The sequence below is a fragment of the Bos mutus genome, chromosome 24 (assembly GCF_027580195.1).
Source record: "Bos mutus isolate GX-2022 chromosome 24, NWIPB_WYAK_1.1, whole genome shotgun sequence".
NCBI classification, from domain to species: Eukaryota; Metazoa; Chordata; class Mammalia; order Artiodactyla; family Bovidae; genus Bos; species Bos mutus.
In genome coordinates this window covers 2,584,533-2,646,817 of record NC_091640.1, presented here as the reverse complement: position 1 = coordinate 2,646,817, position 62,285 = coordinate 2,584,533, and the positions used below count along the sequence as shown (strand labels likewise).

General features: G+C 45.7%; 1 long non-coding RNA gene across 1 annotated transcript; it reads left to right on the top strand.

Annotated features, from left to right (window-relative positions):
• Positions 1-33,470: 33,470 nt before the first annotated feature.
• Positions 33,471-52,499, top strand: LOC138985450 (uncharacterized). The gene is made up of 3 exons (XR_011462512.1): positions 33,471-33,585; positions 42,103-42,193; positions 52,038-52,499. It is a non-coding gene; the product is annotated as an uncharacterized lncRNA (long non-coding RNA).
• The last annotated feature ends 9,786 nt before the right edge of the window (positions 52,500-62,285 follow it).

Here is a 62,285-nt window from a genome sequence, read left to right as displayed (position 1 = left end):
TGCCGCCAGCCAGGCCTCCCCACGGTCCTGGGTTGGCAGAAACTTCTGGGGCATTTGAGTAACACGACACACACTTTCTTCTTTACTTCCTACAGCTTAAGCCCTTTGGTTTCTAGAAAGCCTTTATTTAAAATAAATACAGAAAAGATGTGTTACACTGTGAGTTACAATACAATACAATACAATCATCCATTAAGTACCAAACTCTGTTCAAACAAGGTTCATGGACAGACTGACAAATTTACAAAAGCGAGGAAATTCAGAGAGGAGGGGCCGCCATTCAGCGGGGTCTCCCCGTTGTGCAGCCAAAGTGGGCCAAGACAGCGGCTTGTGGCTTTCTCTTTTTTGCTCGACTTTATCATACTTCAGTAAAGTGGGGTGGGGGTAGAAATAAAGCAGTCCTTAAAAATGAAAGGGTTTTCTATATGTCATGCCTTTTTTTAAAAAAATAAGTTATCCCATATTTACTGGGCAGAAAACAATATTCTACTTTTCAACCCCTCCCCTACACTTTTTTGAGTTTATTTTTGCAACTGAGCTTATCTAGTTGTTTATGCTAGGGCTTTCTAGATTGAAGCACAGAAAAAACTTTTAGGCAAACTGATCGTAAACTTCCAGCCTAGGCCTTCTGTTCGTTAGGACACATCACTAAAACATGGTTTTAGCAATATTTCTCATGGTAAAAGACATTTCTTTAGAACAATACAAAAAAAGTCTAATGGAAAAAAAAACCTGTATCTGTAAAGTATTATATAGATAACTGTTAAATTTCATCTTATATTTTTATCTTATTTTTGAATGCAAAGATGTGCTTACAGTTACCTCCAAATGAACATTTGATGAAATTTTCTTTCAATCCCAACACCACCAAAGGATTCCGAAAATTCGCGCTGGAAGAAGCTATAATGGAATCAATGTCTCTCTGCGCCACGACACATCATTGTGCCGTCTAACATCACCCTTCCTTGCTGTGCAAAATTGCAGGTAAGCTGATGGTGTGAACACATGACTTACTCATTTCAGTACTGTTTTAGTCTTGACTAACCAACAGGGAATAAACACTGACCATCTACACAAAGGACTGTAAAAAGTTTGGTCATCTAATACTCGGAGAAAAAATATAGAAACCAAGTAAAAAACAAAACTTTGCTCAATAAACACTGCAGAAACACTTATTTCCAAACTGTGATGGGAATTTCATATGTATTAGTCTTGTCCATGTTCAAATGCAGTCATAAAAACCCCATGACTGCTCTCTTTTGTGTGTGGAGATACCTACCTTCGAACTCAAAAGTTAACAAGCAGAGAATGCCATAGACAAGAAGGTAGGAACCATGAATTATAGATGATTTTTTACAAGTGAAAAAAAATGAGTGTTTATTGTGGGATGTCTAATCTTCCAGCAACCGAGGCGTGTTGCTGTTTTGAGTCTGTGGTCCCCACGCCAGCTGTGATCAGAACAGAAGACCATCATATTCCTTCTAAAGTAGAAGTAGAGAGTTTGTCTATGGAATTACAATAATTACACATGCTACATTTTTTAAAGATTATTCCATTTAGTTTAATTCTGCTCACAGTGCAAAGTGAAATGACTCACAAGTATCAACTCCTTTCAAAGTTGAAAACTTATAGCAAAGTGGTTATGTTTCTTTGTGGTGCAGTCATTTAGGAGCAGAATTGTTTTGAATTCATATAATGTGTTTAAGAATCATGTGTCTGAGAGTAGAGCTCTTAAAATCCATTTGTCCCACGTACACAGGAAAGATTTTCCTCCAGTTGTGTTGCTCTGCCCTGTTAGGAAAGTTTCAGTTCAGGTCAGTTCAGTCGCTCAGTCGTGTCCGATTCTTTGCGACCCCATGAATCGCAGCATGCCAGGCCTCCCTGTCCATCACCAACTCCTGTTTAGGGCAGAATAATATCCTTGTTCTGGGCTCCCCAGGTGACTGAATCCTGCCACCAATGCAGGAGATGGGTTTGATTCCTGGGTCGGGAAGATCCCCTGGAAAAGGAAATGGCAACCCACTCCAGTATTCTTGCCTTAAAAAAAAAAACAAAACCCTTGGACAGAGGAGCCTGGTGGACTACAGTCCATGGGGTTGCAAAAAGTCAGACATGACATGAGTAACCGGGCACACATGTCCTTGTCTTATTCTCTATAGTTTCTAAACTGGACACAGAGAAATTTTAATAAAGAGTGCTGATTCTTTCTCTAGACAAGATTTTCTTGCAAAATATGGCAGTCAGTGATGAGCTGCAAATTTGGAATAATTCCTGGTAGGAGTCAACTCTCTCCACCAGTGTCAATGCCACGCATGATAATAACCTGAACACTCTTCAAAAAAGAAAAGAAAAAAAAAAAAAAAGAATGATATTCAACAAAATTTAAGAGACTAATGGAACACAAAAACAGCTGACTTTAAATACACCCACTACCAGTAAAACCACACACACGCTGTAAAGGCCCGGGTCATGGGGACTGCAGAAGGAAGGTGGACTTCCAGGCACTGGGCGGCCACCAAAGCACTTTCAACCACAGAAGGACACGATCAGATATGTTCCTGAAGATGACTGATCCCATGAGAAGGAAGATTCAGTGTCAGAGAAATCCAATAAGAGCTAAGTGCTCACCAAACTTGAAAATCAAAATCCCGAGGTTGGGCAGAAGATGGGGGTCCAGAAAGGACACCGGAAAGGAGAAAGGCCTGCGGAGAGCTGTCTAGGGGCGGAAGAGGCTGCCTGGGGAAGAAAGAAGGGCCGAAGGGGTCAGACCGCGCCGCGCCCTCCGATTCAAAGACCTGGGAGAGGCTGGCGGTGAGATCCTACGTGGAAGGGCGCTGGGGTCCAGGCCGAGGTCTCTCTATCTCTGTGGTCCTGATGAGTGTGTCTGACGGGACGCAGAGGTGTCAGAAGAAGTGACGACAGGGCTCCGGAGGCTGAGGACGTACAAGGCACCAGGCTTCTGGAACACCGCCGTGGGCTCCCGGTGCGCGGCCACTGGGGCGGACGCGGCCACTGGGGCGGACGCGGCCGGGGAACACGGTCAGCGCGGTGCTGGCGTGCGGGCACCAGCACAGGCTCCGCCAGCCACCCTGCGCCCAGCGCGCCCTGGGACCTCTTCTCCAAAGGCCTGTCCCGAGGCCCTGCACGTCGTGGCTGCTGGGCCACCTGCCCCAGCGTTTGTCCTCCTGTCCTTCAGGCCGGAGACCCATCCTGACGCTTACTCTAGACCTTGTGCCTCATTCTGTGGATGTCCCTGCTGCCTCCCTAATGAAAATCCCCCAAAAATGTAGCACTGGAGCTGTATGTTTTCCTCTCACCAAGCTTTGGCCAACCTCAGGGCCTGGATTCTTCTTCTGAACCACAGACTAAAGGAAATTAAAAAAAAAAAGTTTAAAAGAAGACAAGGGAGAGAAGCAAGGATGCCTATTTAAACCAGAAATAAAACATGTTACTACATTAAGTTGTAAAAAATATTTAAAAACCTATCTGGAAGAATAATCTCCCTAAATGTCAAGACCAGGGGAAACAGATTTTTAAAAACTTGCTGGGAGTCCCCTGGCAGTCCAGTGGTTAGAACGTGGTGCTTTCACTGCTGGGGCTCAGGTTCAGTCGCTGATTGAGGAACTAAGCTCTTGAAAGCCATGCAGCATGGCTAAAAAAGAAAGGAAAAAACATGTTGAGATTTTTGTTTGTGTTGGACAGAAAAAAGAAGCATTCATATATATGTTCAAACTTTAGGAGTAACAACTTGAAAAGGAATCAAAAGGAGGAAAATTTGCTCAAAACTAACAGAAATTTGGAGAAATCATGATAAACAGAAAATACACAGAGTAAAAAGGGTTTATATTAAGATTGAAAATAAATGAGAAGTGAGAGTCTAAGATCTAGTTATATGCTATTCATGAGAGACAACTACAAAACAAAACAAGAAGTATGAAAGAATGGACATCCAGCAAGTATTAATAAGAATGAATTAAATGTAATAATAGAAACAGCAGATGAAATAGAATTTATGATGAGAAGGAATAAAAGGGATAGTTCAAACTGGTAAAAGTTACAAGAAGATTAGAGTCATGGATATTTAGATACCTAACATTATAAAGATGGTGTGATCACTGACCTAGAGCCAGCCATCCTGGAATGTGAAGTCAAGTGGGCCTTAGAAAGCATCACTACGAAGAAAGCTAGTGGAGGTGGTGGAATTCCAGTTGAGCTCTTCCAAATCCTGAAAGATGATGCTGTGAAAGTGCTGCACTCAATATGCCAGCAAATTTGGAAAACTCTGCAGTGGCCACAGGACTGGAAAAGGTCAGTTTTCGTTCCAATCCCAAAGAAAGGCAATGCCAAAGATGCTCAAACTACCACCCAATTGTACTCATCTCACACGCTAGTAAAGTAATGCTCAAAATTCTCCAAGCCAGGCTTCAGCAGTATGTGAACCGTGAACTTCCTGCTGTTCAAGCTGGTTTTAGAAAAGGCAGAGGAACCAGAGATCAAATTGCCAACATCCGCTGGATCATGGAAAAAGCAAGAGAGTTCCAGAAGACCATCTATTTCTGCTTTATTGACTATGCCAAAGCCTTTGACTGTGTGGATCACAATAAACTGTGGAAAATTCTGAAAGAGATGGGAATACCAGACCACCTGATCTGCCTCTTGAGAAATTTGTATGCAGGTCAGGAAGCAACAGTTAGAACTGGACTTGGAACAACAGACTGGTTCCAAATAGGAAAAGGAGTTCGTCAAGGCTGTATATTGTCACCCTGCTTATTTAACTTATATGCAGAGTACATCATGAGAAACGCTGGACTGGAAGAAACACAAGCTGGAATCAAGATTGCTGGGAGAAATATCAATCACCTCAGATATGCAGATGACACCACCCTTATGGCAGAAAGTGAAGAGGAACTCAAAAGCCTCTTGATGAATGTGAAAGAGGAGAGTGAAAAAGTTGGCTTAAAGCTCAACATTCAGAAAATGAAGATCATGGCATCCGGTCCCACCACTTCATGGGAAATAGATGGGGAAACAGTGTCAGACTTTATTTTTCTGGACTCCAAAATCACTACAGATGGTGACTGCAGCCATGAAATTAAAAGACGCTTACTCCTTGGAAGGGAAGTTATGACCAACCTAGATAGCATATTGAAAAGCAGAGACGTTACTTTGCCAACAAAGGTCCGTCTAGTCAAGGCTGTGGTTTTTCCTGTTGTCATGTATGGATGTGAGAGTTGGACTGTGAAGAAGGCTGAATGCCAAAGAATTGATGCTTTTGAACTGTGGTGTTGGAGAAGACTCTTGAGACTCTCTTGGACTGCAAGGAGATCCAACCAGTCCATTCTGAAGGACATCAGCCCTGGGATTTCTTTGGAAGGAATGATGCTAAAACTGAAACTCCAGTACTTTGGCCACCTCATGCGAAGAGTTGATTCATTGGAAAAGACCCTGATGCTGGGAGGGATTGGGGGCAGGAGGAGAAGGGGATGACAGAGGATGAGATGGCTGGATGGCATCACTGATTCGATGGACGTGAGTCTGAGTGAACTCCGGGAGTTGGTGATGGACAGGGAGGCCTGGCATGCTGCGATTCATGGGGTCACAGAGAGTCGGACACGACTGAGTGACTGATCTGATCTGATCTGAACACTATAAAGCAAGCACTAAAAAATATCAAGAAAATAGACAAATCATCAGTTATATTAAAGGACTTAACACACATCTAACAGAAATCACAGGGTGAAGAAACAAACATAGTTGAAAATGACCCAATTCATAAGGTTGAGCTAATATGGAATGTTGTAGCTAATGAAGGGAGAAGACACCCTCTCTTCAAATAGTTAGGAAACAGTCATTTTAAAGAAAAAAAAAAAAACCAGGGAAAACTACAGATAAATTCCAAAGTGCAGAAATCATACAGGCATTTTTCTGAGCCATATGCAGACAACTTTAACAATACACAGATAGCCAACCACCTAATATAAAAAAGTAATTAAAAATTGAACAAAAATTTTGAATATCTTATATAATATAAATTTAAACATTTTTAAAAGAAAAACCAGTTGAAAACTACTAACTACTTAGAAAAAAAAGACATAACAGCTCTGCATATCAAAGTGTTAAACAGGAATACATTTATTATAAACTACATGAAATAAGATTTCAACTCAGGAAGCTGTCTAAAAAAATGAAATAAAATCAATCTTAAAAAAGTAGAAGAAAAAGAGTAAAAGTCAAACAACTTAATGAGGTAGACAAAAATAATAGTAATCAGTAATTGAGTTCAACAGAAAAACTAAAAAAATTAACAGATGAACACTGGCAGGTCTAATCAAGAAACAGAGAAAATACGCATAATCAACCATTCAGTTCAGTTCAGTTCAGTCGCTCAGTCATGTCCGACTCTTTGCGACCCCATGAACTGCAGCACGCCAGGCCTCCCTGTCCATCACCAACTCCCGGAGTTCACCCAAATTCATGTCCATCGAGTTGGTGATGCCATCCAGCCATCTCATCCTCTGTCATGCCCTTCTCTCCCTCCCAGCATCAGAGTCTTTTCCAATGAGTCAACTCTTCACATGAGGTGGCCAAAGTATTGGAGTTTCAGCTTTAACATCAGTCCTTCCAATGAACACCCAGGACTGATCTTTAGGATGGACTGGTTGGATCTCCTTGCAGTCTAAGAGACTCTCAAGAGTCTTCTCCAATATCACAGTTCAAAAGCATCAATTCTTTGATGCTCAGCTTTCTTCACAGTCCAACTTTCACATCCATACATGACCACTGGAAAAACTATAGCCTTGACTAGACAGATCTTTGCTGGCAAAGTATTAGGAATAAAAAATATGAAAATAATTTTAATTATAGAAGAATAAATGTGTTTATATCAATAAATTTAACAATTCAAAAGAAAAAATTTTTCCAAAAATTTTAAGGAACATAAGTTACCAAATTTGGCTTAAAGAATAAGTAGCAACCTTCAATAAATAAGTGATTACAAGAGAATTTGGAAATAAAATCAGATCTATTTTAAATGCATAAGAATAAATGGTTTTATGGAGTTGGCTCACTTAAAATTTTTAAATTACAGAAATAAGAGATGCTCATTTGAAATAAAATAGTCAAACATATGTAGGTATAGACAGTAAAAAGAGTAGCTCCCCACCCCCTCCTTTATCCAAATGCCAATGCCTAGGATTAACCCTATTAACCACAAACAGGCAAATATGTCTCTCACTATATATATGGTCTTCCCTGGTGGCTTAAATGGTAAAGAATCTGTCTGTAGTGCGAGAGACCCAGATTCGATCCCTTGGTCAGGAAGATGAATATGTATTTTACAAAAAAAGAGATGTTGCAGCACATATAGTTCCACACTTGCTGTTTAACTTCAACCGCATATCATGACATCATCCATGTCATGACATACACACAGAATCCATCTCTACGGATGCACCACGATGTTCTGTGGAATACTTAATGTTCGGCGCTCCCTGGCTTCAAAGACATAAACATCCACAGACGGTCATTCAACCACCTGGAGAAATCTCTCCCACCAGACGGTTCAGGGAAAAGTCTCCCTGTGAAACAAGAGAACAAGGTCCTTTTTTGGCTGCCCACAAGCACTGGGGGAATGATCAAGTCCAGGGTGCAGACTAATAGTGAAAACCAATTTGAAGTAAAAACTCTCCAGGTTAGCTTGACCATTTAAAAAATATACACATACCCACCCAAACCCTGCCTTTTTTTTCTGTATAAAAAATTGCTGATCATGTTTCGCCTTCAGCTCAGGACCAACCTACACCTCCTTCTGGGAGGTCTTAGGCAAGTTCTCTCCCCCAAGTGTCTACCATGATGCTTCAAGTTCAACCACTGACAAGTGTTCACTTAGTCCTTCTGCGTGTTCTTTTCCCCCCCAGATCATTCACTGAAGTGCAAATACCAAGAGAGTGTCCAGCCATGTCTTGATGAGCCATGATCCCTTTCTGAGGCCTTGGGCTGAGAACTAGAAAGAATGAGACCCTTTCTTGGAAGGACACATGTGGAAAAGGAAGATATCAAACACGGAAGTGAGGCTGGGTCCACCCTGTGGGATTCTACCAGATGCCTATGGAAGGTCATGAACAGCAGAGGCACAGGCTCCAGGAACGCTAAGAATAGGACCAATTTATCTGACTCTTTGTGACCCCACGGACTTAGCTCACCAGACTCCTCTGTCCATGGGATTTTCCAGGCAAGAACACGGGAATGGATTGCCATTTCCTTCCCCAAGAAGACTGATTAAAGTTTTTTTACATTTTTTTTACAATATCCCCAGATTTATTACAAGGGATATGAGTCATGTGTGAGCACTGCAGTTTTCTCTTCCTTTACCATTTTGTTGGAGGGAATTCTCTGGCCATCCAGTTGTCAGGGCTCTGTGCTCTCACTGCTGGGGCCTGAGTTCAATCCCAAGAAGGGGAACTAAGATCCCGGAAGCTGAGTGGCACAGCCAAAAAAAAAACAAACAGAAAAAAACATTTTATTGGAATCATCCAAAAACCATGCTTCCCTGCTTCATACTAAAAACGTTAGGATGTTTTCAACAAATGGTGGTGAGACAACTGGATTATGAACATTCTAAAGATTGAAGGTAGACTCCTTCGTTAAGTATACCCCAAAATTAACTCAAAATGGATCATAGACGTAAGTGTAACTGCTGAAACTATAAAACTCTCAGAAGAAAATACATATTAAAACATCATGAACTTGAGGATGGGCCGTCTTCTTAGATATAACACTACAGGCAAAAGCAAAAACAGACAAATTAGATCCAACCACAATGACAACAGACACTATCAAAAAAGTGAAAAGAACTCACAGAATGAGAGAAAATATTTGTAAATCATATTTCATACTGATAAGGGACCTGTGTATGGTATATGTAAGGAAAGCTGACAACTCAGTAATTCAAAGACCAATAACCCTATTTAAAAATGGGCAAGGAATATGACTAGATATTTATCCAAAGAAAGTGTGCAAATGGCCAAGAAACACAAGAAAAAATGCACAACCTCAGTAGACATTAGGGAAATGCCAATCGAAACCACAACAAGATACCATGTCTTACCCACCACAAGAGCTAAAATGAAAAGACAGATAATAACAAGTGTGAACAAGGATGCGTTGAATCCTCACTGCTGGTGGGAATGTAAAACGGTGCAGTCACTTTGGAAAACAGCCAGGCAGTCCCTCCAAAGGTTAAACACAGAGTTACTACGACCCAGTCATCCCAAGTGGATATTCTAAGAGTCATTACTCATAACAGCCAAAAAGGGGAAACAGTCAAAGGCGTTCCATCGATGAATACATAAACAGTATGTGGTATAAAAACACAATGAAACACTATCCAGTCATGAAAAGGGAATGAAGCTGACATTCACACCATAGCCTGGCTGTTTCTCTGAGCAGCATATGATGCTTGGGGGAGGCCAGGCACCAAAAGCCACACAGTGTACGATTCCACTCTCACAAAACGTCTAAGATAGGCAAATCCATAGAAAGTGGAAGAGGGATTTCCAGGGGTGGGGGCCTTGGGAGAAAAGGGGAGGGGATGCTGTCGGGTGTGGGGTGGTGAACAGGTTTGGGTTTCAGACAGATGTGACGGTTGCACTCCACTGTGTACATGACAAAATGTACCGAATGTACATTTAAATGCTGCATGCACACGCAATGCACAGCTTAGATAGGTGAGTTACGCGACATGTGAATTATATCTCAATAAGGTTGCTATTTAAAAAATGTCAGGGTCATTATCAATGGTCTTGGTCTGTTATGCACAAAAAGGGATTTAATGGCCTGAAAGACAATGTATCTTCCTAGGTATTATATTATATTACAAATAATTTTTTCTCAAGTGTGCCCTACTTGCTTGATCTTCTGGTCATTTAGAGAAGGATCCATGTCACAGTTTTGAAGAGAGACAGCCTGGCACCTGAAGGAGAGAGATGGAAGGAATGCCCTCTTGCCCTGAAGCTGTGTGACCTTTGGCAAGTCACTTAACTTCTCTGGGCCTTAACTCATCTGAAAAATGAGAAGCCAGAACTAAATAAATTCACCCACATTATAATTCTGTGATTCAGATTTAAAAGGGCATATGTAAATATAAACATAATTATGAAGGCAAAACATATTGTATTTGTTATTTTTTTTAATATGTGACAACATGTGAATCAGTGTTTGTCTTGTATAATGGGTTATATTAGCGTTTTACCCTGGTACGTTTCTCAGTTCTTCCAGAACACAAGAATATTTAATTTTATTAAATATTTAATCCATTATTATTTTATTAATAATTTAATTTTAATTTTTAATCCCTTGAAAAAATATTTTAAGTGTTGAATTGCATGTATTAAAATGTGATAACTTGATTGAAATACAAGTCTGTGGAATCTACAAATACAGATGCAAGACATTTGTGATTTTTCCAACCCCTGGGTCTTTTTAAAGTTGGAATTTTCTATAGAGAGTTAAGCTTTCTTTGTTTAAATGTGTTCTTCGTTTTCAGATTGATTGTAGTCCTTGGCGCATAGCTTTGATTCTCACAATGTCTGTGCATGTGCTAACTTAATTTACACAAAGAGAGAGAGGGGCTCTTAGTACATCTTTCCCAATAAAAGGGAATAAGTAGAAAAATACTTCATCCTGCACTTTCATATGCAAAACCTGATTATATGCAATAGGTCTGTGCTAATGACAAGACGAAAGCTGCGGTAAAATAATTTATGATATACATTCAGTCATATTCCAGTGAAGGAAGTAGTCAAATGGTGATGACTGCTTTTAGTTTAAATTTCCAAACCAGGAAACTATGATCTCCATGAGGCAGAGAGAACCCTTTAATGAAAAAGATTTTTTTTAATTGAAGTATTTTTAGTGTGTACGTTTGAAATGACATTACATCTTGTTGAGCTTGAAACAAAAGTCATATATTTTAACCTTAGATACAAAAGAGGAAAAAGACATGTCCAAATAACCAGTTTCCCTAATTAAAGACCAACTAATTTGGGGGGGGTGTGGAAAGCCATGTATTAAAGAAGTGAATGAAAATATAGTTGAAGATCTAAAAACTGTTAACTATGGCAAGAGTCTTGGTGGATTTGGGACGGGAGGACATCAAACATCACCCACATGTGCCTCCATATGTTTGTTCATTCGGATGGGAAAACTGATCTGGAGGTCACAGTGGGCCTCAGAAGCAATGCATCCACAAGTGGCTTTTCCTCTAGGAGGAAAATAGCCCCTTGCAGCTTGAAGAGGCCAGATAAACACTGGTTCCTGGCCTATCACTGTGTGCAGTTCCAGGCAATCACTGGTCTAAAGACGTCCTTGTGTGTGCTAATTATTTCTGCAACTCGGAACACATAGAGATGGGATTAGGGAAGGAAGAAATGCACACGTGATGTCAGGAGGGCTATAGTTTTGCCTGGCTTCTTCATTGTCTTTGTTATTTAAATATCCTGTTGTGTAAGTATAAAGACAGGAAGTGAGTTATACAAAACCTTACAACAACAGCAGTGTTGAGTTTCAGATAAGCAGATCGAGCCCAGGGTTTGGGGAGCTGATATATATTTAGTTTCTTGAAAAGTGCTAAAATGTACTCCATTTATCCCTGGGAACAACATTTTCAGTATTTCAAAAGAAGTTTTGACAGTCCTGCATAAATATTCTCTGGGTAATAATTGCCGCTTGGGCCTGTAGCAGCAGACTTTAATTATTTAGCTTCTGCTTTATTTGTGTTTCTTTGAAAACACTTAAATCTTGTCTTCAACAGTGAGAGAGAGAGGTGGAATAAATGGGCAACACGAAATACACTGTGCATTGTTTCTGCCCCGGCCCTGCTGGGTTTCCACGCTGATCAGGATCTCTGGGTGCACAAGGAGATCCCCTTACATCCACCCACCACTGGCGGCTTGCCGGCCAAAACGGCCGCCGTGTGGGAGCGTTTCCTCTGGTGCTCAGAACCCTCAACTCGAGAGAGGAGTGTTGAGAAAGTCTTCTTCCTCTTTTAGGGCCAGAATCAGAAGAGTCCCCATCTGAGTCTTCTTCTGTTTACTAGTTCATTTTTCCATTTAAATGGCCTTGGCAGCATCTTGAATTACATTCTGATTTTCAAAATCTATACGTTTTCTTCTGTGGAGGAGGAAGAAATAATTGTGGTTGGGAGAACAGAATTTAGCTTCCCCACTCTTGTCTTTGTAAGATAAACCGGATGAAATGTAGTAAGAGGGCATGGGAGGGGTGCACTGATTTTGTTAACACACAAAATGTAAACGGTGCTCTTAATGTATAAGATATAAAAGCAGTTCTTCTCATTGTCCCAAGTGAAACCCTGGACCCAGAAGAGGAAGTGGAGGGAATTGGAAAGGGAGGTTTTACGAGTTTCCCTCGGTTTCTGAGTTAGCGCTCTGCTCCCCACCCCCTCCTTCCACGGGGTCATGAGATGAGGTTCATTTTCTGCTGCTGAAATGCTGCAGCCTCCTCCCAGGATGCTTTATCTCTGCAGCCAACTCAAGTGATGAATAACTGTGTGTCCCCGACTTTAACACTATGAATGTAACTTAAGCTTGAACAAACAACCTGTTTTCTTTCAAGTTTATCTTAGAAAGATCACAAAATTCTGATGAGATTGAAAAGAACGTAAAATCCAGCATCTAGGGGTGGGAGAGAATTGGCTACGTTTTGCTGTCCTGGGTACAGGCTGACCGTTTGCAGTCAGCCAAGAATTAGTTTGTCAACAAGTTTATTTAAGACCTACTACCTTTTAAAAGTCATTTTAAGATTTGAGGAAGAGATCCAAATGTCCTATTTCAAAACAAAAGCAACAATCTAATTTCTTGCCACTGGCTCCCCTGCCCTTTCTTTCTTTTTTGTGTTACCGGGTAGGAAGACTGTTATTTTGAAAGCCCTGTGCACGTCTATGAACAAATCTTTGCAAGCAGCCATTTGTATGGAACGTAAACTTAATAAGCTTAAGGAGAGCATTGTCCCGTATTTGGCTTGAGAGCGGCCCACCCCCCTTCAAGTGGCATTAGCGAAGCCCAGCTTTAAAAGCTTAATGAGCGGGCACGTAACCCGCAGTAGGTAGCCTTGTTAGAAACTACAATTTGGTACAAAGACTGCTTTTTTATTTATTTGATTTGCTGATTTCTCAGAATTAGGTAAGCTGTTGCTAGTCGTATTGATTTTATGCTAGAATCACTTGAAAACGCTGTTTGGATAGCCGTGTCCTAGGCATCTTAGCTGAATCTCTGTTTCTGGGTTTTCTCAAACATTGGGGGAAAAGAAAAACAAAACAAATCAATGGTCCTTTGGCCACTTGAAATCTTATCTTTATTTCACTTACATAACATGAAGCTGCAGACAAACCCTGCTAACCCTGAACGATGTGAACCTGAATACAGATGTAGAGGTATTACATTTACAACTGGATTTTAATAAACACTCCCCTCTAGTTATGAATCCACTTTGATTACAATTTGTTCTAGGATTCCTATCCTTAGTCTTAATGAGATAACAAATGTATCCTGTAAGTATTATTTAATGGCCTTTAGGTTTGATACACAGACGATTCTTGTGTCTATTCACAGGCTTTGCAACATAACAGTCGACTTTATCCCTAAAACTGTCAGACTCCTCAGAAAATAATAACTCCTGACATTTGCAGAGTGAAAATAGAGGATTAAAGATCAGCTGTTAACTCCCAAATTGAGTATTCAGTGTAAGAGTATTCAGTGATTCTTTTACCCATCTTATTTAACTCAAATTCTCTGCTAAAGTCCAAAGGACAGGTTGAGTCTTTCCCTTTGGGCCGGGGTGGTGGGTGGGGTGCGGGTAACATTAGGAGGACGTTGCCAACCAGATTTTGGAGTAAAATCAGAGATTACAAGGGTGGCTACCTGGAAAAGTGGCGGACTTGTAGTTCCGCTGAAACGCCATTAAGACTTCAGAGAAGTTAATGATTAACTTTAAGAACTGCAAGGCCCGCATCTCAGCCTAAGAAGTACAAAAGCTGAGACTCACCACGCAGTCTGGACCCCTCTCTGCTGTCAGGCCCCAGCCTCTAAATGGGAGCGCTGGGGGCTCGGCTCCAAGGCGGCCACGTCCCAGGAAGCAAAGATCATCTTCTCTCTGTTCTGAGTAACACTGGGAAAGATGATTTTTCCTGCAAATTTCAGAGTGGTTGCCAGCTTTCATCAAATGCTCCCTAACATTCTTTGTCAGCAGATCTTTCACAATTCTATAATAGTTTTCACTCATGGCAACCTATTAAGAGGCTCCTTACACACACCAGATGACACGGTTAAAAACTGCCATATACTTTTGTAACTGGAAATAGCATTTTAAACTCTAAGGCTAAAAAGAGCTGTGTGCCTATTGTCTTGGCCACAAGAGGGGACATTTCTTTTGCTAGAGGTTCTTGCAATGCAATAAGTGGCACAGCTGATGTTTCTCCTGCACAGTAATGTCCCTTCCTTCCTTGAAAAAAAATAAAAAAGATTTGCTGTGTTCGAAACACCTCCTTCCTGCCCTTTTGACAGGTTTTAGACGTCTTTGACTAATTTTTCTGCTATAATGTACACAGTTAGTTCCAAAAGCTTAATTTTTCCTTGCTTACTGTCTCAGAGGGTATCACGGGTTTTATTGGCACCTCTGTCCTGGGAACAAGAGCTCTCGCGGGGACCTCCCCGGAACTGCACGCCGTGGGGCAGGGTGCACACACCTCTGGCCCTGCCAGGACGGCAGCACATGGAACACACACGGCATCCTGCACACGCCCCACACTCGCAGCCAGCACGGCGTTGTGGTCATTCTTTACACCACCATGTGCAGGCTCACAGGAAAAGTACACTTAAGCCACCAGGAACTGTGGTCATAACAAACTGCTTCTAATGGCTCCCAGGGCATTTCTTCTGTTATTTCAATAACAATGCCAATGATTTCTAAGAATCTGAACTCATATATTGCTTTCTTTTTATTATTGAAAATATTTTTTACATGTGCACACTGCTCTATTTCTCCGTTTATGGCTGTGCTGGGTCTTTGTTGCTGCATGCGGGCTTTCTCAGTTGCGGAGGTGGGGGGCTCCCTTCCAGTTGTGGTGTGCGGGCTTCTAACTGTGGTAGGGCTTCTCTCCTTTCAGAGCACGGGCTCCAGGCACACGGGCTTTGGTAGCTGCAGCTCGGGGGCTCAGTAGCTGTGACTGGCCGGTTCTAGGGCGCGCAGGCTTCCAGGGCTCAGCAGTTGTGGCCTCACTGGCCCTAGAGCGTGCAGCAAAGCCATATATTGTTAACAGCCTTTGAGAAATGTTAGCTATTTATAACGGAGAAGGCAATGGCACCCCACTCCAGTACTTTTGCCTGGAAAATCCCATGGACTGAAGAGCCTGGTAGGCTGCAGTCCATGGGGTTGCTAGAGTTGAACGCGACTGAGCGACTTCACTTTCACTTTTCACTTTCATGCATTGGAGAAGGAAATGGCAACCCACTCCAATGTTCTTGCCTGGAGAATCCCAGGGACGGGGGAGCCGGTGGGCTGCCGTCTATGGGGTCACACAGAGTTGGACACGACTGAAGAGACGCAGCAGCAGCTACTTATAAGCTGACCTCTCAGAGTCTCTTTTCCAGGCTCTAAGAGACACAGCTTTCATGGAAGCTGTCACCAGGTGACACCAGGTTATTAACCCGGAGACAAACATGTGAACATGTTTGAACACAGACACCTCTTCTTGTAGGAAACATTCAGCCAGAGTCCTCTGAGCACTGATTCGTGGGTTGGGGGAGTCCTGTGGGGAGTGGGAGAAGCAGAGGTTCGGGGGGCTCCAGGTGCAGAGGAGCGGCCTTTGGAGCACGTCAGGCCCACGGCCCATGGCGTGAATTGGAGACCTTTCCCTTCACAGAGCTGCTCCTGAGCCAGGAGGAAACTGGGTTCATCTTGGCTCAGATGAGAGCTCCCGGCCAATAGTCCGGAGGGTTTTTCCCATTTGTTTTGAAGGCAAGCAGATTCCTGGAATCTTATGCCTGGGAACACTGGTGTGATAGGCCGAATCCTGGAGGCCACATCGTTCATAAAATGCTTACTAGAAATCCTTCTGAACATACTGGAGATCCCCGAGAAATTGCAATGATTGACAGTGAAGCAATGATTTCATAAGGGCCACTGTGGTAGAAGCTGGCAAGGAAGCTGGCATGCCCACTTTCTGAATCTATATTCTAATTTCTGCAGTGCACATCTTACAAAAAAAAACCACCAACAGTAGAGATGGGGCCTTCCTTGTTGCTAGAAAACAGATGTTTAAACTGTGGAGATGAATATTTGGCAAATGTTAGTAATTTGGACCACCGTTTCTGCATCTCTCTTCTCCCCTACCCCAACTGATGACACCTGCTCTAATATTACGATATGTCATCAAGACCAGGCAAAGAACTTTCTAATGAGGCTTTCTTTTTTATAGGTAGATCTCCAGGCATGTCAGTTTTTTGCACCATCAAAATTCCTGAAATGATTCCAAGGAAGCATATATTTTCAAAGGGCTGACTTGAAAGAACCAATTTTGACCTGTGGGATGAGCATCTTACCAGGACAAACTTGGTCTTCACATTGAAGTGGACTTGCCTGAAAAAATGAACTATGTTAAATTTAGAAGAGGAATATTAAGTGGATTTTAGCATGTCTTTTTGGAGTCGGAAATGGCAACCCACTCCAGTATTCTTGCTTGGAGAATTTCATGGACAGAGGAGCCTGGCGGGCTCCATGGGGTCGAAGAGAGTCAGATACGACTGAAGCGACTTAGCACAGCACAGCTGATCACTGTTACCGGAAAATAAGCTCTAAGGGACGGGATGTTAAAGTCACTTTAGTTCTCCAAAATATAACTGGAAAATGGGTTTAAAAGCAATCTTTGGGCATGAGAAAAATTGCTGTCTTTAAAAAAATCCAATATCCAGAATTATATTGAATAAATACCAAAGGATACTCAGTGACTGTCAAGACTAATAGGCCAATGAATACCATTTTTAAAAAGCATTGGGTGGTCTGTCATGGGGCACTAGAACCTCAGCCTCCGGGTCCTGTTGACTTGAGGTTGCTGGAGACAGCTAAGGGTTTTCACCTTAAATCAGAAAGAAATGAAAAATTGACAAGCACACAGCAATATGCACACACATGATATAGAAGTGACGAGGCATGCAGAATTCAAGTCCATTTTGCAAGAAAAGTGCCCAGACATGTCACCAAAGTTGGGCGAGAAAGATGATTTCTCAACTAACATCACAGTTCCTATGTCAGGCTGTGACCAGTTTATATTTACCAAAGTAACAAAATAAATGATTAATTAACCTTTAGATGTTACTATGTATTTTTTGTATTTAGAAAATCTTTGCAGATGGCTAACCTAAAAAAAAAAAATCACAGATGCCTTTAAATGAAAATGCCTGTTTACCTCTTTATCAGAGATTTTTATCTTTCCATTTTTTTTCATATCCCTTGAAGACTGATCAGTGATGCTTCCACCAAAATACAATATATCATTAAAAAGGATTGCAAATACAAAGAACGAATACTAATAAGAAAAGCAAAATTCAGAAGCCTGTTCATCTGATTCTCAGGTGGCTTTATAGGCAATTTTCTTATTTTAGAAACCATGCTAAAAAACCATTTATTAATTAATTTGCAAACTCCTGAAACAAAATTCCCCGAGCGAGTGGCTGCCTTGCAGTGTTGCTGAGAACACAGTTGTTACTCATCCACACAGGACAAGATGGATCGTCTGTGCGAACAGGCTTCTCCCGGGGTCCCCGCTGCTGGGCTCTACCTCTTTATACACCAAGAAGATCCTGATGTGGGCTCTAGGACATCAATATCTTCACTAAAGGAGATTTACACCCTCCACGTTGTCACCACCCACTGCAGTGTCTCTGCAGGGTAAGTGTCCGCTGTGCCTTTAAAAGCACAGCTGCGTCCTCCCCTCTCCAGTGTTTGCACTTTTACCTGTAATCTGATTGCAGGGAGGAAAGGAAAACCCCGGCGCCCCTCCCTAGCACCCCTCCCCAGCACCCTGTCACCGAGACCGTATGTTTGGTTAGTAATTCTACCCAGCTAGGACTTTTCCTTCGCTTGCTGCTCGCTCCTCCACCGAGCTGCATCTCCATGGCAATGGAAAAACACGATGCTGGAGAGGACTGGGAGGGCCCACAGCCCTGAAACCCTGCCCTCAGCTCCCGCCTGGCGGGAGGGGCTGGGCTGATGTATATGTCGAGTTTAGGGGCGTTGGGATTCAGAGATCAAAGGAGGTCAAGAGGGGGCTGTTGGAATGGGAGATATTTATTGTGTTTAATATAATATAAATGTGTCCGAGGAGAGAAACTGAAACCTTGAAAGTCATGTGGATTGTGGGGAGTAAACATAAACAGCACGTCTGAAAATGGGCTCAAAAGAACTGGCTGCCTGAAAGGCTGCCATATTTTAAAAAATTTAAACGGAGGGTAAATTAAGACTGTAACCATCTCAATGAAAACTGAAGATACAACTCTGTCAAAAACATTGGCTAAGATTTCTAACTCTGCTTCAGACCTGCTTTGTAATACCTTCTGGCTGTAAATGCCAGGATGACCCAGAGCACTTGAGAAATTTCTGGTTACACTTCCTAGCAACCTGTGTTTTGTTCTTAAGGACATTTGCTTCATACTATTAACTATACAGTTAACTTTGTGCCAGTTAAACAACGTGAATTGGACAAATTGTGGGCTGGCGGTGTGGGTGCCCATTGGAAAAAGGGACTTTGTGCCTGGGGGTCTCCATTAATGAAACAAGAAATAAGCCTCTAGTAAAACTGATATGATGGGGAATGACTTCTATTCAGTTAACTCAATTATTAGTGCTAATTGGGGCCAGGTGAAGCATGGATAATTGAAATTCACAGATAATCCAAAAACCTCTATTTAACCAATAACTTCAAACTTCTTTCCCATCAAACCAATTACCAGAGGACCTAACAAATAGGAAAAATGGATTAAATTGAATTTCACCTCCCCAAAGATTCCCACGATGATGTCTTTTTATTGATGAATTCAGGATCAGAGCCACAGATTGACTATATTCCAGACTAAATTACAGACAGTCCTCGACAATTAAAAAGGAAAGGATTTTTATCCCCACAGTTTGTTTGCAAGTCAGCTATTTGAACCTCAGAATGCTGTTTCTCATGGAACAATGTTATTTATTCACTGTGGTTGGATTCCAAGGCAGTCCAGAGAGGCCAACTGGTAACCTAATGACACAGGAAATATATTTAGAATTCTAAGTCCCTTAATCAATCCCTTTTGAATCCTAAACCCTTAGCCTCCAACCCCTAAATCTCTCTGAGCCTTAAATCTAAGGGTTTTTTTAAATTGAAGTAAAATTCACATAACATAAAATGAAGCACTTTAAAGGGAACAGTTCAGTGGCCTTTACTGTGCTTGTGGGTTGTACAGCCATCTCCTCTGTCTGCTTTCTGAATATTTTCATTGCCCCCCCGGCAAAGAACCCCCTTTAAACCCATTATCAACCCGTCTGCACCCTCTCGGCCCCTCTGTCCCTGGAAACCACCGATCTACTTTCTGTCTCCGTGGATTTCCTGTTGCAGACATGTCATATAAATGCTGTCATACATGTGGTCTTTTGTGTCTGGCCTCTTTCGCTAACATAATATATGTAAGTCCATTCATGCTGTATCATGTATCAGTACTTCATTCCTGTTTATTACCAAACAACATGCCATGGTATGTATGGGCCACATGTTATGCGTCCATTTACCAGCTGATGGAGACTCGGGTTGTTTCCACCTTGTGTCTGTGTGACGAAGGCCAGCATCACCCTGAGAACACATCCTGGATTCTCTGGTCCCTGATGAATTAGGAGGTGGGGTGGAGAAGGATGGACAGAAGCTTGGGAAGTCGTGTGCTCAGGGACAGAGCTTGGGCGGCTCCTTCGTCGTGACCTGGGCTCCATCTGCCCGGGCCAAGAATCTGGGGCAGGCCCGGCCCCTCCCACCAGAGCGACGTAGGCAGAGGACGTTTCTCAAGACGCACGCGCCCGCCCGCCCGCAGTGAGGGGTAACTCGAGACAGGGACCGCCACGGCAGAGGAAGCGCTGGGGAGGCAGGCGGGGCGTTCAGAAGAATGGTACCTCTCTCAGGTTCAGGTAGTGGCCCAGAATGCGAGCAGAAGGGGACAGACCCAGCAAGAAGTCTGCCAGATGCTCCTGGTCCTTTCCCACTTTTCTGGAAACACGGGTGTCAGAAGAGGTTTCCATGGCAACCACCGCATGTCACACTGAAGTCCACCCTGCGGATAATTCTGTCACCACCGGAGTGTCCCCTGCTCACAAAACCCACGCGAGCTCCTCCCCATGAAGCTCCAATCCTTGGCATCAGGCCCCAATGCAGCTGCTTCCTTGTGAGGATAGGGGGGCCTGCCCGCCCCCAGGGGACATTCCAGAGCTCCAGATGCCAATCTTCTCTGCCTCCATGATGCCCTTAGGTATTTTCAATGACTAGCGCTGGTCAAAATTCCTTACCATAGAACCAGTGAGCTCCTTAACTGCTGGTTGTCTTCAAAACACAAAGCTCTGCAAAGACAAAAGTCAGGTGGTCTCAGAGCCCTCCACACCTGACTTGGGGAAGGGGGCTGCCCACCCCCTCACACTCCCTCCCCAGTGCCTCATCCCCCTTCCTGTGTCCACTGGCTCAGGATCAGCCTTTTCAGAGTCCACTCCTTCTCTCCCACCTGTGACCATGTGCTGTTTGTACAGCACACGGTAGCTTGCGGAATCTGTTCCTTCCCATCCCATCCCAGACCCACATGCTCTCTATGGTCAACCATTGTGGCTACAGCACTAAGATCTTCCGCTGGGATGAAGAATGATGCTCTAGTCTTAGGTAATTTGTGGGATACTATTTGACTGAATTCATATGTATACTAAAGACTCAGATTATCTCCCAGGACAGTACAGATATCTAAATGAGCATTTTCGACTTTGTGAAAGTATTAGTCACTCAGTCGTGTCCTACTCTTTGTGACTCCGTGGACTGTAGTCCGCCAGGCTCCTCTGTCCATGGGATTCTCCAGGCAAGAACACTGGAGTGGGTTGCCATGCCCTTCTACTGGGGATCTTCTCAACCAGGGATTGGACCCTGGTCTCCTGCACTGCGGGCAGATTCTTTACCATCTGAGCCACCTGGGAAGCCTTTGTAAAGCCACACAAAAGCAAATTAAAATTTCATACGAGGTACCCCAAAGGATGGTTTCTCGAGTGATATCTGTGGTGTCACCTCGGCCATGGATTTTGGTTTGATCTCTGGCTTTCCCGTGAAAGGTCCCTGCTGAGGTACAGTCAGTTCAGTTCAGTTGCTCAGTCGTGTCTGACTCTTTGCGACCCCATGGACTGCAGCACGCCAGGCCTCCCTGTCCATCACCAACTCCCAGAGTTTACTCAAACTCATGTCCATTGAGTCAGTGATGCCATCCAACCATCTCATCCTCTGTTGTCCCCTTCTCCTCCTGCCTTCAATCTTTCCCAGCATCAGGGTCTTTTCAAATGAGTCAGCTCTTCTCATCAGGTAGCTGAAGTACTGGAGTTTCAGCTTCAACATCAGTCCTTTCAATGAATATTCAGGACTGATTTCCTTTAGGATTGACTGGTTGGATCTCTTTGCAGTCCAAGGGTACAGTCAATGTGGCTTAAATGGCATTGTAGAAGGACCCGTCCAGAATAGTGACTCTATCGCTTTCAACAGCAACACACAAAAATCCGGGGACTCACCAAGGACTTGGTGTCTTTACCAGGTGAACCAGCACTTTCAGGAGCAGGGACACAGTAAATAAGAAGAGTGTCCCTCTCTCACAGAGCCGGCCACCCAGGAGGGGAGACACTGGTCCCGCAGAAGGTGATGCTGTTGGGAGGTGAGGGAGCAGGAGTGGGTCAGAGGTAGAGCCCTGCTGTGTGGGAGAGCAGAGAGTGGGCACGGAGCCGTTGAGGCAGGTCCCTCCCATCCTGGTGACTACAGGTATTAACGCAAGTGGATCCGTTTCCCAACACACAGTGAGAGGAAGGCTGCTGTGGGACAGGATAGCCAGAAAGGATTGGTTTCCCTGGCTGGGCAGCTATGGGGAGGGAGGCAGGGCTGACAGCCAAAGGGCGGCAGGGGGTAAAGCTCCATCAGTGGGTTTCTCTCTGTCCCGCTCTCTCTCTCCTCTTCTGCCCCAAGACCACTGTCCTCCCCGTCCCGTGAGTTCTCTTCCTCATCAGTATAATGCCAGAGTTTAAAACCAGCCGAGCTTCTTATGTGCCAGCTACGGCTGTTGTTCTTTCAACTCTTTGCAACCCCATGGACTGTGACCTGCCAGGTTCCTCTGTCCATGGGATTCTCCAGCAAGAATACTGGACTAGGTTGCCATTTCCTTCTCCAGCCACCTATGGTGCTGTTTAGATATATACACACATATGTAGTGTCATTTCACTGAATCCTGAAATGTGCTAAGTAGGGCTATTTTCAACCTTCAGTCAACCAGCCAAAATCTGAAATATTGTCTATTCACTTTCCCTTCTCCAGCCCTAACTTGCCAATAATGAAACATGTTTATACGGGCTTCCCCAGTGGCTCAGTGGTAAGAGAATTTGCCTGAAATGCAAGAGATGCTCAGGAGACCCCAGTTCAATTTCTGGATTGGGAAGATCCCCTGGGGAAGGAAATGGCAACCCACTCCAGTATTCTTGCCTGGGAAATCTCATGGACAGAGGAACCGGGAAGGCTACAGTCCATGGGATTGCAAAGAGTCGGACACGACTGAGTGACTAAACAACAAACAATACTCACTTTGGTTCTGCCTCTGTGTGAACTTTTATGCAACATCAACAAATAGCCATCTTTTAGCATTGTCTTTATATCACACGAATATTTGAAAAATCAAGATGATTATAATAATGTGCAAAGGAGTATTTAAAGCAGATGCATTTAAAATGTGTGTGTGTGTGTGTGTGCAGATGAAGAGTATACCAAATAAATAGGTTACTCCTCTGTGGGGCAAAATTTAGCCACAATTTCTCCCTTTCATCTGATGCATTTTCTAGGAATTAGAAAATAATGTAGCAAGTAAGGTAGGAGTTGATAGGGAGTGAAGAAAACTGTTCCCAAAATAAATAGAGCTGACATTTTCAGCACACTGATAAGAACAGACAGTTTGACTTCTTACCGTTTCGTATCTTTGCACTCTGAACACTGGGAGAGTGACGTCAGAGTCCCTGTTGGCAGAGGGAAAAGTTTTACTTGAAAACCCTGTAAAAAGATGATGTCTTCCACACATGCAGACCTACTGGATTCTGGGAAACTCCTGGAAGATGGGCATTTCTGAATCTCATGGTAAGTGGCTTAGAAGTAAACAGTTGACATTTCTCCCAGAATGTAGTCTAAGTAACCTTCATTGGTACGAGCGTCTTTGGTTTGTTTTTCTCCATTTATTTAATGTATTTATTTATTTTTGGTTGTGCTGGGTCTTTGCTGCCACACAGGCTTTTTTCTAATTGCGGGGAGTGGGGACTACTCTACATCTGGTGCGCGGGCTTCTCATTGCAGAGCACAGGCTCCAGGGCGCAGGGGCTTCACAGTTGTGGTCGCTGGCTTCTCGAGCATAGTCTCAGTAGCGTGGCACAGTGGCTTCGTTGTTCCAGAGCACATGGGATCTTCCTGGACCAGGGATCGAACCTGTGTCTGCTGCATTGGCCGGCGGACTCTTTACCACTGAGCCACCAGGGAAGCCTGGATGTCTTTGTTTTCTCTGAGTTTGGAGCAAGTCCCAAGAGAGTCAGAGAGAAATAATGCCTACTGCGGAGAGTGGGGACGGAGCTCAGGTTTATCAATGGTGGAGCTGCGGAGGTGCTGCTTTTATTCGATTTCACACGTGGCTGCCGGCGCTGCAAAGTCAACTGAGTCAGAATCGCACCCCAGCTTCCCGAAGACCTTGCTAGCAAATCCCTGACTCCCCATGCCAGCCTGTCGGTACCTCCTGCCCCAGGATTTGTGGTCCTGGCTGTCCCCGAACCCCCTCCACTCAGCGAAAGGGGACCAAGGCCCCCCCAGGTACGTCTGTCCCCGTTCTGCCCCTGTTTCCAAGTCCCAGAGCCCCCAGTGTTCCAGGAGGGCCAGGTGTCCCTGACTCTTCTCACAGCTTCCTTCCTGTTGTGTGTCTCCTTGTCTTTGGTTGATTTGCCTTTAGACTGATCTCACTGCAACCTTGAGAGAATATTACCTTTCGGGCTTGGGGCTGGAAGGTGCAGCTGAGGACACAGCTAAGGCGTCTGGACAGGTGTGTTCTCGCTCTTAAGCTAAGCAGTACGGGCATAAAGCCATTCTTTTATATTTTTACACCTGTATGTGGCTCAGTGGTAAAGGAATCTGCTTGCAATGCAGGAGACACTCAGGAGATCTGGGTTTGATCCCTGGGTTGGGAAGATCCCCTGGAGAAGGAAATGGCAACACATTCCAGTAGTCTTGCCTGGAGAATCCCATGGACAGAGGAGCCTGGCAGGCTACAGTCCATGGGGTCGCAAAGAATCAGACATGACTGAGTGACTAAACAACAAAAACAATAATATATATTATATTAATATAAAATATGATAATATATTTTATAATATAAATGCATTTTATTTTAATTTATATATATTTATATATTAGGTATATATTTTTGCATGTAATAAACAACTCAGGGTGATTTTAAATTTTAAGGAGTCTTAAAGTGAAAGAGGAGAGTGAAAAAGTTGGCTTAAAGCTCCACATTCAGAAAACTAAGATCATGGCATCTGGTCCCATCACTTCATGGGAAATAGATGGGGAAACAGTGGAAACAGTGCCAGACTTTATTTTTGGGGCTCCAAAATCACTGCAGATGGTGATTGTAGCCATGAGATTAAAAGACGCTTACTCCTTGGAAGGAAAGTTATGACCAACCTAGATAGCATATTCAAAAGCAGAGACATTACTTTGCCAACAAAGGTCCGTCTAGTCAAGGCTATGGTTTTTCCTGTGGTCATGTATGGATGTGAGAGTTGGACTGTGAAGAAGGCTGAGCACCGAAAAATTGATGCCTTTGAACTGTGGTGTTGGAGAAGACTCTTGAGAGTCCCTTGGACTGCAAGGAGATCCAACCAGTCCATTCTGAAGGAGATCAACCCTGGGATTTCTTTGGAAGGAATGATGCTGAAGCTGAAACTCCAGTACTTTGGCCACCTCATGCGAAGAGTTGACTCATTGGAAAAGACTCTGATGCTGGGAGGGATTGGGGGCAGGAGGAGAAGGGGACGACAGAGGATGAGATGGCTGGATGGCATCACTGACTCGATGGACGTGAGTCTGAGTGAACTCCGGGAGTTGGTGATGGACAGGGAGGCCTGGCGTGCTGCGATTCATGGGGTCGCAGAGTTGGACACGACTGAGCGACTAAACTGAACTGAACTGAGATGTGTTTAGTATCCTTTTCTTCACCTCACTGTTTGTCGCTTTTCCTCCTCAAAACTCAAGATGGAGAGTCAGGAAAGACACCCCCCACGGCTGCAGATTCCTGCGGTTTTGCTGTCTGTGTTTGCATGCATACCTCAGTGTGGGTCCCTGGCTGGTTTACACACTTCAGCACACGTGTAAACCACGGTGAGTCTCATGGAAACACGATCGCCGCCCCGCTCAGGGATCAGCAGATCTGAGGCTGCTTGAGGATTTGTTTTCCAGCAAGTTCCCTGGGGATGGTGGAGCTCTTAGTCATGCTTGGAGATCCATGGATCCCCCCTGGAGAACCCCGGGTGCAGCGGAAAGGCTGCAGGTACAGACGAGCAGAGAGAGCAGCAGGCGTCTCTGAGGCCAGAGCAGGTGCAGGTGTGAAGACCAGGTGATAGACCTCTGAACTCGGAACTTCTCATATGAGTCAACAGACTTATGACTTAAAACATTTCTTCAGTATTTGAATTTTTCAGGCTGAGAATGTATTGCTGGGGAAATGGCATTTTTCATTATAATTTTTTTCACAAACCCATGTAATACTCGCCATCAAGGAAACTGATGACACCATCTGGGCTTGAGTCACGTTCCCCCCAACCCCACTTCCAGCTCTCAGGTCCGAGCAGATGAGCTTGCTACATATTTCAGAAGCTGTAAGTGATGTGCCTACGTGAACTTCATTTAGTCTTTAATAAATTCAAAAATACTTTTTCAAAAAAACTGATTAGAATTTTTTTAAAGACACAGTAAGCCAATCAGGTACACCTTTTATTGATACTCTTAATTGTTAACAGTTTGTCTGATAAGCGGGCAATAAAGGTAAACGAAGCAACTAATAGATGGTTTTTTCTCTTACACAACCCAAATCATTTTTTTTTTTTTCTGGTTTTGCTGGCCTTTTGCTTCTCTGCTACTCCAGTGTTTATTACCATCAGCACCACTGTTCCAGGACTGTCTTAGTAACGCAGGGTCTAATCCTCCTCACCCACCAGCGTACAAAGTACACACGTCACGCTCTTAACTCCTCCTAGCTCTTTCAGGAAGACTTCCCTCAGAAGGGTGGAGGACCCTAACACCACCCTCCCACTCCCAGCTCTTTCAGGAAGCCTGACCTGGGCCTTAGAAGGATAAAGGACCCAGACACTCTCCCCATACCAAAGCCAAGGGAATTCATCATGTGTGTGCATGTGTTTATCCAATTACTCTTTCAAAGACATGGGTGAAATAGGTCAAAAGGTAGATATTTCTAGTTACAAAATACATAAGTTGTGGGGATATAATATGTAGCACGGTGGCCATAGTTAATAAATAATACTGTGTTGTATATTCGAAACCTGTTAAAATAAATCTTAAAAGTTCTCATCACAAGAAAAAATTCTGTTAACTATGTTCAGTGACAGATGTTAACTAGACTTACTATAATGATCATTTCACAGTATACACAGATATTGTGTTGTATGCCTGAATCTAACATAACACACATCAATTATGAAAAAAAGTGAAAGTGTTAGTCGCTCACTCATGTCCGACTCTTTGTGACTCCACGGACTGTAGCCCACCAGGCTCCTCTGTCCATGGGATTCTCCAGGCGAGAATACTGGAGTGGGTTGTCATTCCCTTCTCCAGGGGATCTTCCCAACCAGGGATCAAACCCAGGTCTCCTGCATTACAGGCAGATTCTTTACTGTCTGAGCCTCCGGGGAAGCCCATGTCAATTATACTTCAATACAATTTTTTTAACTAAAAAAAAAATAGTTATCCATAAACTTCCTGGCAGCACCTGGTGAACAGACCCTCAGTAAATGTTGTAAAGCAGCAGAATGTGACCAGCACAGCTTTGCAACCCCTCCTCCGCCAATGGTAGCATGTAGGGCCGCCAGCCTCCTCTCCTGGCTTCCCACTTGCCTGTGGGCCAAAGGGGGACAATATACCTACCTCACAGCTTCCACCCACATCCGAGCTGAAGTTCCTGCAAGTTTAAATAACTGAAGCAGCTTTGGGCATTGGAGGCTGTGTGCGTGGAGGGGAGTCCCTGAGAATCAGTTACTTACATATTCAGGGACGTGATCAGTATGAGGCAATGTTTTTGAATAGTTGAATGTGACTCGAGAAAACCATTTTAAGAGAAAAACAAATGGTGTTGTGACGACCCCTGAGTTAAAGAGAGACCTGGATCTGGAAGGGAAGGGACCACGTGCTTGTTTTCCTCTGGAGACACGGTATGAACCTTTGACACAGGGGTGTGGTCCTAACACACTCTGGAAACCTCCCCAACCCCCACCAGGGCAGGCCTCAGGTGTGCTTGTGGACCCAGCCCCCATCTGAACACGGGAGCCACTCAGGACACAGTTACTGTCTGTTGGCTCAACCCATCTTCTGAGGGTCCAACCCCACGACATCCAGGAGTCAGCGTGCCTTCCCAGTGGGTCTGGGCCCTGACCCACGGAGTAATAGGGGTCCTCTCTGGACACGGGTAAGATACACCCATCCCTTCTTGCAGAGTTTGGGCAGAAGGTCTGGAATCTCAGGCTCTGTTTCCATTTCAGGACCTGGTATCCAAGCGTTTTATAACTTTATTCTGTCGAACAGGATTTAGCAGGAGAACTGGGAGGCACTGCAGTCTGGAGCGATGTCTCAGGGCCCCTTGAGGGTGCGAGCCCACCGTGTTTGTCATCTGTCCCACCTCGGGGGGGGGGCCCAGCGCTGCTCCAGTCCCCATCCTGCAGCCCTGAGATCCTTCCTGAGGCCTGGGGCTTGTCCTAACCTCATGACCTCTCTCTCCATGTGCAGGGGTGTGGGAGCTGCCCACTGCCCACATCACAGCACAGCAGGAAAGATCCTCCCAAATCTCCCATGATCCTAATCAAACGCCCCAGAAGGGGTGCAGGGTGAGGTCAGGGGTTCCCTCGGGGGAAACAAAAAACAGCCCAGGGAAACAGAACAAGTAATTTTCACAAGTGATTCTCTTTGCTGCTTTTGACGACCACGTCTCAAACGTAAAGATTGCCAAAGAAGCAGGCAGCGTCGCGGCAGAAACAGGCATGTTTCCTTTTGTCTTAGATTGCGTCCAGAACCAGGGACTGGAGACCTGCTTCCGCTGGAAACCACTCGGGGCCCCTCCTTATTGTATTCACCGGCTTCCCTTCCAACGCTATGCTCTTGCTGCTGAAAGAGCAAGCGGTTCGTCAACATGCACCTTGCATCCATCCGTCATGCCTTCCTCCTGTCTCAGTGAAAGAACAGGAAGAAGGTGCAGAGATGCGTCGACCTCGGAGGAGAGGCAGGGCTGGTGCGGCCGCCAGTTGAGTTGCTCCGAGTTGTTCATTTTTCTCAGTACAGACTCAGCCGTGAATCTGATACCTCCCTTCCCCCCGCTTTTCCTTTTTCCCCCTGTTTTATGAGGCTGTCATCTTCAGGGCACCACCCTCTTCTCACAACAGAGCGAAAGGAAGGCTGGGAGGAAAAAGGTTTCCTGGAAGTGATTACGAGGCTGCCGCAGAAATCGGGAGATACGGTGGAAGGGAATTTTATTTTCTCTGTCTCTCTGCACTTGAGTCTCAAGTATGCCTCGTAAAACTACGCAATTAATCTTGCCATGTACAGATTGGCCAGAGTTCTAAACCTTAGAAAACACACCTCAGCAAAATTCAACATGCTTTCATTAAAAGCGTGAGAAGGAAGGTGATTTAAATTATTAAGAGTAGCTGCAGTGTATTTTTAGTGCTTGCGGCATCCTGCATTGGGTTTATGGAGCCTAGTTGCCCTAACCCGGCTCTGTCTGCATTGTTTTTTTGTTTTTCCTTCCTGCGTTATCTTGTCGTTTGGGCTCTTTCAAGAATGGAGCCTACGTCTCCTCCAGGAATTCACCGAGACCAGACCTCTCTGTGTGACAGAATATGCCTCCTGTGCCTCTCCAAACATCTCCGGAGCTATTTCCTCCGCTCAGTGCCGACCTCTCTTAAGAAGGAGTGACGTTCCTTCAGGAGCGAGGGTCCCTCAATTGCCTGGGAAACTGGAATCAGCGATGCATTGTCTAGTCATCCCATCCTCTCAGAGATACCGATAGAGATGGGTTTAAACCTTTACCACCCCTATTAATTATACACATGAGATTTCAATGGCTGGCGAACAAAAATTTCACTACTACGCTGTAAACAGGCAGAGGGAGACAGCGGCGTATAAATTGTAAATTCATGTAAAGCTACATCCAGAGAAGGCGTGTGTGTACAGAGGGCGAACGGGCTAGTTTGTGATAGTGGGTACCAGCTGGGGAGCCTGGCGCTGCCACCAAGCCTCTTGGGAGTGGATGGTGATGCGGTGGCCACGAGAGCAGTCCCCTGAGGTTCGTCAGAGGCGGCCGACTCACAGGCTGGGAGCTCCTGAGACATTAAATAGTAGCTTTTCAGAAACTTTTACTGTAACACGTGGTTCATCCTTACATTTGAGAGAACTGTGTGTGAGAGCAAACCAAATCCTGTCCATAACGTGTTTTTGTTGTTTAGTCACTAAGTTGTATCTGACTCTTTTGTGACCCCATGGACCATAACCCTCCAGGCTCCTCTGTCCATGGGATTTTCCATGCAAGAAGACTGGGTGGGTTGCTATTTCCTGCTCCAGGGGCTCCTCCTGACCCGGGGATCAAACCCTAGTCTCCTGGCTGGCTGGTGGATTCTCTACCATTGAGCCACCCAGGAAGCACCTCTAACGTGTTAAAGTTCAATCCTCAGGAAGATGCGTGATCTCAGGGCACAAAGCCTATGTCCTCTGTTCTACAGCCAGGCCCTCAGATCCTCCCCAACCAGCATCTCCCTTCCCCACCTGCTTCAGCAGATGTACCATTGATTCCACTCTCCTACAGTGAATGAAATGCACACAAAAAATATCTTCACCATTTGCTTTATCAGACACACTTGAAGTGGAAGATGTGTGTAGATACGTAGTATCTGACCGCAGACATGAGGGTTGAGTTAACTGCATTTTCCTCTTCAGTTACTGGCACAACTCCTACTGGGCAGGGTCTCTTCTTCACCTCAGTGATTAACTAATTAATGACCACAATTCCTTAAAATTTTTCACATGATTATATTAAGTAAATAGTTCAGACTTTCTTTTATTAAAAACAGCAACAACAAAAATAAACAATTTCACTTGTAGTAGTATCAACAAGAAATACTTAGGGACAAATTTAACAACCAAAATGTAAGACTTATACACTGAAAACTATAAAACATTGTCAAAAAAATTAAAGAATATCTAATAAATTGAAAGACTCCTTATGTCCATGGATAGGAAAACTTGATAGTAAAGTGAAAATACTCCTTACTTTCATCTGAGCTTCAGTGCAAACCCTAGTGTGGCTATACTTGGAGGTGGGGCCTTTAGGGAGGTAATTAAGGTGAAATGAGGTCATGGGGTGGGACCCTAATCTGGTCAGACTGGTGTCCTTCTAAGAGGAGGAGGCGATACTGCACATGCGCTCACCAAGGACACAGTCAGAAGGTGGTGGTTGCAGCAGAGGGACCAGTCAGGGGTCCCTTCAGTCTGCAGCTTGATATCGGGCTTTCAGTCTCCAGAATCGAGAGAGATGAACGCCTGCCTCTCGGCCACCCAGTCCTTGGGGTTGGTCCTGGCTGCCTGAGCAGACCCACAGTGGGCTGGCCATTCTCCTGCTGGACACCCCGGGTCCTCTTGTCCTGTTTGGACTCCAGCTCCCACCTGCCACCTGGACACAGTGTCTCCCCCTCCCCCCCGAACCAGGCTGGGTGCGGCAGTGTGGTTCAGACCATGTTCCATGGGGAGAGGTGGGCAGTGTCGTCCAGCAACAGCACAGGTGTGCTCCAGCGTCTCCAGGCGCCTAGACCAGGCTATGGGCGAGCAGGCGCCATGACCCCGGTGCTGCACATGCGCACGGGAAGCCCAGCGGCGCTCACGGACTTGAATGAAGCCACCGGCGTCAGTAATGCGGAGGCACAGTCATTATCCGATCGCAACTATTTGCAGTAAAAGGTTAGTTACAGCTGAGTGAGGAGCCCACACGGGGACGACAGGAAGGACAGGAGACCTCAAAGACTGTGCTGCCCACTGGGAGGGACGTTCCTTCTGTGACCTCTGCCCTTGTGGCCAGGGTTTCATGCCCCAAATCCATCAATTGTATGTTTCCCTTTTAGGTGAAAATGACTTTGTGAAGATAATTCGTTTGTGGAACAAGAGCACCAGATGAAAACTTTCCTCAGAATATTTTCCAAAAATCCTTAGAAAACGTGAATTTCTGAACGGATTTTTAGAATTTATAGAACTGGGAAGACGTTGGTGCCACCTCCTCAAGGTTTAACTTTCTTTAGTGGTGGCGGAATTTCAGGTACAGTCCTCTAGGTTCAGATTCCTGCTGCCTGATCTCAGTGAATCATTTAACTCGTCCAAACCCAAGCCTCCTCGTTTGCAAAATGAGAAAACCGACTCGTACCTGCTATGTACAACTTGGAAGGATTCTTATCACAATCAGTGTGGAAACATACTGTAGGACGCTCTGTAAATTGCATCCTGTGGGGAAACAGTGTCACAAAATAGTGACCACTCTGGACAGGCAGCCCCTCATTTAAGTGGTCACTGGCTATGCAATATTCAGGAAGGATAATATGAGAAAGCATTTTTATCTGTTGTCCTTCATTCTTTCCCAGCGATGAAAACAATAATGGGAGTTTATTTCATGAATAATGAAAAAGAAATGTGTCCTGGATATGTAGTTACTTAATGTTTTAAAGAAGGCTTCTCAGGTGGCTCAGAAGTAAAGAATCTGCCTGCCAATACAAGAGACGCCAGTCCAATCCCTGGGTCAGGAAGATCCCCTGGAGAAAGGAAATGGCAGCCCACTCCAGTATTCTTGCCTGGAGAATCCCAAGGACAGAGGAGCCCATGGGATCACAAAAGAGCTACATGGGCTACAGTCTGTGGGGTCACAAATGAGCTGGATATGATTTAGTGACTAAACAACCTTTTACTGCAGACAGTTGCGTTTGGATAATGACCGTGCAACCGCATTACTGACGCCGGTGGCTTCATTCAAGTCGGTGAGCGCCGCTGAGCTTCCCGTGAGCATGTGCAGCACCGGGGTCATGGCGCCTGTAAAGGAGACTGTTTTGTTCATAGTTGACATGCAAGAAGCTTGGTTAGAATCCCACCTGTGCTGCTTCCTAGTTCTGTCATCTTGGGCACATTCCTGAGCCCTTCTGAGCGTGTTGTGTATTTGTCAAGAGTTCCTGTGGGGAGTGGATCAGATCATTCAAGAACAACCTCCCAACAGGATCCGCCTGGCGTCGGCGCCCAGCCGATGCCCAGTCTGCAATCTTGTTATCTCCTACTTCTCAGGGCTGCACCTGTGCACAGCCTTCTCCTCTTGCTCTCAAATTGAGATGCTAGATGTCAGGAAGGCGTCAGGCTTCCCAGAGCTGGCATGTTGCCTTCTACACTCTCTAAAGCTTTGGCAGCATCAGGAAGCCAGAGATACACTTTAGCTCGAGTGATAGGTCAATTTCACTAACCTTGAGGGCTTGGGAAGACAACCTGCTGATTCATTGTGTTTGCAGAATACACAGACTTCTAGTGTTTTTGTGCCAAAGAGGATTTATTTAATATTTTATCATTTGATTAAAGAAATCGTGTTCATAGTCAATGTGTGTGTGTTCCAAAAGATCCATTTATCTCCCTGTACTTTCTGCGAGATCCCTTTCTTGAGGGAAATTGCTTGTGTGCAAGCAGCATTTCTGAGATGGCTTTTCCTGGGAGTTTGACTTGCAGATATTTGTGCCAGGAACTCAGGTTTCAGGTAGTGGGCGGGGAGGCTGCTCGGCCAATCGGAAGGTGGATCTGCCCAGGTCATTTGCAAGTCCCAGCCCACTTTCCTGCAGTGCCACCAGGCTGGTGAGCTATCTCCTTGGGGATGTCACAGCTCTGGCTACGATTTCCTTTCACTCCTTAGCTGCTGGAGCAATCTGATGATGACTTTCATCTGTGCATGCAGCACTCAGGTGGGTGGAGCTGTCAAAAGACTGTAGGGTCTTACCCATTTTGCGATGGCACCTGAGGACAACGAGGAATGACAGTGCTTCCTCTGCAGTGGGGAGTGGCTTTGCTCATTAACACACTGATTCATGGCTCCTTGTTTTCCTTTGGCTCAATGTGACATTGAATGCATGCTCAGTTGCTCAATCATATCCAACTCTTTGCGACCCCATGGACTGTAGCCCGCCAGGCTCCTCTGTCCATGGGATTTCCCAGGCATCAATACTGGAATGGGTTGCCATGCCCTCCTCCAGGGGATCTTCCAGACCCAGGGACTGAACCTACATCTCCCGTGGTTCCTTCCTTCAGGCAGATTCTTTACCACTGAATCACCAGGAAAGCCCCAACATGACATGAGTATCTAGAAAAAGGGAAATGTATGAGAATGCTTGTAAAGTAAAATCCGGTTTTGCAAAGGTAATGACGTTCTAAAATTGGAAAAAGTGCAACTCAAGCAGGAAAAAAAATGAAATAAACCCAAAATGACTGAGCTCTTCTTAGCTTCTCAGAGTAGTAAAGATTTTCTCAATGTGCTCTCATATTGGTTCCATTATTTTAAAACATTTTTCACACAGGAAGAAAGTTAATGTTCCATAGTTTCTATCTTATGATACGACCTGATCATTGGAGGCCATTCCAGATGCTGGCCCTCACTGTGCATTCAGGTATGTGTGGTTAAAAATGGGTCCTATATGGGCCCCCAAGTGACACAGTTGTAAAGAACCCGCCTGCCAATGCAGGCAACACAGGTGGCTTGGGTTCATTTCCTGTGTCGGGTAGATTCCTTAGAGAAGGAAATGGCAACCCACTCTAGTATTCTTGCCTGGGAAGTCCCATGAACGGAGAAGCCTGGTGGGCTACAGTTCATGGGATGACAAAGAGTCAGACAGGACTTAGTGACTAAATAACAACAACAGCATATAAGGATTCCTTCCAAAGTCCTGAAAAACAAACAAAGCCTGGCCAAGCAAGGCATATGTATATTACCCAGGAACATTCCACAGATTTGGGCAGAATTCAGAGGGCAAAGCTCCCTGGGAGTGAGCAAGCATAGTGAAATGTTGATGTTTGTATAAATGAAGCCGTTTGGAAGGAAAGTGAAAGTGAAGTTGTTCAGTCATGTCCGACTCTTTGCAACCCCATGGACTGCAGCCCACCAGGCTCCTCTGTCCATTGGATTCTCCAGGCAAGAATACTGGAGTGGGTTGCCATTTCCTTCTCCAGGGGATCTTCCCGACCCAGGGTTCGAACCCAGGTCTCCTGCATTGCAGGTAGACACTTTACCTAGAAGAAATCACTCAAATGTAGCTCTAATTTATGTCAGAGCCACCCAAGCGGGCAGCAGGCCAGACTAAGGGCTGCCTGGACTGCTCTCTCCGGGTGCCTTGAAGAACATGTGTCTGTATGAAGGCACCAGGGAGAAATACCCATCAATACCCTCTAGGTGGGAACAGTCTCTAACCAAGCGAGGGGTCTGTGTGCACTCACGTGCCTCAGGGAGGACAGGGAGGATGGTGTGTGACAGAGAGGGTTTCTAAATACCAGCAGAGAAGCAGCGGGCGGAGGGTGTGTGTTCTCCTTGAGGACTTCGGGAGTAGCTGGGGTGGCCACTGGTCTGAGAAATTAGTCTGGGAAGGGGAGGTTCTCGGTACAGCTTGGAGCTGGTGTGACACAAAGTCCCACTGTGCCAGGACGAAAGAGGGAGACCCTGTCTGAAGCTAAATTCACTGTAGTCAACGAGGGGCCAGCAAAGCCCATCGAAGAGTCGGGCTGTCTCTAGCCGGCTGTCTCTCCTGGACATGGACCTGCGTCCTTTCCCTGTCCGTGGGCCCACTCAGGAGTGACTCTCCTCCCCTTTGTCTCCGGAGGAGACCTCTCTCTTCCTGCTCTCTGGCCTGACCTGTCTCCTTGCCTGCATGATGCTACTGCACATCTCTGTTGTGGCCTGTGTTCACGTGGGTCTTGGGTACCACGAACTGGAGGTGGCTGGGGACAGCCGGTCCCCACCCAGGGCTGCTGATCCACAGGCTCCCGGGGTAGGAGGGAGCCACTTCTGTATGAGCTCCCTATTGCTGCCATCACAAAAGGCCAGTGGCTGCGCAGTGGAGAGTGGATGTCTGCATCCTGACCACTTTCTCCCGTGGACTCAGGACGGCACCCTCAATCCCACCAGCCGGTCCTATAGGGACCAGGCTGCACTGGTCTTCACAAGTGACACAGCATTTTAGTTTTGGTGGCAAGTTAGTTAATAAGGAAATTGAAGGGAGTGTTAAGATCTGCACGCTGAGAGATTCCTGTTTGTTTTGGTTTCAGAGCTTATTGGGGAATAGATGACTGACATTTTATAATACGGAGGGAGTTTGGACTAACGGGGCTCATGGGGGAGCAGGGGGGATTATAGGTGACACAGGCCCTCCTGGGCTCCCTCCTGACTGTTTCACTTTCATACACTCTGTTCTCCCAGTGAGATTGGATGCTGGGGGTCTGAGCAGACGGCCTCCAGCTGCGGGTTACGTATGCTCCTCTCTCTTCCGCAGGCTTGGCAGGGCTAAGCCAGGTCAGGTGGCAGGTGATGGCAACTTCTAACAAAATTAGCGTTGAGGGACTCATATGGAAGTCACTTCGAATTTGTCAGTAAAGATCATGTTTCATGATGACTTGATTGGTGAAAAAGTGTCAAGGCAAGAGAGTCTTGATGGCGCTAATAAATCCTTTTGCAAGGTGGGCATGGGGAGAATTTCTGTATCTGCTTAGTGGCCCAATTCTGTGCGTGGTCCTCCCCATCACCATCTGGGTCCAGGCCCTGCCTCTGGCTTTGTGCATTAGAATGAAAGCTGTCTGAGTCACCCCGGGCTGCATCGTAGAGTGCCACAGCCTGGGGGCTTATCCACAGACGTTTGCCTCTCCCGTTCTAGAGGCTGGATGTCCGAGATGAGATGCTGGCAGTGTGGGTGTCTTGCGAGAGCCCCTTTCCTGGTTCACAGAGGCTACCTTCTCACTGTGTCTGCACGTGGCAAAGAGAACAAACTCTGGCCTCCTCCTCTCATAAGGGCACTAATCTCACCTCAGGTCCCACCCCCATGATCTCATCGCTCCCCAAAGGCCCCGAATTCAAACTCCATCAAACCGGGGGTAGGATTTCCGTATATAACCTTGGGGGACACAATCCAGTCCATAGCACAAGTCAGGAGCCGGGGTGAGAGTCGGCTGCAGGACGCTCAGCCCGCCTATAAGCCAGCACAGCTTCCTGACAGGAGTGATGGCTTTACCTGGGGCACAGAACGGCTGGGGGATCAAATGGGAGGGAAAAGGGTACAGTGAGTATTATATCACCTGAGATAAATGCACTTCCTCCAAGAAGTGCTGCTGAGCAGAGCTTTGCGTGTTTGGAGGAGAGCCCTGCGTGAGGGGAGGACCTGAACGGAAATGTAGTTGCAACCGAGACCTCTGCTGAATCCCTGAGTGATCTGGACCAGAATGCGGTCCTGATGGAGGCAGGGGCAGGGCTTCAAGAGGTCCTGATACTGGCAAGGGGCAGGGCTTCAAGAGGTCCTAAAGGGGCAGGGGGCGAGGCTTCAAGAGGACCTGCTACTGGCAGGGGGCGGGGCTTCAGAGAGGGCCTGATGGCAGGGGCAGGACTGAAACCAACTTGAGGAGAACAGGTGCCTCTTCTGCCTGAGGGGTGGGCGGCAGGTGTGTGTGGATGACGTAGAACAGGCCATTTTCAATTTCGTAAGTCAATGGAGGTGAGTCAGGGAGCAGCTCCAGATGCTGCCACTGCCGTGGACACACCTCTGGTCACAACCATCTATCGCAGAAAAGTCACGGAGAAGGTGTAAGACACAGCAGCGTGAAAGGACCTGCGTTTACACACCCAGCGATGAAAGAGGCCTTTGGAGAAAGTGGGGCCGCCCTGCCGTCGCTGTGCAAAATGTCTTTTTGTGAGATGGGGGGGGAGTTGAAAGACAGCTGATGTGTGAGTATACAGCCCTGCTGGAAAAACGGTGCCAGAGCAACAGCACTAGAAGCGTGTGTTGCTGAGGTTAAGGATTACTGCATGATCATAATTATAACTTTAAGTTTTGTATTTTGTTTTTTAACTGCTAAGTCGTGTCTAACTCTTTTGTGATCCCATGGACCGTAGCCCACCAGGCTCCTCTGTTCATGGGATTCTCCAGGCAAGAATACTGGAGTGGGTTCCCATTTCCTCATCCAGGGGATATTTCCAACCCAGGGATGGAACCTGAGTCTTCTGCATTGGCAGGCGGATCTTTTACCACTGAGCCACCAGGGAAGCCACTGATAGGACAGAATCAATACACTCTTGGGGTCTCAAAGAGTCAGACACAACTGAGAGACTGAGCACACACTCAAGCTACTTGGGAAAGAGAAGGATTCTTTGCTTAATGTAACCAAAATGCTCTTGTTTAAGAGCGTCTGACAATATGATAGTTGTATTGGTCAGGGTTCTCCAGAGACACATTACAGAGACAAGGACAGAGATTAAGGAATTGGCTCATAAGATGGTGGGGGCTGAGGTCTTTGGAATCTGTACAGGCTGGCAGGCTGGAGACCAGCGGATATTGCAGTCCTCAGGTTGAATTCAGGGCAGCAGGCTGCAGGCTCAGGAAGGGTTTCTGTGTTGAGAATTCTTTCTTTGGGAGAACTGTGCACTTAAGCCCAACTGGTTAGATAGGTCCACCCACAGCACAGAGGATGATCCGCTTTATTCAAAGTCTAGTGGTTCAATGTTAATCACACCTAGAAAAAGATCCCCTGGAGGAGGGCATGACAATACCCTCTAGTCTTCTTGCCTGGAGAATCCCATGGACAGAGGAGCCTGGTGGGCTACAGTCCATGGGGTCTCACAGAGTCGGACACAACTGAAGTGACTTAACACGCGCGCATGCACACCTAGAAAAACACCTTCACAGGAACATTTAGTCTGGTGTCTGGCCAAATACCTGAACACAATAGCCTGGACAAAATTAACCATCACAAATTCTAAAACAGCTCTCAAAAAACTTGGTCGGTTAACTGGACTCTCCACAATTCAAGGTCAAAAGGGCATTTTCATTACAAGGCCGTTACCTGTTCCCTTGTCCCAAAAGAAAAACAAAAGTCACGCCGTGGTTGGATGTGCCAACAACAACTTGAACTTTCTCATAATCACCTCATTTTGTGGGACTTTTCAAGGAAGCATAGGATTATGCAATGAAACGGTGACTGTCACTTTAGAGCCTAAAATAAACACTTTTATTGTCTTCTTTTACTTAACTATGTGCAACAGAAGCATCTTGCGCATGTAGAGACTGAAAGAATACCACCACCGCTAATACATTTCCCTGCCCAAGAAAAGTCTCTGAAAAACCCAGAACTAGTTCATTTCCCCCAAATGTCAGGCTGCTTTTAGGGAACTATCAAAATGAAACAAAATACCCTGAAACCCCAAACTGAAAAAACTCCCAAATCTAACCAAATTGTTTTTATCTGCAAAAATTGTGTCAAAATGTTAAACTGGCCAATTTTAAAATCCAACCAAACTTTGGAACCAGGTCTGGGAGACTTTGATGGTTTCTGGAGTAGTTCTTGTCTCACCAAGGGGTTTACGCCTGGATGGTCGCTGAGTGCTAATGGAACCTGGAGGAGTAAGTCCTCCCCCATGAGATAGGGTTACACAGATAAGGATCAAAACAGAACCCTATCTGGGAACACTTTGGATTTACTCAAAGAGCTCCTCTTTGTCCTCAGAAGCCTTCTCACACACAAATCCTTCCCCATCAAGATAAGGAGCTGCCCCTAGGAACTGGGGCTTGTGGGAAGCTGTGGGTCCCTCAGAGGTATCTGGGAGGCTTAAGACCAAGAAGGAGTCTTGGGCTTGAAAACAGCCTGCGGAAGCAGCAGAGGCATCAGGGACCGGTGACCGTCCCCAGGCTTGCTGTCACTCTGGTTTGAAACTGCTTTGGCCTGGGAAAAGGAACTGTGGGGCTGGGAGTCTCTGGGTCCTCCTGGCCTCATCCCATTTTACGGACATTAACAAGCCAGGCTCCCACCACCCACGCCCAGGACACGCAGAAAATCTGAGACCACAAATCATGAACGTATTAAATACATAGAGCCAGCGACAGAATTTGGAACCATTTCCTTACCCTTCTCTAAAAATGGTCCCCATCTCCAAGTTTTTATGCAGTTAAATCTTTTAAAATGATCACAAGGCATGTGACGGATTGCCCCCATGAACTCTGTGAAGGTCACAGCAATTGCTTGACACTATTACCGGAGAGGTGGGCGTCCTTCCTAAAATCATCTGTTTTGTCACACGTGTGCTTTCTCCCTCCTTCAGCTTCCCTCCGGCCCTTCACTGCATACAGGAAACAAAGAATCCTCTATGATCTATCCCTGAATCTCACCACGCTTTTTTTTTTCAAATCCTGAAACCATATTGGTTTCTCGCTACCTAATAATCAAAATTTATGTCTTAACCTGCGGCCAGCACTGTGTTAGGGTGTAGTGTGTGGAGAAGGGGAACGTGCAGGGAAATTATAAGGTACAGTTTTTCTCTCTCTCGAAGGGCATGTAATATTCTAGTTTCAATCGGGAGATGGGGGAGGGGAAACACACACACACACACACACAAAACACACTCGAGACAATCAGGGGCCAGAGTAAGAGAACAGTAATTATGTGCCAAACTATGTGGCACAGATTATTCATCCTTTAAGGGATTTGGAGAAAAAAAGGACTCAGTGTGGGCTAAGGCTATTTGAAATAACTTCATCAGGGCCTCAGAGCAATTCTAAAATGCAAATAATAAACCGGTAAGAAGTGCTGTCTTTCATAGAATTTTTTTCCAAATAATAGGTTGGAAAATATTAAAATACATACCTATATGTGTAAAATTTATATGTTATATTAGGATATAAACTACTTCAATAGTGTAATTTTTATAATTATCATACATTGCATATACTAGATGAATGAAAGCTATCTTTTCATAAATGCAACCTGATATTTAATAATTATTGTTGAGAACAAATTTTAGTCTTTACTACTGGGGCAAAAATAAAGATTATATATTTTACTTTTCACTGGGGCGAAAATAAAGATTATATATTGCTGGTGTATGGATGTGAGAGTTGGACTGTGAAGAAGGCTGAGCGCTGAAGAATTGATGCTTTTGAACTGTGGTGTTGGAGAAGACTCTTGAGAATCCCTTGGACTGCAAGGAGATCCAACCAGTCCATTCTGAAGGAGATCAGCCCTGGGATTTCTTTGGAAGGAATGATGCTAAAGCTGAAACTCCAGTACTTTGGCCACCTCATGCGAAGAGTTGACTCATTGGAAAAGACTCTGATGCTGGGAGGGATTGGGGGCAGGAGGAGAAGGGGACGACAGAGGATGCGATGGCTGGATGGCATCACTGACTCGATGGACGTGAGTCTGAGTGAACTCCGGGAGTTGGTGATAGACAGGGAGGCCTGGCATGCTGCGATTCATGGGGTCGCAAAGAGTCGGACACGACTGAGCGACTGATCTGATCTGATATGATGTTGTTTAGTCTCTAAGTCATGTCTGACACTTGAGATTCCATGGACTCAATGGATCCCATGGAACTCACCAGGCTACTTTGTCCAGTGGGATTTCCCGGCAAGAATATTCGCATTGGTTGCCATTTCCTCCTCCAGGGGATCTTCGCAGCCTAGGGATCAAACCCACGTCTCCTGCACTGGCAGAAGGATTCTTTACCACTAAGCCACCTGGGACGCCTTAAAGATTATACACACAAACACATGTATGTTGATAGAATAAGAAGTGCTCTCTTGAGATTTTGGCCTCTGAAGGGGCTGTGTTGGGGGTGGAGAGGGAATGCTAACGGTGACATGAATGGTCACCCCTAACTGGAGCCGAGGGAAGGTCAAGCTCTGGTAAAATAAGAGCCTTCCTTTAGGTGGAGTTAGCTAGCGCACTGCAGCGAGGACACGGTGCCCCAAGACTGGAGCCTGCAAGGTGTCTGCCAGTGTGCAAGCCCTGTTGTGAATCTCTTCCCTCTGCTTCTGGAGGCCGATTCGTTCCTTTCTGAAGCTGTTACAAAGGATCTGTTGAGCTCCTTAGGAGGACTCACAACCACCAGACTTAAAAATAGCCGTGCTTCTGGCAAGCTTCAGCTGCTCACCCAGCCCTTCCTTCTCCACCGCCGCCAGCAGTCAGGATCCCACAGCAGGCTCCACAGCAGCTTTCTAGAGGAGGCACGGCCTTGACTCTCTCAGTCCAGGCAAAGTGCTGAAATCATGAGCAGTAAACACAGGGAGAAATCCTTAGACCCTAACACCCTGGCTCCTGCCTCCAGGGAGTCCTGGCTTCCAGATTCCCCTTTCCCTCCTGTGCTGCCCCCCAAAACTCTAATTGCTCTATTAGCATACCTTTGATTTATTTCCCCTTCGTTCTTTGTCTTTAAGTTTTATTTTAAATTTAATTCCACCCAGGCGGCAGCCACGACCTGATCGAATCTTCCGGGAGACCTGTCTGCCCTACCTGCCTCCACAAGGCCCAGTGGCTCCCACTTCCCTGTAGAAGGTAGGATCTTGTCCAGGTCAGCAGGTGCTGGACTAAGGGGCATTTGCCTTCTGGTGGTCAGGGTGTGCCTAGGTCCTGACCTGCAAGGAGCCCCACACATCAAGACTTCCGCATCCTGAGGCCGGGAACCTGCTCATCCTGCAGTTGGTGTTGTGGGCAAGTCTGCTTGATGGCAGGATAGAGGCTCAGAGCAGGCTGCACAGTCAGATTCCTGTGGCCTGTGCACTTGACCTCCCTGGGAAGATGGGGCTGCCCGGGGAACTTCTGAAAACAGTAATGCATGTGAAATTCTCAACACATTGTACAAATAGTCACAGTGAGAGTCTTCTCAGCGGGCAAAAGGGGAAGACGACCCTAGAGTCCATCATTAAACGATGGATGCATAGAATGTGTTGCAGCTTCGCAATGGAATATTACTCAGCCATAAAAAGGACTAAAGTTCTGACGCCTGTTATGCCATGAATGGGCTTTTTTGAAAGTGCTCTAAATGAAAGAAGCCAGTGGCAAAAGACAAGAAACCGTATGAGTGCAGGTTTCTGATACTCAAAAGAGGATGGAAGGCCAGTTTAAGGCTCTGAGGGGTGGGGGATGGTGACAGGTGGAGGGACTGCTTAGCGGGTCGAGGGTGCTCTGCATGGTGACCAGGAAGTCCCAGAAACAGATCGTGTGATCGTTGCACAGCAGCATGAATGGACCGAAGCCCACTGAATTGTTCGCCTTGAAATGGTTAATTTTGTGTCATGCCAGTTTATCTCACTGTAAAAAATTGAAGAAAACCACATTGGGCAGGCTGTGTGGTGTGGGTTAAGTGCTCAGGAAACTCAAGCTTAAGGTATTTCTGAGGTCTGCAGCTCCTCAGGCCTCTGCTCATAACCAGCGTTGCTTTTCCACCTTCCCCCACGAAGATCAAGAGCAGAGTCACAGGGGAAGCTACCGGCAGACCTATTTTTAAACCACTTCTCCAAGAAACTCTCCGCTGCGGCGGGCACCCTCCTTGTGCACTGGGAGCTGGGCAGGCGGGCTCCCTGCCCTCTGAGGAAGCCCAGTGGCGCTGGGGTCCTTGCGCTGCCCCCTCTCTCCCTTCCAGGACCTTGTCATCTGCTCTCCCCCCACCGGCTATTCCAAGGGCCACTGTGCCTGCCTCGGTCCCTCCCGCTGTTGCCCGCCGTGGGGTCAGCCTTGTGGACATAGTGACCCTGCTTTCCTTGCCCTGCTCACCACTGTCGGTGGATCCCCATTGCTCTACAAAGACCCCGAGGCCCCCGGGCCAGACCCACCTCCCTGAGGACCTGGCCGGGCTTTCTCGGGGCTTGCTTTCCACCCCTGACTCAGAACTCAGAACTTGGAGGAACTTTATAGAGAATTGAGTTCCGATGCCTCGTTTCCCAAAGGCGGGAATTGTGTCCCAGAGGAATATGACCACTGCTGCTCCTTTGCGGGGTGTAGGGGCAGCCCCATGGGTTGGCATGAGCTCCCCAGGGCCCTAGCAGTGGCACGTTTGGTGCCGGCTGGGCCAGTTTCCTAAGCTTCCCACTCTGGGTTTGTTGGCCTTCAACTTCAGGACTCCACCACAAATGATGTCTGGGGTCCCAGCTGCCAGGGCTGTTTCCTTCCTGAGCTGTGATTCTCATCCATCAACCTCTTCCCTAAAACAATCCGAGCTTCAGACAGAGAGACCAGCACAGCGCATCTGATTTTGAGAAGGGAAACTCTCTGCCAGGCCAACGGACGCAGGGACCACGCCTTTTGGACCTTCAGCCTTTCCCAAGTCCCTGCTGGCCACGCCCTCCTCTGTGGCCCCTCTGATGATGCCTGTAGCCACTGCAATGAACCCTGTCTGTCTCCCAAATTCCAGGGGAGGTCCTGAATATGCTCCTACTTTTATTATAGCTTGATTCACCATCTGTGCTCAGCGAAGCGTCTTGGGTCCAGAGATGGTAGAAGTTAGAGATCCTGCTTTCAGTCTTGCTTCCATGTCCCTTATCCGTCCAGCTTTTCCAGACACTCCTTTCTTCGTCTGTAAACGGGAACAGCCCTTTGTTCTCTGAGCTGTCTTGAGGATTAACTTAATGCAAGTTGCGAGGACGGTTGGACAGACGGAAGTAGAAAAACGGGTATCATTAGGGTGTTCTCACGGAGGTTTGCCTTTTCCCTGAAAACATTTAGGTAAACAGGAAACCTTCGAGATAAAGCCATTCCTGCCTCTCACAGATGCAGCCCTGGGGGCTCAGAGGGTGGCGTCTGGGCCCCCGGCTGGTGTTAATTCCCAGCCCAGATAAGAACAAACTACCTTCAGACCCAGAGGTGGAGACTTGTGCATTCATAAAAAGAGCTCTCTGCCCCCACCCCCACCCCCGACCCCAGGGGAAGGGACACAGAGGCAGTCACAGCAGAACCTCCGTTGTCCCTGAGAAATCCTGGCAGCTGGAGACACGTGGGCTAGAAACACTGAGCTGTGTCCAGACAGACATCACCAACTCAGCCAGAGACTGCACTCGCCTCCCATCTGACTCAGTAGCCCTGAAATATTCCAGACAGTTGCCAAATGAAAACGCTTTGGAGCTCTGTCCTCTGATTTAATGATTGAAATTGCCATAAAACTTTTTGAACTCATTGTCCACCTATTTGCTCTCTGCTTCAGGAACAGAGGACTTCCCAGGTGGCTCAGTGGTAAAGAATCCACCTGTCAATGCAGGAGATGTGGGTTCGATCCCTGAGTCAGGAAGATTGCCTGGAGAAGGGAATGGCAACCTGCTCCAGTATTCTCGCCTGGGGAATCCCAGGGACAGAGGAACGTGGTGGGCTGCAGTTCCTGGGGTTGCAAAGTCGGACCCGGCTGAGCACACACACACTCCAGAATGGAGCACTTTTTCCCCATCGAGATGGTGACATTTACAGAAAGGAAAGATGCAGGCTATTCGGAGACCCATTTCCTCTCGTCTGCCACCAGAGATCACCCTCTTGTCATCTCCTTCTACACCTTTCAGGTGTCAGGGCTCTGGTGCAAATGTTTTCTGGTTTAGTTAGAGAAGAACATTTCTTTGAAAAAGAGGTCATCCTACTTCTTCAATGAAATCTTGTCAGCTCATGTCTCCTACCTTGATCTTATCTTTTAGCAATTTTCTTCTTTTTGTTAAGGAATCTCAAGATGCAATTATTGGAGCAGGGGGATGCATTTGAGAAAGACAATAACTTTGTTCTGTCCTTCAATATTTTGAATAAAACCAGCAAATACCTAACACTGTACTTGCTATGTGCCAGAAACTTCTGTGTGCTTACATGCATGGAGTAGGATGTCTGATCCTTGCGACACATGAGAACCCAAGGTGCAGAGAGGTGTGGGATTTGACCACGCTCACAAGTGCTGAGGAAGTAATGCTTTTTAACTGTGGTGCTGGAGAAGACTCTTGAGAGTCCTTTGTACGGCCAGGAGATCAAACCAGTCAATCCAAAGGACATCAACCCCAAATACTCACTGGAAGGACTGATGCTGAAGCTCCAATACTTTGGCCCCCTGATGCAAAGAGCCGACTCATTGGAAAAGACCCTGATGCTGGGAAAGGCTGAAGGTGGGAGGAGAAGGGGACGATGGAGGACAAGACAGCTGGGTGGCAGCATCCATTCAGTGGGTGTGAGTCTGAGCAGCTCCAGGAGATGGTGAAGGACGAGGAAGCCCGGTGTACCGCAGTCCACGGCGTTGCAAGGAGCAGGACACGACTGAGCGACTGAACAACAAGCCTGCAGCCAGAGTAAGAACTAGGCCGCCAGCTCTCACATCCCCACACAGTTGTATAGGAAGCTTGGAAAATGAGAATAAAGTAGGCAAATCTATAATCCCATGAGATCACGTCATGGACGCGCTTCTTCACACATGCCTTGTTTACAGTGTGAAAATCATGACACATGTTCACCTCTGTGTCCTGAGTCCTCCGTGTCAGTATGTAGCTTGCTTACTGACAGGGAAACGAGGGCTAAATGAGGGCTACCTGGTCATCTCAAGAACAACCCGGGTAATTTATTTAGCAATTCCCCATTGTTGGATATTCAGGTTGCTTCCAATTTTTCATCTGAGAGAGATACTGCTTCAACAAACAGCTTTGTGATGTGTATTTTTTATTTCTAGAAATAATAGAAATGGTAATAGAAAAAATTACCAAAAGCCATAACAAAATGAAAAATGTATCAGAAAGATCAATCTAGTAGTTTTAAAGGAAAATTCCAATAAACCCAAGAAACAGGTAGTTTCTCAATTCTTTAAATAATCTCAGAGCAGGACGATTCATTTTAGGAGTACATGCTATATGAAAACATTTCATAAAGAGATCAAAGTGAACAAACAAAAAACAGAAAGAGGGAACACTGTAGATCAATATCTCTTATGAAAATTAATGCAAAAATTTTAATTTAAAATAGGAGCCAAAGAAATCTGCAGTGTATTAAAAAGTAATGCGCCATAACCAAGTAGGTTTTATTCTCAGAAAGCAATACTATTTCACTACATTTATATATTAAAGGAGATAAATGTTATGATCCTTTAGATAGATATTAAAATGACAATTAAAATTTCACAGCCATTTCTTATGAAGACCTTTTATTCATTAAAATTAGAAATATTTCTAGAAAGTGATTGAAGATACAAGAGAGAGACAACAAGCCCTAGTCGTATTACCATGATCTGAGGGGTTCAGTTATCATTACAAGAAAAAAATAATGTGAAAATACTGAAGATTAAAAGTTAATATTGTCCTTTTGAATAGATTCTATGGCTGTGGACTTAGGAAAGTATACTTTAGCCAAAGTATAATAATGGTTAGAGAAATGGCCATAAATTTATCTCTTTACATACATACGAACGTAAAATTCTATCATATTTTTATGTATAACGATTCACAAGAGCATTGAGGACTCTATCAAGCTGATATTGAACAGAATGAAAAGTGTATATGCATTAAACCAAATTATTATGCTGGAAAATACACGCCTCAAAAACATGAAGAGCTATAGCTTGTGCTCACATGAGAAAATTCAGTACACAGAGCAGTCCGTGTTCCCAAAATTAACCTCTAACTGCAAGTTCAATCACAGTCTCATTTTTGTGTTGAAAAATCCAGTCAATTGGAAAGCAAGAATGTCCTGCAGCTTAGACAAGAGTAAGCACAAGAGACGCAGGCCATGGGCAGCCCGTCTCCAGCAGGTCAGCCGAGACAGTTCCAGCGTGCAGAGAGACGGGTGCTGCGGGCAAGAAAATGGACGGTACAGAAATAAACCCATGCCGAGCTTTAGGCTTAAAAGTGCACAATAAAGATTATATTTCCAATCAGAGGGGTAATCCTTGATTGTTGTTGTTTAGTCACTAAGTCATGTCTGACTCTTTTGTGACCCTATAGACTCTAGCCCACCAGGCTCCTCTGTCCATAGCATTTCCCAGGCAAGAATACTGGAGTGAGTTGCCGTTTCCTTCTTCAGGAGATTTTCCTGATCCAGGGGTCAAACTTGGATCTCCCACATTGCAGATAGATTCTTTACTGTCTGAGCCACCAGGAAAGCTCAAACTAGAAGTGATTACCTTAATTTGAGGGGTAGAGAAGGTTTTATTGTTGTTCATTAACCAAGATGAAGATCATGAAAATATAAAGGAAAAAATAATTAATTTGGCCAAAGATATCATAAAAAACAAATGGGAAAAAAATGTGGAATTTATCCAGATAAAGTTTTAATCTCCGTAATATATAAAGGTCAAGAAAAACAAGGCAACTCAAGACAGAGATACAAAACACACCGATGACTAGTCCCTAGAAACGGACAGACAGTGAGGTTTAAGGACAATCAAAGAAACACACAGTAGGAGAGCTGGGTGTGAATTTTCACCTATCAGAGTGACAAAGGTAAAAGTTTAATTCAACTTTTTGAGGAACAGGTGAGTAAGTGGACATATCCCGCTATATGACACCACATTTTGGGGAGGAAAACTAACAACAGCTATCCTAACGTGACAGCTGAGTGACTCCCTCTTTCACTCTTTCACTTTCATACCTCTTATAATGATACATCATTGTTGTTGGTGTTTAGTCTCCAAGTCAGGTCTATCTCTGTGTGACCCCATGGACTGTAGCCTGCCAGGCTCCTCTGTTCACGGGATTCTCCAGGCCAGAAAAACTCCAGTATTCTTGGGCTTTCCTTGTGGCTCAGCTGGTAAAGAATCCGCCTGCAATGCAGGAGACCTGGGTTCAATCCTTGGGTTGGGAAGGGATTCCCTGGAGAAGGGAAAAGCTACCCACTCCAGTATTCTGGCCTGGAGAATTCTGTGGACTATACAGTTCGTGGGGTCGCTAAGAGTCGGACACGACTGAGCAACTTTCACTTCACAAGCACTTTCAGGCAAGAATACTGGAGTAGGTTACATTTCCTTCTCCAGGGGATCTTCTTGACCCAGGGATTGAATCCAGGTCTCCTGCTTGGCGGGCAGATTCTTTACTGCTGAGCCACATGGGAAGCCCTTTTAATGGTATCAGTTTACTCACAGTCGGGTCCGACAATTTGCGACCCCATGGACTGCAGCACACCAGGCCTTCCTGTCATCACCAACTCCCAGAGCTTGTTCAAATTTATGTCCATTGAGTCGATGATGCCATCCAACCATCTCATCCTCTGTTGTCCCCTTCTCCTCCTGCCTTTAGTCTTTCCCAGCATCAGGGTCTTTTTTAGCGAGTCAGGTTTTCATATCAGGTGGCCAAAGTACTGGAGTTTCAGCTTCAGCATCAGTCCTTCCAATGAATATTCAGGACTGATTTTCTTTAGGATGGACTGGTTGGATCTCCTTGAAGTCCAAGGGACTCTCAAGAGTCTTCTCCAACATCACAGTTCAAAAGCATCAGTTCTTTGGTGCTCAGCTTTCTTTACAGTCCAAGTCTCATATCCATACATGACTACTGGAAAAACCATAGCTTTGACTATATGGACCTTTGTCAGCAAAGTAATGTCTCTGCTTTTTAATACCATGTCTAGGTTGGTCATAGCTTTTCTTCCAAGGAGCAAGTCTCTTTTAATTTCCTGGCTGCAGTCACTGTCTGCAGTGGCTTTGGAGCCCAAAAAAATAGTCTCTCACTGTTTCCATTGTTTCCCCATCTATTTGCCATGAACAGATGGGACCGAATGCCATGATCTTAGTTTTTTGAATGTTGAGTTTTAAGCCAGCTTTTTCACTCTCCTCTTCCACTTTCATCAAGAGGCTCTTTCATTCCTCTTCGCTTTCTGCCATAAGGGTGGTGTCATCTGCATATCTGAGGTTATTGATATTTCTCCAGGCAATCTCGATTCCAGCTTGCGCTTCATCCAGCTCAGCTTTCGCATGATGTACTCTGCATATAAGTTAAATAAGCAGGGTGGCAATATAGAGCCTTGACGTACTCCTTTCCCATTTGGAACCAGTCTATTGTTCCATGTCTGGCTCTAACTGTTGCGTCTGGACCTGCATACAGATTTCTCAGGACGCAGGTAAGGTGGTCTGGCATTCCTATCTCTTATGACACAGTGCAAACATTTAAAAGTTAAGATGAAGAGACCCAAAGAAATGAATGTTTTTTATAGCACCGGTGCGTGCTGCTAAACTGCTTCCAAACGTGTGGGGCTAGTTTGCTGGGCCAGAGTTCCGCTCTGACACATCTCTTCATCCTCTTGTGGGGCTAGTCTCCAGGCTGGACTTCTCAGGACACTGCAGAGCAGCAGCTCAGTGGACACAGTGAGTCTCTCCATCTGTGATTTACCTGCAATTCTTTCTTCTCTTTGCCTGCTCTCTACTTGAGCTCATGCTGACTTACAGCAAATACCTGGGAAGAAAACCCAAGAGTGACAAAACTGAAGCTCCAACTGCTCAGTTTTGCTCTGTATTTGGGCCGCTGCTCGTAAGGCTAGTGACAGCGACTGGCACCAGAACAAGGGAAGCGGGCAAGCTCTGCTGTCCACAGACTCACCTGCAAGGGGACCCACGGCCTCCCCCTCCTCCCCAGCCGTCAGCCTCCCTGTCACACCTCCTCCACACACTGGTTCCTCCTCCATTCCTTTCTCCCAGCTCTTGGAACATGATACAGCTTACTTTTTCTCTAGTCTACTGACTATTGTCTTCACCATCCTGTTAGGACGTTAAGACCCATGAGAGGAGGGATGATTCTCTGTTTTGTTCACAGAGGTAATCCAGGAGGCTAGAACAGTGCCTGGCACAGAGTAGATGCTTGCTAATTCTCTGTTGGATGAATGAACAGCTTCTTTTCTTCCCATTGTAAAGCAGCTGATGGCTAACAGTTTTTCCAAACGGCCACCCGTAACTCAAGGAAGTGATGTGGACCCTTCAGCAGATGGCAGGTCTTGAGCACAAGGGAATCAGGTTGAAAAGATTAGCATCCTTCTTTGCTCAGGTTTAGATTCCTGGGATCTCAAGATTGGGAGCCCATGTAACACAAACACAGATCAAAGGCTTCGCTGTGCTCTGCAGTCCCGCCAAGCACTCCCCGGCCTGGACTTAATCAAGTGCAGCGACAGAATTCTCCAGGCCACAGAAAACAAGCTTCAACTTAAAAGTCTTTCTTTTTCAAATTGTGAACGTACATTAATCTAAAACCAACCTCAAGGTGACTTCCATGGGTGTCCACATCCTGCTCCCCAGCTCCCACCCGAGAGCTTGTAAAATAAGTTAGATCTCCTTTCTTGAACTTGCCATCATGATGTTCCTCAGGCCTTCCCTTGCCCGGCTGACCATCTTCAGTCCTTTGGGTCCTGTGGTGTACATCACCTTTGCCAAACTTCCTCCCATCCTCGTCTCTGACCTAGGGAAATGGTCCAGCTTGCAGAGCCCACGTCTCGTTCCAGGGTGAGAGCCCTCTGGACGCGCCCATGTCTGTGAACGCAGTCACAGGGGACACCCCTTTCTAGTTTTGTCTGTAGCCTGTCAGTGGCTTCATGATAAGCTTCACTCATTCTAAATGTGGAAATAAACCGTTTTCACAACAGCCCGTGCCTGAACGCTTGTGTAGAAAGGCTTCTTTTTCTCAGTTTTGATGTCAGCAAGGTCTGGCTGTGGAGGAGGTAGACCTGACATTCAAAGTGGAAGTAATGCACAAGCCCTCCTGTGAAATGGGTGAGGACTCCGAGACTGTGAGCGAGGGGTGAGAGCTGGAGTGAAAGAAGCTCAGGCTCTGACCCACGTGCCCCTTGTGAGGTCAGGGGCCTGGGCCCATTTCTTTATCTTTAGGTGAGTTAATACCACGTGATGATACAAATGAAGGACTTAATCTGCAGGTCCTCCAAATTATTGAACCATGTCTCATTCAATAAATAATAGTTTCAATGATTTCATTTGATTTAAACAAGTGTCTGAGATAGGCATGTTGTTATTCAAAATATTTAATAACCTGTACAGGTAGCAGTAAACCAGAATGACATGAATACAGACGACGATGGCCCTGGACACGGCAGCCACACTCCAGGTACATGTCCATCAGCCTTGAAAATAGGGAGTACTGCAAATCTACAAACAGGGAAAAACCCTCAGAGAGTTACTTGTGTCAAATGAATTTCTATATTCTTGAAATATGAGGAGAGCTTGAGCCTTTGGGAGAGGGAATTTCGTTCCCTGTCTGTGCATTGGGTATTTGGGTTGGCACACCACAAAGAAAATTTTCCACTTCCCATGCACCCATCTTTTAATCTTTGAAAACGTCTCAGTGTGAAGTCGGTGTCACAGTAGTCTTGAAGGAGTAGCATCACGTTTTCTGAGTGTGCATGTGCCTTTTGATAGGCAGCGTAACATAATGAAATCGTGTTTGACCCTCCGTATTGTCACCACTGACAGACACACCATTGCAGCTGAGTGGGACCTGGCCACTATGTGGACTGAACAAGAGAGGAATGAAGATGGTGGGGACGGAGGGAGGTGTGATGGACGCGTGCCCGACACCACGCTCGTCTTACAGGAGACGCTGAAGATGCGCCGTGCACCCCTGAATGCTCTGCAGATGAACGGAGAGTCTGCAGCTTGGACCACACACACTCCTGTTAAAGTCGTCGGCTTCAAGGACTCCCTTCTGAGATGCACAGAATCCATAAGCTGCACTGTAGTTCTGGTGATTCATGTTGAACCTACACCTATGCCTTTTTAAAATTTAAATGTACAAAATGTGCTGAGCCCCTAGGCATCTGTATTGGAGTACATTTCCAGTCTTCGACATGAATGCCCTCGCTCTTACTGATGGAAACAGACTGTGGGGTTGCTGTGTGATTTCCATTCATATTGTATTAAAATGTTCGAGATGCATTTTCTGTCAAAGAGAGTATCATTTCATAAAATTATTCACTATTCCCCCATATGGAAATGTCAGACATTGCTAATGTAATCCTCAAAGAATTACCCAGAGTGTCTGTAGACCAAGAGACAGATTTTCAGTGCTGTAGCACAGGATGGCTTGTTCACTCTGTTCTTGGGGAAGCAGTGTGAGTTGTGAGTTTTCCCTCCATGTCTATGCAGGGTCACCCTGTGAGCGACGTCTTTTACCTTTTTCTGCTTCTCTCAGTTACCCTATGGCACAGAAACTGAAAACATCATAAAAAACCAGAAGATGTGTTATTTCCTTGGTTTTGTGACACTCTTCATGAGTGACTTTCACCTTTGCTACACGCAGAGAGTGTCTGCAAATACACATTCCAGTCTAGATGAACCTATCTGAGGGCAGTGGTGGAGACGCAGGCGTAGAGAACAGACGTGTGGGCTCAGTGTGGGGAGGAGACGGTGGGATGAATTGAGAGGGCAACACTGACGTGTACATGACCATGTGTAAAATTAGGCAGCCAGCGGGAATTTGCTGTATGATGCAGGGAGCTCAACCGCTGCTCTGGGACAACCTGGAGGGAGGGGATGGGCTGGGAGCTGGGAGTGGGGTTCAAGAGGGAGGGATTACACTTAACACCTTTGGCTGATTTACTGTGATGTACGACAGAAACCAACACAATAAAAAAAAGAGAACCAAACATAAATATTATCAAAGTTTGAGATAAATAGAATACCAAAATACCTAAGGACAACTATTAACAGATTCACATGGAGCTAACAGAATTAAACAAAAATTCTCTTTCCTAGAGCAGAAACAGATAATGACCTAAATGCTTCAATCAAAAAACTTTGCTCTAAGCTCTAAGTGGGATAGGGAACCATGGCAAAAATTAAAAACAAGCAGAAGTAGGAAGTGGTATGTGGGCTTGGGTTGGTAGGGGTGGGACTCAAGACTTTTGCCTTTTAAGATCCTTTTATACTGCTTGGTTTAAAAAAACACACACAGATACTGCTTTCATAAAAAGTAAACTGTTTTTTAAAATGCACCTTCCTGGACCCTGCTGAACAGTTCTAACTTAGGAAATCTAAAGAGTATCCCAGGAATGTGCACTTTGACAAATGCCCCGGTTGTTTTCTTTTTTTTTTTTTCCCCCCTTTGCATGTGTAAAAAGGTCGTGCTTTGAGAGCTATTGCTAAATACATTGATACTGCTTTTGTTGATGCTGTTCAGTCGCTAACTCGTGTCTGACTCTTTGTGATCCCATCGATGGTAGCCCACCAGTTTCCTCAGTCCATGGGATTTTCCAGGCAAGAATACTAGAGTGGGTTGCCATTTCCGTCTCCAGGGAATCTTCCTGACCCAGGGATTGAACCCGCATTTCTTGCATATCCTGCATTCCCAGGCGGGTTCTTTACCACTAAGCCACCAGGGAAGCCTTTAACACCACTTACTTAATTCTATCTTCAATGGAAATTTCCTTTCCATCTGCAGAGTACCACTGATCCATCAAGTCTGGGTTTTATTCCTCTTCTAACCTGTTCCTGTGCATCCATCCATCCATCCACATTTTAAACATTCAGTTCAATTCAGTTGCTCAGTTGTGTCCAACTCTTTGTGACCCCATGGACTGCAGCACGCCAGCTTCCCTGTCCATCACCAACTCCCAGAGCTTGCTCAAACTCATGTCCATCTAGTCGGTGATACCAACCAATGATCTCATCCTCTATCATCCCCTTCTCCTCCCGCCTTCAATCTTTCCCAGCATCAGGGTCTTTTCCAATGAGTCAGTTCTTTGCATGAGGTGGCCAGAGTATTGGAGTTTCAGCTTCAGCATCAGTCCTTCCAATGAATATTCAGGACTGATTTCCTTTAGCATTGACTGGTTTGATCTCCTGGCAGGTCAAAGGACTCTCAAGAATCTTCCCCAACACCACAGTTCAAAAGTATCAGTTCTTTGGCATTCAACTTTCTTTATGGTCCCTCTCACATCCATACATGACTACTGGAGAAACCATAGCTTTGACTATATGGACCTTTGTCAGCAAAGTAATGTCTCTGCTTTTTAATATGCTGTCTAGGTTGGTCATAGCTTTTCTTCCAAGGAGCAAGCGTCTTTTAATGTCACAGCTGCAGTCGCCGTCTGCAGTGATTTTGAAGCCAAGAAAATAAAGTCTGTCATTCTTTCCATTGTTTCCCCGTCTATCTGCCTTGAAGAGATGGGACCAGATGCCATGATCTTAGTTTTTTGAATGTTGAGTTTTAAGCCAGATTTTTCACTCTGTTCTTTCGCTTTCATCAAGAGACTCTCCGGTTCCTCTTCACTTTCTGCCATAAGGGGTTATTCTGTGTATCTGAGGTTATTGAGATTTCTCCAGGGCAATCATGATTCCAGCCTGTGCTTCATCCAGCCCAGCATTTCGCATGATGTACTCTGCATATTAGTTAAATTAGCAAGGTGACAATATACAGCCTTGACGTACTCCTTTCCCAAGTTGGAACCAGTCCATCCAAACATTTAAACATTGGTGAAGGGTTAATATGAATCTTAAGATTTAGTATAAAGGAAAGCCACAAGACTTGTCTTGAAGGGGCTCATGGACTTAAAAATAATTCATAGTTACCCATCTAGTTTTCTCTTTTGATCTGTTACTAAACTGTAAATCACGCTCTGGTTTAAACAAACAACAAAAAAGCAAAGCAAAACTGTCTTCAACTTTATTTTCATTATTTACTATTACTTCTGCCCAGGGTGGCATTAGTGATTACAGTTAAGGAGTTACATTGAATCGTAATGAATCTAAGGCCTTATGGAAAAAGTAGCCAAGTCTGCCCTCTCTCTCTCTCACACATACACACACGCACACACACGCACACAGAGGTATAGTGAAGTGAAGTCGTTCAGTCGTGTCCAACTCTTTGTGACCCCATGGACAGTAGCCAACCAAGCTCCTCCGTCCATGGGATTTTCCAGGCAAGAATATTGGAGTGGGTTGCCATTTCCTTCTCCAGGGGATCTTCCCGACCCAGGGATTGAACCCGGGTCTCCCACATCATTGTAAGCAGACGCTTTACCATCTGAGCCACCAGGGAAGGACAAATCCAGTCTAGTGGAAATCACCAGATTTGGAATCAAAAGGTTAGTGTTTTGAGGGATCCTAAGGACCCGATCCGTCCTTTCATTAAGACGGTTGAGAGGCTTGTGCAAACCACTTTCTCAGTCCAGTGACTGCTCTGATAACCACAACTTCTCACCTCAATCACCTTCTTTGCTTTCTCATCCTGGGATAGATAATTTAGTTTGTGCAAGAAATTTGTACAAAATAGCTTACATAGTGTATCAATTTTAATGTTAAATTCAAGTATATGCATCCTTTTTTTTGCATGTGAATTAACAAGAATATATCTTTTAATTAGAAAAGACAAAGCCTAAAATCTATTTTTAACAAGAATAATAAGCCTATCCATTAACACTTTGAAAAGCTTCTACATGAGGATTCATCTGTGTCTAATAGAATTTTACTTCTATCATTTACATAACGACCTTTGTCTTCAAAGTAAGGTCTCATATATTAAATTGCTATAAATGTATCTGAAGTCTTAAGATATATTCAGTTATATAGGTAATTTCTAAAGAGACCTAAAATCTGCTGCTGCTGCTAAGTCACTTCAGTTGTGTCTGACTCTGTGTGACCCCATAGATGGCAGCCCACCAGGCTCCTCCGTCCCTGGGATTCTCCAGGCAAGAACACTGGAATGGGTTGCCATTTCCTTCTCCAATGCAGGAAAGTGAAAAGTGAAAGTGAAGTTGCTCAGTGGTGTCCGACCCTCAGTGACCCCATGGACTGCAGCCCACCAGGCTCCTCCGTCCATGGGATTTTCCAGGCAAGAGTACTGGAGTGGGATGCCATTGCCTTCACATTTCCCCCCAAATCAGGAATTTAAGTGAAGTTGACCACAAAAGTAGACTTTAGTTGTAATTTTGGAAAAGATTTCTACTTTCTTAAAACATTGCTTTTTAGCAAGTTCTCCCAGCTCACAAAATGCAGCAGGAAATGTGTGGTCTGAATGCCTCTCCACTGGCTCCAATGTGGTATATATGTATTTTTTTTCCATTGTTATTAATACTGATTAAATTGTTATGAACTTTTTAAAAGAAGAAAAGATGGCCTGTTTTGAAAACTACAAGTGAAATTCATTATGTCTGTGAAAAAAACTCAATATCTAATCTACCAAGCTTTCCCAGTGCATCCATCCATCCATCCATCTGTATTTTCAGCATTTGTAACAATTTATAATAACAAGACAAATGGCCATACACCATGAAACACCCTGTCCTGATCTAGGTTCGTGTCAGCGTTGAGTTGCCATTTGAAAGCCAAAGGCTGGTCTTACTTTTTTAACCATCAAGTGAAATTGCTACACTCAGTGGGCCGTGTGCAGCCTCATACAGCAAGGCGTTACATGGGTGGATCTTGTTCTCCAAGCAAATTCTATGGTTTTAAAAATCCTCACACTCAATGGAAAGAAGAATTGGTCACCCTTCAGCCTTTTCAGTAATGTCCACACACACAAACAGTCACATTCACAAGGGGCATCTTTAAGATAAACTCATAGAAAGAGCCTCTGTGAACACCCAGGAACGTGAAGGGGAGAATTATAATCAGCACAATCTCTCTTCTGTTGGGATGTTCATCTTCACTGTCTTTACTAGTGATGGACGCTGTGCCAGTCTCCATGGAGAGTGTCATGGTTTCTAGTTGAACATTCAAATTATGTCAGCTTGACCATCTAACCACACATAGCAAATGCTTTCTCTGCTTCTTTTTGGAAGAGAGACGGTGGAAAGAGTGAAAGTAGATCTCTGATACTCCACCCAGATGTCAGAGAGACACCAGCCTAGGTACAAACCACGTGTCGGATTTCCCCGGACTCGTGGACAGCAAGGCTGCCCCGTATGCCCACCTCCCCCTTCTGCCTCTTAGGATCCTCTAAGAGTACGGACCAGGTTCAGGTGAAGCTGGCCTCCACTAAGGGCAGCTCTGGGTACCTTGGATGGCATCCTTCAGAGACGACTGCATTAGACGCCCAGGTGATGGGGCAACTGGACCAAACACCTGATACCTTACCCATCCCCGCCCCCGGGCCCCTCGGTGATACAGCCTCCCAGACCTTAAACCACACCAGAAAGAGAAACTCGTGGGGCAAACACTGCCTTCTGTTGTTTGTTTCCAACCAGGGCGCTCAAAGGGTAACTTGGGTTTGTTTGTTTAAGTAAATTGATTCATTTTATTCTTAATAATTGTTTAGGGAAAAAAAGTGGTCACTGTCACCTGTATTTAAGAAAATACGTGATAACTAACAATGCAATCCTGTTTTTCTTTTCTGTTTCTATTTTTTAATGAAAACACATACATATATGATGTGTAGATGTGTGTGTGTATGTTAGATTTCTGGGTAGCCACTTAAATTTATTTTCCTGTGGTGGCAAGACACATAAATGTAAAAGGTGCCGTTTTTCCGTTTTTAAATGCACAGTCAGTGACATTACATTCACAGTGTCAGGCAGCCGTCACCACTACTCTTTTCTAAACATTTCCATCACTTCAAAGGGAAAATTTGAACTCCATAAATACATAGTCCTGGACTCAATCAAGCAGATAGAAGAGTAAGAAGCAAGCTGTAAGGGGTGATCAAGGCAATACATTTATTATAAACATAAAACTCTGGGGGTTTTGAACAAAGTGATGACGCTTGCAGCTCAAAGCAAAACCCAGAACTGGACCTTGGGGTCCACATTCACCTGGACCACCAGCTTCTGAACTTACCCGTTCTTCTGAATTTGCCCCTGTTCTTTGGAAAGCTTCCTGTTCATTTGACCACACCTTCTTGGAGGCCTTTGCTCTTCCCTGCGTATGTAACTCCAGTGGCTCTTAACTTGTGTTTGGTGTTTTGTTTTGCTCTGAAATGCCTTTTTATCTCAGAGAATATGATACATAGAACACAGAACAAGATTCAGTCCAGTGTTACAGCCACAGTGATGCATCATCTCAGGTCTTAAAATCCACGGCTGTCTCTGCTTTTGGAGGGGAGCAGCAGGCTTCTGCCGGGTAAGTGAGGGCTTGCGGGTTTGGGGGAGCCAAGAGTGGGGGGGCACCCTAGTTTGAGTTGGGGCCAGTTCCTCTGAGCCTGTCGCTTTTGCCAACCTTGTATGAGTCCACATTTGTGAGTCCCCTGACATCCAGCTGTCACTCACTGGCAACAGAGAAGCTAGAGTGGGGGTTTCACTGTAGCCCCTGAATTTCCTGCTTCCACACACCCTCCGGTCGACCTGGGGCTGGTGGCGTGGACGGATCTCTGAGAAGGACTCTGCCGCCCTCCGTGGCTCTGTATCTATGGTAACAGGAGGACGTTATGGTGAATAACTGGGGAAAAGAAAGGTGTTCATATCTCCCTTCGTAAACTGTCAATGCATCAGGCTTCAAAACCTTATTTTAAATGACGACATACTTTAACCGTGTAAGCAGTAGCGCATCTCTCTTTAGGAGCTGTGTGCTCCCAGGGTGTGCAATGGGAGGCATCTGGTTTCAGTTACACACTAGGGAAAAATGCTGTGAGTCAGAGGAAAGGGTATGTGTGCGTGTGCATGTGTGTCTGTGTGTGTGTGCATGTGTCTGTGTGTCTGTGCGTGTGTGTGTCTGTCCGTGTGTGCATGTGTGTGCATGTGTCTGTGCATGTGTGTGCACTTGTGTGTGGTGTGTGTGTGTGTGTGCATGTGTGTGCACAAGTGTCTGTGCAGGTGTGCGTGTGTGTGTGCGTGTGTGCCTGTGTGCACGTGTGCATGTGTGCATGTGTATGAACGTGTGTGCCTGTGCATGTGTGCCTGCGTGTGTGCACGTGTGTGCATGTGTGTCTGTGTGGGTGTGTGCGTGTCTGTGTGTGCACTGTGTGTGCAAGTGTGTGTTCATGTATGTGTTTGCACGTGTGCGCGCCCTCTTTGGGTGGGTGGCGGGCACTCTTGTGCAGTTACCGCTGTCAGGGTTTGTGTTTTACCGCACGAGGGCACGTCTGACCCATGCTGGTGCTTAGGGCCAGCATGTCTTAATCTCACCCATCGGGTCGTGGCCGGTGCTCCCTGAAGCCGACGGTCCTTGCGTCCTCCCCGCTCCCAGGCTGGTTACCCCATTCTTTCCACCCTCTAGGATGGGAGGCCTCCCAGTGTCTGTGTGTTTGGACTGGGGTCTGAGACCACTGGCATTTACTTGGGTGGAGCAGAGAGGACGCTGGCAGAGAAGAGGAAGATGGAGGCATCAGGGGACCCCGGCCGTGCACCCCGGGCATGCGGTGAGACCTCTGGGCTTCGCCCGGCCCCCTTCCCTCCCATTCTGGCTGCCTGAACAGCTCTCCCACCTGGGGACCAAGAGACCCAATCCCTTTGAATGAGGCAGGGTCTAAACACAGACATTTTCTTTCACGCGTAGATACATACCTGATAGAGAAGCGGGACTTTTGGCCTCAGGGTGAAAGGTGAGTTACATGGAGAGGAAGGGATGCCACCCAGTCCTGCCCAAATCTGCACAGACTCCTGGGTGCACTGCTCAGCCCATCCCAGGAGAGCCCCAGAGCCCAGGGTCACCACAGAAGGAAGGTCAGCCAGGCTGGGGGATCCAGAAGCCTTCCCCTCTCCATGCAAAAGCAATTTTGAGGACTTCCATTCCTACATCACCTCAACTCCTGTTTCTTCGTTTTTAATTTAGAAAAAAAGATATAATAAGCAATTCACCACCACTGAGTTGGCTCACATTTTTCTGAGCAGAGAGAGCCTGCATGCTTTTAGGTTAAAGAAAAGGTATCACCTAAATTCTCAGTGATGGGCAAACGCAATCTTGAAAAGGAGGGTGTGGAAAACCAGCAACCCACTCTGATAGGGTTCAGGGACCCAAATATTCCCTTGAATGTTTTCTCTTGATTTCCCTTAACTGTGAAGATAAAGAAGTAAGATAACCAAAGCAAACTGAAATAAATTTGATAATACTTAAACTTCAGTTATATATTCTGGTTTCTCTTCTGTCTGCATTAAAACAATAGGGAAAATTCTATGCCTCTTAGAAACGAATTTGTCTGAGGTGATCGCTACCCTTGAATTGATACAAAACTTCTGAAAACATACAAGATCGGTTAGCCCTTCTGGGATCTTTCTGGTTGGAAGACAAATAAGCAAAAACATTTTGTTTCACTGACTTTACATTTTGCTCGGAGTCCGTTTTTCTCTGTTTCCTTGAGTACATTTTCTGCTGAGATTCTGCAAACAGGCATCAGGATGATTCAGAATCCACTGAAGTGTATGAGCCTCACAGTTTCTGAGATTTAATTACGTGCCGCGTGGCGTTCATAAAGGGCACACGGCCTGTCCGCGCATCAGATAGCCCCAAGCAGTGGTCGCTTCCTCTCTCGGGTTGTTCAGTGAGACATCAGGCCAGCTCCTGGGCACGACAGGATTACGAATGCAAGCACCTTTATATACTTGGTGTGTGTGTGCTCAGTCACTTCAGTCGTGTCCGACTCTCTGTGACCCCGTGGACTGTAGCCTGCCAGGCTCCTCTGTCCATGAGATTCTCCAGGCAACAACACTGGAGTGCGTTGCCATGCCCTCCTCCAGGGGATCTTCCTGACTCAGGGATCGAACCTGAAGCTCCTGCAGCTCCTGCATCTCAGGCGGATTCTTTACCGTTGAGTCACCAGGCAAGCCCCATGTACTTGGTGTAGGAATGTGGAACTAAGGTTGGAATTTGGTGATTCCAGGGAGTGTCTTAGTGCTCCAGTAGTTCCTACACTAAGGGCTCAGTGAACGATGGGAAAGTGTAATGGGGGATGCCCACTACCCACAGGTCCGAGCCTTGGTCCAGGGCTTTTGCTGGAGCCGGGTCCAGGGATGGGACCCAGAGATGTGCATGCAGTTGGTCCTTGGCCGAACCCAAGATGTGGGCTGGTGGGAAGTGTTGAGCCCTGAACTGGAGAGCTCAGGCCTGGGGGTTTGTGGCTGCCATCAGGAAGAACCCAGACTCCAGAGGCAGACTCAGCCAAGATGGAAAAGGCCACTCACCACACGCCTCACGGTCTGACCAAGGATACCCTGGGCTCCCGACAGCCCTCCATCCTGAAGACTGGATTGTTGTCAGCGGGTTTAGGACTAAACTTGCAAAGGAAGATGACAACCTCAAAGATCCGAGGGGCCTGCGGAGTGAGACAGAAGAAGGGGGTCCTCCTGACCGCTCTCACACGGTAACAGAGAAGCGCTAGGCTCTGGGCTGAGTTGGGGAATTCCTCCCCCGCCTGCTGCTCTGAGTCTATGGACCATTCCTTGCTTCCCTGCGCTCAGTGCTTAGAGAACCCGAGGTGCGGCCACTAGGAGGATCAGAGATGTCCATGGACACACGGCGTCTAAGGATGTCAGCGGTGGCCTCAGTAACAATCACTGATGTGACCGCCGGTAATGAAAGGGATGATGGCAGTTGGTGGAGAGAAATCCCGAGTCAGTCAAGTGCCTGGCAAACAAAATGCACGATGTGAGCCCCTGTGGATGGAAATGGGAGGCAGTCTCCAGGGGTTTTCAAAGTCTGAAAGATGGGGAGAGGTCCAAGGGGTGGGAGGGATGACCACTGCCCCTCCACAGGCTGTCCCTTTAGGTGACCTGCCCGTCAAAGCCAGTGTGGACACTGGGAACTAGCAGTTGAGGTCTTTCTCGTTCTACCTAACAACACTGATTGTCCAAGTGA